This window comes from Adiantum capillus-veneris, chromosome 6 (assembly GCF_014529385.1).
Source record: "Adiantum capillus-veneris isolate H3 chromosome 6, ASM1452938v2, whole genome shotgun sequence".
Lineage (NCBI taxonomy): Eukaryota > Viridiplantae > Streptophyta > Polypodiopsida > Polypodiales > Pteridaceae > Adiantum > Adiantum capillus-veneris.
The window spans coordinates 56,041,424-56,113,512 of record NC_140936.1 but is presented as its reverse complement, the minus strand read 5'-3'; the positions used below and the strand labels follow the sequence as shown (position 1 = coordinate 56,113,512).

Below are 72,089 nucleotides of genomic sequence, written 5' to 3'. Positions count from 1 at the left end.
ATAAAAAAGCATGTAAATATGGAGGCAATGATACATAAAACAACCCAAGATGTAAAGTGCCACTCAAGTAGCGAAAGATCTGCTTGATAGCCTACCAATGCTTAGACCCTGAGCTATGCATAAATCTGTTGACCCATGAGACTGCAAGCTGAATATTCGGTCTTGTGTTACATGCATGAATGAGGCATCCAACAACAGCTTGGTAAAGAGCGACATTGACAGGATCACCAACATCATGAAGACTCAATTTCAAACTTGTTTCCATGAGAGTGGCAATAGGTTTGCAATCCTCAAGCACAAACGTACATAGCAATGCCTCTATGTAGCTTATCTGACACAAGGCAATACCACCATCACACTCTTTAAACTGTATGCCCAAGTAATGATGCAACAACCCCAAATATTTCATCTTGAAAGTAGCATTCAAATCAGCCTTAAATTCAACAATATTTCTTTCATTTGGTCCATTGATCGACAAATCATCCACATAGAGGACGACAATGAGAAGTACATCACCCTCACGCTTTACATACAATGTGCTTTTTGTTGGACTGTTATGAAAGCCTTGTTTGACCAAATGAGTATCAGATTTCTCATACCAAGCACGAGGAGACTGCGTCAACCCATACAAAGCTTTCTTACATTTGCACACTTTATCCTCTTGTCCTTTCTTTACAAAACCGCGAGGTTGCGTTACATAAACTTCCTCAAATATGTCACCATTCAAGAAAGCAGTAACAATGTCTGACTGATGTACATCCCAACCAAAATGAGCTGCCAATGCACATAGAAAATGCAGAGTAGTCATACGACAAGTGGGAGCAAAAGTTTCTTCATAATCTATGCCTTTATGTTGTGCATAGCCTTTTGCAACAAGTCGAGCCTTATAGCGATCAATCTCACCATTCGGCTTGCCTTTCTTAACTTGTAAACCCACTTTGTACCAATGGCCTTTTTGCCATGAGGCAAATCACATAAAGTCCATGTGTCATTTTCTATAAATGCATCATATTTAGATTGCATGGTAGCCATCCAATTTTTTGAATTATGTGCTAACCAAGATACATTTTGTTTGAGGAAGGTACAACATGCCTTTGCTTTCAACACTACAGCCAACAAAATTACATTTGATAGCCTTATCATCCAAATTTTTGCTGCATTTGTGGAACCAAAGCATATGCCAAATAGCCAAAAACACGCATGTGCTCAATAGAAGGCTTTCTACAATGCCATGCTTCATACGAAGTCATAGATTGCAAAGCTTTCGTAGGACACTTGTTAAGTACATAAGTGGCACACATGATGGCCTCAAGCCAAAACGAATGCGGAAAAGCTTGACTTTTGACCATACATTGTGCAATTTTCGTAAGTGACCCAACTTTCCTCTCAGCGACACCTTTTTGTTGAGGTGTATATGGCACTAGACATTGGTGTTTTATCCCACGACTAGCCAGGAATGCATTAAACTCATGAGACATATAACCCCCCCCCCCCCCCCCCGAACCAGAACGGAAGGTGCCCATAGTACATTTCAAGACATTTTCATCCATAGCCAAAAATTGTTTGAAGCACATAAACACTTTGGACTTAGCTTTAGGCGGATATACCCATGCGTGCCTAGAGTAATCATCAATGAAAGTCATGAAGTATAGGTAATCGCCCAAGGACGGAGTTTGCATGGGCCCACAAACATCACTATGCACAAGCTGCAACCTGCATGTAACCCTAACTGAACCATCCTTTAAAAACTATGAACGCTGCATCTTACCCAAAATACAGCCTTCACAAACATGTTTGACAGGTGCTTCAAGAGGCGGCAAAGAAGCAACCGTATCAGATTTCTACAAATGCAGCAAACTAGAAAAATTCAGATGCCCAAAATGTGCATACCAAAGTTTTGCATCTGAAATAGCCTTAGAATCCACAACTGCATTTGCAGAATTTTTCCCACACTTCTCATACTAATTGAGCTTACACAGCCACGACATAAAATGCCAGATGCAATAATCTCATCATAGAAATTGAGATCATGTACTGACATCTATCATCTGCAAATTTGACTACAAGTCCAAGTCTAGCAGCAAATACAGACAAAAGATTCTTCTGGATCCCACGTACATACAATGCACCAACAAGTGTGAAAGAACTGCCATTTGCAGCAATAAGCACAATCTTTCCAACTCCTTGAACCAGATAAGAGGCATTGTTGGCACGTGACAGTATTCCCATGAGGGACAGACTAAAGAGAGCTAAACAAATCAAGATGTGAGGTAATGTGATTTGTAGCACCACTGTCAAAATACCACATATGTGAATCTGCAACAACTGAAATGCATGCATCATGGACAACACGATCATAAGTACACTCTGCACTAAAATCCCACTCTGCATCTACATCAGCATCACAAAAACTTGCAACATCCTCAACATCGCATGTATCCACAGAACCAGGACGTACATCAATGCCTTGCACAATGTTCCAAACATCCTTTCACACAAGGACATGTTGCATCATGTAAGCCCACATAGGGTTATTGTCCCCATCCAATCTCAGTAGCAAACATCTTGAACACATCAATGTTGTTGTCAGCCAAGGTGAATGCCTGCACCTGATCTCAAAACTGCCCGAAAAGAGGAGAAACAAAAGGGGAACAACACGTGCCATATAGCACAAACCATAGAAGACTATAAGGGACCTTTTTAAAAACGGCCTTAACAAAAATCCTACACAAAATGACAAAATAATATCATGCGCAATACTGCCTATAGTAGAAACGGAGGCCGAAATGAGCCCAAATGAAAATTCTGAGTAGAGTTGATGGTTGCCTAAGATCATAGAGATTGGAGAAAGTGAGCAAGCATGTGTTGGAGCTGCTGGCGAGGACGAAGCCCATGAGGAATAACCTGCTTTGATACCATTTGTTGGAATTAGGGTTGCAAATAAACACACACAGCTTGGAGAAGATGAAGGAAGCTCAAGGCAATGAAAGTGGGCAATGAAAAGATAAGATAGCCCTAGAGTGATGGGAGTATATACAACACACAGGGGAAAAAACCTCCTAGTGAGGGAAAAATGCCTCGATGGTCCTACTACGTGTCATGCCAAGGGCAGGACTATAGGAGGGCACGGCCCTGGCCAAGGGCCGATGAATACACATGCGGTATAGGGGCTATATATAGCTAAGAGACAGAGGACCAAGGGGCTATATATAGGTATGGTTGGGTGGTTATTGGCATGCCTATCTCCCTATGCCCTTTCATTGGTATCAGAGCTCAGGGGGGAGGAAGGAGAAGAAGGGTGGAGGGCATGGAAGCAAGGTCTTATGCATGGTGTTGCAGGGTCTTGCTCTCTCTCTCTCTCTCTCTCTCTCTCTCTCTCTCTCTCTCTCTCTCTCTCTCTCTCTCTCTCTCTCTCTCTCTCTCTCTCTCTCTCTCTCTCTCTCTCTCTCTCTCTCTCTCTCTCTCTCTCTCTCTCTCTCTCTAAGTTCCACGGACACAGGTCGCAGGAGCGGTCCCTTGGGGGAAGGAGGAGTCGGGGTCGATGACGACCATGTGCAGAGCCGCTTAGGGCTGGACGGGAGGCAGCCTCAACCTACATGAAAACGGGCTGCGTTTGGCTTGTTGAGTTGGCCACAGCCTGTAGCGGCATTTTTGTCACAGGACCATGGCTCGACGAGGTCCACAACGGGTGTTTCTCTCTGGTTTTCCCCCTGCGCAGACGGCAGCGTGCCGCCATAGCCACTATGTGGTTAATTCCTTTTCATACCTATTTTGGGGCACCCTACCCCATAGGGGTCGTTCCCCTAGCCAAAGCTGATCACCATTGTTCGACAAGATGATGCCCACCTCTGGTACACAAGCTTTGTGATATGCTTGAGGTAGGCATACAACATTGATGGGGCACAAACTGCAGGAAATTGTAAACGCTCAGAGATATAGTATGCAGTTTTGGCACGGAATAACGGGAAAGTTCCCAACACGTACAACTCAAGCCGGGAAAGCTCCGACGAAGCAAGGCTCATGGAAAGGCTCCTCACCAGCCAGCAGGCTCAGAAAGGGGTTGCATGCATGGATTTCCTGTCTATCGTTGAAGGGAAATTATCTATATCCATGTATAGATGTTGAAGCTCTTCTATATGCAATGGGAATTGTAATAAATCAATCAAGGTCCAACAATTTTATGGCTAGTCTTGGGCAATATGAGTTACTTATGATCGAGGTGATCCACAAGAGATGCTTAATTGCATTCGTAATTCTCCTTCTTTCGCCATCAGGGCAAGACATTTTTCAGCAAGGATGCGGCATGCAACAAATTGCAGCAACACGTTTGCAATTGCAGATCTCTCATGCATATGATGCATATCACGGTTACCAGTTCAACGACTGTTTCATATCTGATGGAGATGGCAATATAGCCGTTTGTGATGGACGGTAAGTATAGTAACTTGAAATTGATGTTTCTCATTCATTTTAATTTTTCAAATTTTTTGCATTAGTCAACACAAGCTTCGAGACCATTGCTTATGGTGGAAGGGGAGCTTGTTCCAAGGGATGTTTGTCAAGGACAAACATCTGCAAGGTGTAAGTATGATCGACACTAAGTGCAAACAAGGTTGTTTAGTAGTACATGCACGTACAGGCAAGGCCTGTGGCTTGAACCATACACCTGTCACTGTATGGTCAAAGTACTCAGCACGGCCGATCACTACTTATTCTTTCACGATGTTGGCAAGCAATGCTAGGAGAGACCTCCTAGGCACGATCTCTGCCATCGATGCAGTCAATCAAGATTATGATCCTCCAACAGAGCAGCATGGCTCCGTACCTTCAATGGCATAGATTTTCTTTGTGACAACATGGCTACAATAAAGCATGTTACGCCATTGTAAATTGGCACCAATATGTGTTAGATAGTAGCACCAGAATTTCATGAATCCTTATGTGAAGCACGACTTCCCTTTTGCCATTTGGCATAACAATTTCCAAAGTTGGGAATATGCTAATAGCATACGACCTTAGAGAAACTTTCCCAAATGTCAGTAGGTTTTAAAATCACACGAGGGCGTAGCTCCCTCACTCAAGCAGCAAATATGGCTATGAGCCATGTTTAAGTGAGTTTTTCTTTTGAAAACTCAAGACAACTCGCCACCACAACAGGGCAACCAGTTTTGGATATTCATTAACATGCGGATATAAGTTCACAATTTACGTTAGAAAACGGCCAATTGTGATGTATCCCTGCTCAATTGTGCAAGGCACTTCTGGTCTCGGCTCCATCTGTCGGACCGTCAATGTCGCCAAGGGTTTACACCTCTGCGTGCAGCGCATGCCTGTGAGATTGACATACTTCTCTCTCATTACTACGTACGCTTCCGCAATAACACCGAATACTCTGTCAAGAATAAGGTACGTCACTGATATCCTAACACATTTTTTATGTTATTCACATGCAAGGTGCCATATTTTATGTTACCATGATACAGTCATGATCACATACACGGTTAATGAGACAAGATTTGACTTACGGTACCTCCCTCTACGAGGGTGTGTCGTTGTACGCTTATAGGATAAGTTATGACACAGATATGATCGGCATTGGAGAATTTAAAAAGGGCATACAACACATTAGAATAAGGGGATTTCCTCAGCCGAGCATTCTCTCTCTCTCTACCCAACTTTTATGCGGAAAAGGTGTAACTAGGAATAATTTTATTTCAATCTTTCTATGTCAATATGGTAACAGGAAGTGCTACGAGACAACAAGAAAGGCTACGAGCCAGCAGGAAGGGCTAAGAGCCATCTATTACCACCTATTTTGGCATGGCTAAAAACCATCTGTTTGTAGTCCATTAGTGATGGAACAACTCTATTTTGTTGAGTACCCATCGATTCTAATGGACAAGCAAGAGTCTTCTCATTAGCGAATTGTGGGGCATTCTTTTCAAGCTACACACTTTACGTGGGAACGTCAACTTGAGTTGTGAAACTCGTAATGGATTATCTATACCAAGGTGTATAGATGACGCCAGTATTTTTCGACAACACGACTGCACGAAAACCAAGATCATGGATTTTTTGGTGTGAAGAAGATTTAGTTGCGATTACAACTCCAAATTCAATGGAGTTCACAGTAGCACTAAGAGTGCCTATATGAGTCACCTTTGGGGTACGACCCAACCCGTGATTACTAAATCACTTAGTATGGGTTGATGGTCAATTTTTGGAACCTTAACACTTGAATTTTCAAGGAAAGAAGTCCTCAAACTGCCAAGGGGTAGTGGAAATATTTCAACTTCAAAAGTAATGAAATGCCACGGGCAAACCCAAGGGGGGCACCGCCCTGGCCAAGGGTTGTGGCTGCTCGTTGAGCAGTTTTCATGCAACATTTAACCACGAGGTTTGACAATGTTGCTTTAAACCAAGGGGTCTCAATTGCAAAGGCAACAACCAAGGTTACATGTGCAATACTTCTTGCATTTCACTAATTTTCAATTAGTGTTCCTAGGCCTTTGCAGGCGGGAAATTCGGGCAGGTGCTTTTCACTCTGCTACAGATACGTATCTATTTTGGTTTGGTTTCTTTTGGTTTGATTTTTGTACGTGGGATGCATAAACAATGTTTGCTCTTCAGCGAAATGACAAGGTCATGTAAGAGCCACGCAATTTGGGATGTGGTGCCTGAAATAAGTTTCTGCATAATGCAGCTATAGACCCACTTGTAGGGTTTATTTGGCACATGTTGTCACATGGGATACAACATGGTCTAGGGACTCAAGGATTTTGGTTTAGCCAGTGTGGAGCAAGGCTAATGAGGGTCCCTCTCACTCCCGTCGTAGAGTGTTTGTAGTTACCTCCACACACAAATACATCTTGTACTTGTAGGATGTTCTTTTTCAGACATCCTTAGTTGAGACATATTCCACATGTGGCGAATATGAGTCTCTGGGACTGACACTGGCGCCCACTATTTCAAATATGTGTCACGACAAAGTCCCTAAGTGCTGGTCACATCTGTTTTCTATACCATTTTCAGCACGACGTATCAGGAGCAATTTCGGTGGCCAAAAATTGTCGGATACTTAGAATGACTTGTTCAGGTACAAGTACTACTAAATAACATTACAGATGGTTGTTTATACATATAGCAAGGCTCTGAGTTGTTAATGAAAAAGTTTCATTGTTTTTCCCTAGAAGTGATTAATGTTTCATCTTCTATTATGGTTCAAACATTTCAGCAAGGCTTGAAAAGGATTGCCACTAAAAGTATTTAGTTTCTTTTCAGAACTATTTACATTCCTCTTTACTGTGTGCTACGCACATCACATTCGCCATAAATATTGGCAAGGATGATCATGGATATACAGGTTCGGATCTGTTTTTTGCACTAAGTGCTATGGGCCCTAGTGTTTTAGCAAAGGCTGATTTGGAGCGACATGTATATTCCTAACATTAATTGCTTATGAAGCATTTTGCACTCCATGTGCAGTATCTCGCCGAGTTTAATTTTCGGTCTACCAATCACCAATAGAGGTCATGGCTCGGTTTGGGTGCTTGTGGATCTTTCAAGTTAACCATGATGGTTATTCAGCCAATTGTTAATTCCTCAACAATGTTGTACGATATTGTGATCCCCGTTTACCAGCCATCTGGAAAGACTGTCTGTAAACCATGGGGGAAACACACCTCAGTACTATCAGTTATCCAAGGGGATATGTAGATTACAAAGTGTAATCTTGTGCTAAAGGATATCAAAGTGCGTATATTAGCACCAAGCATTTAATTAATAAGCATGTATTGCTCTACTTGGAGATTACTTACCATCAGCTAAAGCATGTTTGCGGCTAGGTTTAGTTATGGTGGGGTTGTTTACTGATGAAATTTGAGAACAAGTCAAGGACTTACACTTGGTTGATGAGTTAGGTCAGCAAGTTACTTTCAGGGAAAGTGAAAAGCGGTACTCTTTCAGGTACATCTTGTTGTGATAACTCGTTTAAGCATGCTCATGTGTATTTTAAATGGAGTCTACACACTAGATGGTTCCAAAAGGACAACAATGTACAAAATCACGATTTTATTCTTGATTTCATTGAACCTCCTATTGTACCGTGTTTTGGTCAAACAAACAGCTGGATCCATGAAGGATACCACTTTGGAAAACATTAGTGTTCTTATGAAGATCCTACCACTTTTGTTTTCGCAGACGAAAATGCTTCTCCAAGGGGGGAGTAATGTCATGCCAAGGGTAGGACTATAGGAGGGCACGGCCCTGGCCAAGGGCCGATGGATACACATGCAGTACAACGGCTATATATAGCTAAGAGCCAGAGCACCAAGAGCCTATATATAGGTATGGTTGGGTGGTTATTGGCATGTCTATCTCCCTATGCCCTTTCACTACATGTGTTCACACACATCACTACCACATGGTGGTATGGTAACAAACAACACTCTCACAACTTCACAAGAGCGATGGTACGGCCTCTTAGTGTATGACATAAAGTTGTTGCTTTCACTTCACCTCGATACCTCCTCGCCTTAACCCTCCACTCTCTCCCATACTGACCCCTTATTTACCCTTTCCCCTTCGGGGAAAGGATGTCACTACATGATGCTCTATGTGATAGGATTGTAGCCCCAACTTCCTCCACAGCACCCTAGGGTGGAGGTCATGCCTTAGGTAGTAATCCCATCAAAAATATTATGGTGAACTCACAGGATCAGATCATTGTCTTTCTCAAGGGAAAGCAAATCAATGGTTCAGTTGGACGAACACATATGTAGAAGCATTCACCAAAGCTCATTCTCTAGCATTGGACCTCAAGGAGTTCCCATACAAGCTTCTCCCCCTACCTTTGCAATGGTGGTTGCTGCATTGCTTGGTGGGCACCTTAATACCTCAATAACAGAGTCTTATGCTAAGGAGTATCCCTCCCCTGGAGCTATTGTGGATATTTCCCCCTTGGCAAAGGGAGCTATCGACCTTCAACCCCGATTCTTCCCAGATATGCATAACCTCTCTATACACAATATCTGGTAGAATGTTGAAATTCCTGAACAGCAAGGAGATGGACATAAGGATGCATGTGATTCTCACTTTGAAGGGAGTGTTAGGAAATAAGACGTAGCTAAATAGATAATTGAGTAGATTACTTAATGGAGAGAGACAGATTTACATACACAAGATTATAGAGTAGAGAGAGAGAGAGAGAGTACACACGATATACGTGGTTCACCCAATGTGGGCTACGTCCATGGGAAAGCAGCCACTCAATGGCTTTAGTACTTCAAAACAAGAAGTAGTTTACAAAGGGATTATACCCTCCTTGCTTCACTCTCACCACCTCACACTCACCTTGTCGCATCAACTTCACACTATAAAATGTGTGTAGAAATGGCCTTCTTTTATAGGCCAAAAGGGTTGCCCTCTCTCATGAGAGGCAGCCACGTGTAGCCGCCCTTGTGTAGATAAGTTCAAATGGGACCCTCCAATCCGCCCATGTGTGGCCGCCCTTGAGAAGACAAGTCCACTTTTGAATTCGGCCACCGGCCACCGGCCATTGACTTCCGACCATCGGCCACAAGCCATTGACTACCGGCCACCGGCCAACCGACCGGTTGTTTTCCGACCACTTTCCAGCCTGCTGTCCGGCCATAATATTCCGATGAAAATGAATATTCCGGCGAGTGATTTTTTGCCGTGAAAATTTTGGTTTCCGGCGAGTGATTTTTCTTCACGTACAAATGGCTTCTCCTCATAATGGGGGCCTTACAAATGAGCACTTTTACCACAGAAAATTACAAGGGTAAATCAGGCTCCATACTTAACAACCTCCCACTTGGAGACTGATCTCCAAACCAAACATGTGACTGCTTTTCATTCTTGCTTCTTATCTTTGAATGCCGATTGAAGATGAGCAAAAGCTCAACTTCTCCTTGTTGACCACCTTTGTAAACATGTCAGCAGGATTTTCACTTGTATGCACCTTTCCTAGCTTTAGTTGTCCCTCTTCCAAAAGAGTGCGTATGAAGTGATATCTCACCTCAATGTGCTTTGTCCTTGAATGAAAGGCTGAGTTCTTCGCAAGATGGATAGCGCTTTGGCTATCACTATACAAGACACAATTGTCTTGTTTGAATCCAAGCTCTTCTAAGAATCTGTGAAGCCACAGAATTTCTTTGATTGCCTCCGTCATTGCTACGTACTCTGCTTCCGTGGAAGAAAGTGAAACCACTTTCTGCAGCTTTGAAGCCCAGCTTATTGCTGTGCCTCCAACCGTGAACACATAGCCAGTAGTGCTCCTTCGAGTATCTTTGTCACCTGCCATATCTGCATCAGCATACCCTTCTAGAAAAATATCAGTTCCTCCAAAATACAAAGCATTTGTTGTTGTCCCTTTTAGATACCTAAGTATCCACTTCACAGCTTGCCAATGCTCTTTACCTGGGTTGTCCATGAATCTACTCACAACTCCCACTGCATGTGCAATATCTGGCCTTGTCCAGACCATAGCATACATTAGAGAACCTACCGCTGCAGCATATGGAACTTTAAACATATAGGCTATCTCCTCTTGTGTCTTTGGACACATATCCTTCGTTAGTTTAAAATGACCATCCAAAGGTGTAGAAACTGGTTTTGCATTTTGCATTGCAAACCTTTCTAGTACCTTCTTGATGTAATCTTCTTGAGATAGCTTTATTGTCTTCTTCGTCCTGTCCCTTGATATTTTCATACCAAGTATCCTCTTTGCAGCACCTAAATCTTTCATTGAAAAAGATTTAGACAGCTCCTCTTTTAGGTCTTTGATGTCCTGCATGTTAGCACTTGCAATCAACATGTCATCAACATACAACATTAGGATGATGAATTTCCCATCTCCCAAATTCTTCGTGTAGACGCAATGATCCGAGTTGCATCTTGTGAATCCATGCTCCAACATCCATCGATCAAACTTCAAGTACCATTGTCTTGATGCTTGCTTTAAACCATACAAGCTCTTCTTTAATCTGCAAACCATTTTCTCCTTACCTTTTACTTCATACCCCTTTGGTTGAAGCATGTAGATTTCCTCCTCTAAGTCACCGTGAGGGAATGCCGTATTTACATCCATTTTCTCGAGATTTAGATCATGAGCATCCACAAGGCTTAAGACAAGCCTAATTGAGTTCATTTTTACAACAGGAGAAAATATTTCATTGAAGTCAATACCTTTCTTTTGAGAAAAACCTTTTACCACAAGCCTAGACTTGTACCTTTCGTCCCACCTTCTTCTTCCTTCACCTTGTACACCCATTTGTTTTGAAGTGCCCGCTTACCTTCTTCTTCCTTCACCTTGTACACCCATTTGTTTTGAAGTGCCCGCTTACCTTTAGGCAACTCAACCAACTCCCATGTTTGGTTGCGATGTAGTGAGTCCATCTCCACTTGCATGCTCTTCGTCCATTCTTCTTTGGATTCATGTTGCATAGCTTCTTCGTATGATTCTGGCTCTCTAGAATCTGAGATCAAGAGATGGTTGAAGGAAGGAACAAACCTTTCTGGAGGTCTACTTGCTCTTGTAGATCTTCGGGGAATAGGTTGAGGCTCCTCATTTGGTTGACGTTGTTGCACATTGTCACCATTTGCAGTCCTTGAGTCTTCACCGTCCTCAAGATCCATGTACTCATCACTGGTTTCTTTTGTTTGTTTTCTTTCCAAGTAATCTTTGTACATATTTTGTTCGTTAAAAATTACATCCCTACTCCTTAAGATTTTACCATCTTCAGGATTCCATAGGCGATACCCAAAGTCACCTTCTCCATAGCCAATGAAGAAACACTTTTTGGACTTTGCATCTAGCTTTGATCTTAGGCTTCTATCTATGTGCATGAAAGCCTCACACCCACACTTTGAGAAATGCATAATTCACCGGTTTACCTGTCCATGCCTCTTCTGGAACTCCCCCATCCAATGTCGTTGAGGGTGACCGATTGATTAAGTACACAGACGTACTTACAGCTTCCGCCCGAAGCTCAAGCGGTAGGCCTGCATGTAGCCGCATGCTTTGTGCTCGCTCCATGATTGTCTTGTTCATCCTTTCCAAAATCCCATTTTGTTGAGGTGTCCTTGGGGTTGTTCTTTGCCTCCGAATGCCATTGCAAGCACAAAAGCTTTCAAAATCTTGGCTGCAATATTCGCCTCCATTGTCGGATCCGAGGCATTTAACCTTGGTACCTGTTTCATTCTCCACAAAGGCTTTCCACCTTTGAAATATGGAAAATACATCGGATTTATTCTTCATGACATAAACCCATGTTTTTCTAGTCGCATCGTCTATGAATGTTACATAGTACAATGAGTAACCAAGTGATGGTGTACTTGCAGGACCCCAAACATCAGAATGAACCAACTCAAGTTTTTTATTTTTTCTTTCATTTCCTGATTTTTGAAATTTTACCCTCTTTTGTTTACCATAAACACAATCTTCACAGAACTCTAAGTCCACTTCTTTCAAACCTGGTAGAAGCTTCTTTGTTTGAAGGATTTGCATTCCTTTGGCACTCATATGCCCAAGTCGGTAGTGCCACACCGCACTGTCAACTTCTGTAGTTGCTGCACAAGCTGAAGGTTGCGTGCTAACAGTACACAAGTAAAGTGTACCGACTTTTTCTCCTTTGGCAACCACCAAAGATCCCTTAGAGATCTTCTCCGTTTGTTTCCGAATGCAATGTTGTGACCTTCATCGTCCAATTGTCCTGTAGAGATCAAATTTTTGCGAAGAGAAAGAACATGCCTAACATCTTTAAGCTTCCATTCATTTCCGTTAGCAGTTTTGACAGAAACTGTACCTTTGCCGACAATCTCACAAGCTTCATCATCTCCCAAGTATACATACCCAAAATTACCTTTGGTGTAGTCTTGGAAATGTTGTTTGTGTGGTGTCGCATGGAATGAAGCCCCGGAATCTACTATCCAGGAATTAGACACATTGTCTAATGAGAGAATTAGAGCATCTTGCTCTACTTTACCTGCCACATTGGCCTCCGATGTTGGCTTGTTGTCTTGAGACTCTGTCTCCTTCTTCTTCTTGGACCAGCAATCCTTCTTGACGTGGCCCTTCTTGCCACAGTTCCAACATTCAAGAACTGCCTTTGTGCATGACTTGCTCCGCCTTGAGCGATCACGACCCTTTTGGTTTTTGAACCTTTTCTTAGGCCTTCCTCTTGTTTCTACTGACAATGCAGCACTTGATGATTCTCCTGTGCTTCTCCTTCGTATTTCATCAAACTTAAGAGTATTTGTACCAGAGATAGAATTACTTACAACCATCACAAGGCTGTCCCAACTATCCGGTAGAGATGATAGTATAAGGAGAGTTCGCACTTCGTCATCGAAATTTATTTTCACCGATCGAAGCTGACTTGTTTGTGTTAAAGTCATTTAGGTGTTCTGCAACTGAACCATTCTCTGCCATCTTTAGATTGAACAAGCGCTTCATAAGAAATACCTTATTGGATGCCGATGGTTTCTCGTAGAAGTCGTCAAGTGACTTCATCAAGTCCTCCGTGGTCTTCATCTCTGAAACATTGAAGGCCACCGTTGACGCCAAGCTTAACTGGATTGTTCCCAGTGCCTTTCGATCAAGGACAATCCATGCTTCATCTGCCATTGTTGTGGGCTTCTTTGCAAGACCGCCTAGTGGCAAATAGAGGTCCTTCTGGTAGAGATAGTCTTCAATCTGCATCTTCCAATGTTGGTAGTTTTTTTCCGTTGAACTTCTCAATCTTGAGCTTCCCTTCCTCCCCCATAACTCCCACTCAATTCAAAGAATCCTTTCCTTGAGATAACTTAGCTACGAGCAAACCTTGCTCTAATACCAGTTGTTAGAAAATAAGACGTAGCTAAATAGATAATTGAGTAGATTACTTAATGGAGAGAGACAGATTTACATACACAAGATTATAGAGTAGAGAGAGAGAGAGAGAGAGAGAGAGAGTACACACGATATACGTGGTTCACCCAATGTGGGCTACGTCCATGGGAAAGCAGTCACTCAATGGCTTTAGTACTTCAAAACAAGAAGTAGTTTACAAAGGGATTATACCCGCCTTGCTTCACTCTCACCACCTCACACTCACCTTGTCGCATCAACTTCACACTATTAAATGTGTGTAGAAATGGCTTTCTTTTATAGGCCAAAAGGGCTGCCCTCTCTCATGAGAGGCAGCCATGTGTAGCCGCCCTTGTGTAGATAAATCCAAATCGGACCCACCAATCCGCCCATGTAGCCGCCCTTGAGAAGACAAGTCCACTTTTGAATTCGGCCACCGGCCATTGACTTCCGACCACCGGCCACCACACGCCACCGGCCAACCGACCGGTTGTTTTCCAACCACTTTCTGGCCGCCGTCCGGCCATAATATTCCGGCGAAAAGGAATATCCCGGCGAGTGATTTTTGGCCGTGAAAATTTTGGTTTCCGGCGAGTGATTTTCTTCACGCACGATGGCTGGGCCTTACAAATGTGCGCTTTTACCACAGAAAATTACAAGGGTAAATCAGGCTCCATACTTAACAGGGAGCAAAAAAAATATTTCACCAAGAACACATAACAATCATGCGGCCCGGGAGACTCCTAGATCCCCTACAAGTAACTTTGAGGAAACTAGTATTGTAGATGAGGTTGTAACCATAATGAACAACAAACCTGGTATACCCAACTGTAGGAAAGGGTGGTTATTGGCTTGTGCCATTGGATCCGTCCGTCTGTTGATGTAATGGAAATTGCCTATGAACTTTGAGAGTAGCGGAATTAGGAAATTAGGTGAAGCACTTTTGAGAGATTCTTTGTGAGCATAGCGGGTGAACTTATTTGATGGTAGCAACATAAACATGGTGCTTATTTAACTTGGCATGAACAATACTTTTGCAAGAGAGAGAGTTTAGAAAACATGACAATAGTTGAGGACCGGATTCATATGGAGCCGGTCCCCCCTCCAATAGGCATTTGTATTATAGTTTCTCCCATTAAGAGAGACTTGGTACAATACAATCTTTGTGTTCCTTGTGACCTACGTGATGCAATGAAGATGGAAAGCTTCATGCATCACAAGCATAGCATAAACTTAAAGAAAGCATTAACTATCCCAAGCCTCAGTCCCAAGGCCTCAAACACCTTCGAAGGTGGAGAGAGCTAGCGGGGAACGAGGGTAGGGAAGAGGAAGAAGAAACATTCCATTCCATAGGAGAAAAGAGTAGTTCCTCACTTAACATTACTCTTCTTGCTAGCATACATAATAGCATAGTAATGGAGATGGAGAAGATGGCAAGCTTAAGCATTGAAGCAGGACTCTTGGTTGGATTTGCATTCCATAGCCAAGAGTGTTGGTGTAGCCTTTCACCCTCACAAGCTTGGAGAAGGAGGTGGTGTTCCTCAACTTTCACCAAATGAGAATGGTGTCTCAAATGGGTGTGTGTGATGATGTATATCCCCCTAGCACCCCCCATCCTTGCTTTGGGCGAGTGGAGACTTTTCCACATGCTGCAGGCTCATTGGACCCCTCTCCCCTTGGCCAATCACATGTAGCATGCAGTCAAGTACATGGGTAGTCTTTTGACAAGTGTCCTCCTTACCCCTTAGAGAGAGAGCTTGAAAATATCTAGATATCTGTTAGATGGAAGTAGAAGCTCATTGGACCCCTCTTTAGCCCAACCGATAGCATTCAAGCACACCATGTGGTTAAGCTTAGTGAGAATCTGACATGTGTCCCATGTGCTCTTTTAGAATTCCGCTAACTTTGAGATTTTTATGCATAGGAAGTTTCTCAAGCAGCTTCCTCATTAAGTGAATAGGTTCTCTTTTTGACTCAAGCATCTTACCCCCCATGCATAGGAAGCTTCTTAAGAAACTTTCTCATTAAATGTGACAAGTACCTCAAGTACCTTAGTCATCAAGCATGACAAGCACCTTAGGTGGAGTTCCCACCTCAAGCATAGCCCTAGCTTGCCTAAGTTTAGGTCGGGTTCCCACCTCAAGCATAGCCCTAGCTTGCCTAAGTTTAGGTCGGGTTCCCACCTCAAGCACAACCCTAGCTTGCTTAAGGTCAAAAGGACTTTTAACACTAATCATTGGAGGTCTTTAATGAAGCTAACCCTAAGGTCTTTTAAGCTTCATTAGTTAACCTTGCTCTTTGACAGACCATCTCTTATTTGGGCCCCTTTACCATTGGCCCTTTGTTGAGATAGATCCGTAAGCACATGTCTATATTCTAACCCTTGTTCCCGTTTATTATCCCATATTAAATGATGAGTTTAATATGAGAAAATCATTTGGGTTGGTTAGATATTAGATATTTAATGACAGTTGAGGCTCTAAATCCCTGGATCAATCAACATTGGCGCTTTAGAAATATCACGACATAATCTTGAAAGACTCAAATCAAAAGCAGGAAACTGATATTTTTGGCAGCACATGCAAGCCTCTGACAAAGGTAAAGAGAAGATGATTGACCCCCCCCCCCCCCCCCCCCCCCCCCCCCCAAAAAAAAAAAAAAAAAGAAGAAGAAAACACCGCAAGCCTCAAAGAGGTCCCTTTTCCCTCTCCCCCAAACAACCAAATTGATAGGGCAAGAGACCTCTCTTCATATTCAAAACACACTGATGCTGAGAAGGAAATCATTAAAAGCACTCAACAAGGGGCCAATCCTCATAGCCAAGGAGATAAAATCTTGAAAAGGAATTAGAAGAGCAAGATTAAATCCACAAGTAGCAATTGGCAACCTCTCTTTAAGCCTCTATAGATATAATAATGACCCACACTGAAGATGAGTCCCTCCTCAAGCAAGGTACCTCAAAGAGTAAAAGGAAAAAGGAAAAAAATTCAGATCCCAACAGAGCTTCTGTGTCCCTTACTAAACCCTTCAAAGCCAATAAAAAATGAATTGTCCCAATACACAAGGATGCTCACTTAACTGTAAGAGTTTAACACCAGAGCACTATGCATCAAAAATTGGCTCGAGGACCTAAGTTTTCAGGAATTGAAAGCTGATGGTGAGTCTCTTACCTTCAATCTTGAAATAATTAGTTCCGACTACAAGTAGTTCTATACAGACCATAATGAAGGTAAAGGTGGAGCCACCATTGGGATCACATAGAAGTACAAAAAATTTGTTACCTCAATCAAGAAAGGACAATCACACTCATTTGCCCCATCAGCTATACCTTAGTTAGTCTGTCTGATCCTAACTCTAGCTGTAACTTTTAATGGCCTAAAATCTTATGTGTAGCGGAAATTAGCATGAACATAGTGAGCATTTCATTAGAGTTGATTCCTAATGAGAATTACAAGAGTGCTTGGGTGGAGAGAGCAACAAAAAGCATAACACCTAGTTAGATAGCATCGACAATACTTTCAAAAGAGAGAGCAATTAAGCTATTGACAACAGTTGAGGACCGGATTTGCATGGAGCCGGTCCCCCCTCCAAAAGGCTTTGTATTATGGTTTCTCCCATCAAGAGAGACATTGTACAATACAATTCTTTGTGTTCCTTCAAGACGAGCTAGTGCAATGAAGATGGAAGCTTCATACACCAAGCAAAACACTTAATCAAACACAACTTGAATTATCCCCGTTCTCAGACCCAAGACCTCACACACCTTCGAAGATGGTGAGAGCTAGCAGGGTATGAGAGTAGATTGAGAGGAAAAAGAAGTATCTTACGAGAAAGAAGTACATCTCCTCACATAATCACTCATATTAGCATAGCTTAGCTTAGTAATTAGCTTGGTAGAGAAGATGAGCATGCATTGAAGCTTGGCTCTTGGTTGGATTTGCATCCACATGCCAAGAGAGTGTTGATGTAGGCTTCTATCTCACAAGCTTGGAGTAGGTGATGAGCTCTCCATTAAAGCTTGGGAGGAGATAGAGTATTTTCCCTTCACACATGGTCAAGTGTGAGAGTGTGTGTGTCAATGCCAAGCAAAAATCAGCCCCCTCTCTCTCTTGGGCGAGCCCTAGCTGCTAAGTTAGTCTGGCTTTTGCCTCATTGGACCTCCCCAGGTCAAGCCAAGCAGCATAAGTGATAGCCTTCTGACATGTGTCCCCCTTTCCCCTTTTGTGAGAGCTTTAGATAATTAAATAATTAAACTAAACTCTCATTGGACCCCTTTGCCTCCTGGCCAATAGGAATCAGGCAAGCCATGGGGCTCCTGAATGCTCATTGGACCCCTTGGGAGACTGCCCAATAGTCTTCTAGGACACTTAATTCTTATTGGTTTCTTTTATTAAATGTTTTTAAATTAATTAAACTAGATTTACTCTAGCCTAATTCTCATTGGTCCACTTCAAGGGTCTTCCAATAGGAATTGGGCATACCTTGTGGGCATCTGGCCTAGGGAGCTGACATGTGTCCCTCATTCCCTTTGTGTAAAGGGAGCCTGTGTGTGTGTGTGTGGCTTTCTCTCTCATCCCCTAGCTTTGGGGCTCGCCCCCTCCCATGTAGGGATGTAGAAAGACTTTTTGGGCACACACTAAGCATCCAATTTTCCCTAAGGTTGACCTTTGGACACAACCTTTGAATTTTGGAACCTTAGCATTTTGGAAGTCTTAATGGGCTGAACCTTAGGGTCTTTTTAGCCCGTTGTTTCACATGGCTCTTTTGCAGATGGCCCCCCCTTTGGATCCCTATTTTCCCTCCTTTGGATCCCTACTGTGGCCGGTCTGCTAACTTAACCAATATTCTAGCTTTTTCTCCCTTGGCACTTCCCCACATTAAATGATCAGTTTAATATGAGAAAATCATTTAGGAGAATTAGATATTGATTATTATGACATTACCTCTCTCTTGAAATCATAGTCGTCCTCGACTATGGTGTAGAGAAGATAAAGCATATGCATGAGTCCTTTTCTTAGCGGGTAGAGGATCCCTATGTTACCCTACGACATCATTCCATAATGGATGACTAGTCCATTTGGCGCTTGAGAGCCTGAGGCTGCCGCAAGCATGTCTGCACATTAGTCCTATCAATCTTCCATAGTAGAGTGACAAGCTCTACTTGGTGTTCGGGAGACGTCGTCTCCGCAAACTTGATCTAAGCATGCATACTACTTCATTTTTGTGCACAAATAAAGAAAAAGAGAGTCTTATAAGACAAAAATTTTTGTTCATTTTTAACATTTTGTACATTTGCTTACTCTTGGGAAGCATTGTAAGCATTGACAAGGTTTAGGTTATCCTTTAATTGTATGCCTTGCATCCATCTAGCATCTTCAAAAGGATAATTCTTAAACTTAATAAGATATCGTCGGATAGTCTTACCGCCTCTTAATACCTTGTCTTCATGTCGGAGAATGGACTCGGGCTGCAGCACCTCCTCGTGGTCCTCGATCTCCGGTGGGTCTTCAATAGTTGGTTCTTGAGGTGGCTCTCCTTTGTAAGGCTTTAAGAGGCTCACATGAAAAGCATTGTGTATGAGCCAATGATTGGGCAACTTAAGTTGATAGGCCATCTCATTGATTGGCCTAAGAATCTGGAAGGGACCATAGTACCTTTTTGCTAGTTTAGCATAGTACTTTTGGTGGCCCGTAGGATTCTTGCCCGTCGTGTGCCTTAATCGAGCCTTGGGAAACTTTAACAAGACCCAATCGTTTTCTTTAAAGGCTTGGGCTCTTCTGTGCTTGTCAGCAGCAGCCTTTTGCCTTTGCTGTGAGATAGAGATAGCATCCTTAATCTTTTGGAAAGATTCTTGTAGGTCTCGGCTATACTCATCTGCAGCGAAGATCTTCCCATGTACCTTAAGTAGCAAGGGACTTTTTGATCTTCCCTCAATTACCTCGAAAGGTGCTTTTCCTGTAGAAGTATGTACAGTGTTATTGTAAGCATACTCTACTAAGGGTAAGTACTTCTCCCATTGGGATCTTTGATCTACTTCCGTTACATAGGCTTTTAGTAGATCGAGAATAGTTAGGTTAGCTATTTCACTTTGGCCATCAGTTTGTGGATGATAGGCCGAAGAGAAGTTTAGCCTTGTTCCTAAATTCTCAAAGAGACCCTTCCAGAAATTACTGGTCATTCTAGGATCTCTATCCGACACTATGGACATTGGCAAGCCATGGTACTTGAAAATTTGTGAAATGAAGAGGGTTGCCATTTGATGGGCTTTGATAGTCTTTTTGACAGGTATAAAATGAGCTTGTTTACTGAACCTGTCTACTATCGTCCATATTCCCGTATTCCCATGGATAGACTTAGGCAATCCAAAGATAAAATCCATGGATATGCTCTCCCATGGTGAATTAGGGATTGGCAAGGGTTGAAGCAATCCAAGTTGCTTCCCTCTATCAAATTTTGTCTTTTGACATACCACACGTTTGGAAACATACTCATGTATGTTCACTTTCATGGTAGGTCAATAGAAATATGTTTCAATTCCCTTTAGGGTAGACTGAATCCCTCTATGCCCCGCATATGGGGGAGCATGAGATTCATACATTACTTTCTCACATAGTGAGTTAGTAACGCATAGTCTATTGCCATAGAGAAGATAACCATCTTGTAAAGTAAATGGTTCTTCTTTCTTCCCTAAGGCAAGGGCTGAAATCACATCTCTAAAATCGGGATCAATAGCATACTCATCTATCATTAAAGATAGATCATTGTGAGTTGCTATGGAAACCGCATTCACTCTCGGTCGTCTTGAGAGTGCATCGGCTACTTGATTATGCTTGCCAGCAATGTGAGCAATATGAAAATGAAATTGCGAAAGGAAATTTGCCCACCTCATTTGTTTGTCGGAGAGCTTGGTCTGCGTCATGAAGTACTTAAGACTTTGGTGATCCGTTCGCAGAATGAAAGGAGTCCCCAATAAATAGTGCTTCCATGAGTCTAAGGCATGTAGAACTGCAAGGAGTTCTTTTTCGTATATGCCTAGAGCTTGCTCAACAGGGTCGAGCCTTCGACTCTCATAGCCTATGGCGTGCCCTTCTTGGAGCAAAACAGCCCCAAGGCAATCACCACAAGCATCACATTGGACCTCAAATGGTTTTGAGAGATCCGGTAGTGTAAGCACAGGTTGAGAGATAAGCTTTTCTTTAAGCTTTTCGAAAGCATTGTTCTCCTTAGCAGACCACGTATACCTAACATTTTTCTTTGTTAGGTCATGTAATGGTCCCGCAATTTGTGAGAACTTTTCTATGAAGCGTCTATAGTATGCACACATACCTATAAAGCTTCTTAGTTCATGAAGATTCCTGGGTTTAGGCCATCCTTTTATTACCTCTAACTTGGATGGATCCATTTGGATTCCATCTTGAGAGATAATGTGACCTAAATATTGAATCTCTTGCAAGAAAAATTCACTTTTCTTTCGATTAACATAAAGTTTATTCTCTCTTAAAACTTGAAATATTACCTGGAGGTGTTGCTTATGTTCCTCTAATGAATTAGAGTAGATGATAATATCATCAAAGAACACTCCAGTGAAGGTTCGATGAGGTCTGAACAGCTTCTCCATCAAGCGGTTAAATGTGGCTGGTGCATTAGTCAAGCCAAAAGGCATGACAATGTATTCGTAAAGACCAAATGTAGTACGAAATGCGGTCTTTACAATGTCTTGATCAACTATCCTTATTTGATGATAGCCACTTTTTAGGTCAATCCTACTGAAGTAGGTCGATCCTTGTAGCTTATCAAATAGGTCTTCTACCCGTGGAACGGGAAACCTATTCTTGATAGTGATCCTATTTAGTGCTCTATAGTCGACACACATACGATATGTGCCGTCTTTCTTTTGCACTAATAGCACAGGTGAGCAAAATGGAGATGAGCTAGGCCTAACCATGCCCTTCTCAATTAACTCATGCACTTGCCGCATAATCTCCTCTTGTTGAGCTTGAGAAACTCTATAAGGAGGTTTGTTAGGCGGTGAACTTCCTGGAAGAAGTTCAATTGCATGGTCGTCATTACCTCGTTTAGGAGGTAGCTCAGAAGGGATGTCGTCAATAAAGACATCTTGAAACCCCTTGAGAAAATTGGATAACTCTAATTCCTTTTGGTTGCTTTTATTTTCTTTTGCTAAAGCATTAGGTTCATTTTGAGAATCTTTAACAAAAATCATGTACACGGAAATAGAGCTCTTTATTGACTTGTTGAAAGCTGGTGTATGTACAATGGGGATGGTGTTACCCATCTCCCTAGCATCTATATACATGTCCTTTTCCCTGAACTTAAAGGAGATTCTCCTTTCAGGAAATTTAACATGGGCAGCCAGACGGTCAAACCATGGTGCCCCTAGGATTACATCCTCATGCTTGAGAGGAGAGATAAAGAAATCCTCTTTGTCCACATAGCCTTGGACATGAAGCCTCAATTTCCCGATTAAGGGAGTGACTGAAGCTTCTTGCCCCTTGAAGGCACTGTCTGCGGGTAGGATATCTCCCATCTCGTAGGATTGTATGCCTAGCTTGGTGGCTAACTCCATAGATATGAAATTGTGAGTAGAACCAGGGTCAAAGAGAATAAAAGCATCATGTTCTCTTACCTTTCCCCAAGCATGGCATAGAGGAGATCCTTTGTGGTGAGTTTGGTGAATCTCCTCCTCTTGGATTTCAACCAAAGAAGCTCTAGGAGGATCTTGGCGGTTGTTCTTTTGGGGACAAGCGCGGTACGCATGCCCTTGTTCGCCGCACTTGAAACACCGGTTATCTTTACGATAACGCTCAAGCTCTTCAGGAGAGAGTTTATTCTTTCCTTTGTAAACTCCCTTCTCTTTAGCTTTGTTGGAATTGCCCTTAGGAGACTTTTGGACATTGTCCTTCCCCTTAGGCTCATTGGAACCTTTGTTTTCCGGGGGCTTATTATTTCTTTTACCCCCCGTTTGGAAATTGATTCGCGAGGCCACCATAGTATGGTGTATTACCGCCGATATGGTACGTGGCCTTTGGGAGTTGACATACTCCGCCATTTCTTCGGTTAAGCCCGCACAAAATTGTTGCTTTTGCTCTCCAAAATCCAACTTTTTGAAGACAGTGGCTTTGAGTTGTAGGTCCCAAAACTTGTCTACATATTTGTGGATGGATTCATTGGGAGAGAGCTTTAAGCTTCGCCATTCGGTGAGTACTTTGTCTTTGGCATCGGTGGCCAAAAACTGCTTCATAATGGAAGCTCTTAAAGCCTTCCATGTTCGTGGAGCTTCACCGTTGGCTCGTAGGCTAGACCACCATTGTCTGGCGGACTTTTGAAAGTGCATAGCTACATGGCGTAGCTTAGAGGACTCCGTGAAGCCCTCATCTCCAAACGCCGCATCGAATTGCTGGATAAAGGCCAAAACTTTGTCTGTAGCACCGAAGGTGCCATCATAGGTAAGGAAAGAGATGCTCTTCCCTCCCTCTTTGAATTTCTTCAGCTTGGACGACCTCTTCCATGCGGCATAGGATTTCCTATGGCCTCTTCTTTTTGATGGTTCAAAAGTTGCACCATCACTTTCTTCAGAAGATGAAGAATTTGAAGAAGGTGGAGAAGAGGGTGACCTCTTTCTCGCCTTTTTCTTGTCTTGATCTTTGTCGTCTTCACCATAGCTTTCATAAGAGGAAGAGGATAAAGAAGATGGAGAAGAGGGTGTCCTCTTTCTCGCCTTTTTCTTCTCTTGCTTTTTATCATCCCTCTTTGAATTATGGCGTGGAGAAGAGTGTGATGGTCTTCTCCGCTTTGGTGGTGATGGAGAGCGTTTAGCCCGCCGTCTTCGTGGAGCCATCTCCGCCGAGGTGGCGGGAGACTCGCTTCTTTCTCGTTCCTTCGGTGGAGGCTCTTGAGTTCTCCTTTGGGAAGGAGATGCATCATCAAGAAGTAAGTTCTTGAGCCCTTCATATGGATTCTCTTCTTCTTCCCGAATCGGAGAGAGACCTCTTTTGGTAGTCTCACAAGGAGGCTTCCTAGGTGTTCTCTCGTCATGGTGATGAGCTTGGAGAATCCCGTGAGCACGGAGCTGCCGTTGCACTTCACTTTGGAGAGATGGATTGCCCATGGCTTGTTGAAGCCTAGAAACAAGATAATTAACAAGCATTGAAGCATCATTAGTAGCTTGCTCATGAGCAAAATCAAAGTTATCAACATTAATTTCACTCTCTTTAATATTGTCAGCCATTCTAACAACTTTTAGGTGTAAACTTTTTAGGTGTACTTTGGCACTTCAAGCCCTAGTTGCTACTCCTCTTTACCCCTTTAGAAAAAGCACTCAAGCTACTGTACCCGCGGCTCGAATACCATTAATTGCAAGGAATAGAAGAGAGGGTCTTTCGACACCAAAACAGCACCGGCTCCTGTCAAGCTTCTAATAGCTCAATAGTGGTTAAGCCGTAGGCAAGCCCCGTAGGACTCCACTATTAAGACCATAGCTCTCGACGGTGATGCCCCGTTAACTGCACAAAGGCAGGCGCACTGCAAGGCTGAAAAATCCCTATTCTACTTACTCACAGGCAATTAATAATACCAACCATTTGTAGCTAGCTTGAGGACCTCCCTTCTTGAGCAAGAAAAGAGAAACCTTGAGCTCTGATACCAATGTAACTTTTAATGGCCTAAAATCTTATGTGTAGCGGAAATTAGCATGAACATAGTGAGCATTTCATTAGAGTTGATTCCTAATGAGAATTACAAGAGTGCTTGGGTGGAGAGAGCAACAAAAAGCATAACACCTAGTTAGATAGCATCGACAATACTTTCAAAAGAGAGAGCAATTAAGCTATTGACAACAGTTGAGGACCGGATTTGCATGGAGCCGGTCCCCCCTCCAAAAGGCTTTGTATTATGGTTTCTCCCATCAAGAGAGACATTGTACAATACAATTCTTTGTGTTCCTTCAAGACGAGCTAGTGCAATGAAGATGGAAGCTTCATACACCAAGCAAAACACTTAATCAAACACAACTTGAATTATCCCCGTTCTCAGACCCAAGACCTCACACACCTTCGAAGATGGTGAGAGCTAGCAGGGTATGAGAGTAGATTGAGAGGAAAAAGAAGTATCTTACGAGAAAGAAGTACATCTCCTCACATAATCACTCATATTAGCATAGCTTAGCTTAGTAATTAGCTTGGTAGAGAAGATGAGCATGCATTGAAGCTTGGCTCTTGGTTGGATTTGCATCCACATGCCAAGAGAGTGTTGATGTAGGCTTCTATCTCACAAGCTTGGAGTAGGTGATGAGCTCTCCATTAAAGCTTGGGAGGAGATAGAGTATTTTCCCTTCACACATGGTCAAGTGTGAGAGTGTGTGTGTCAATGCCAAGCAAAAATCAGCCCCCTCTCTCTCTTGGGCGAGCCCTAGCTACTAAGTTAGTCTGGCTTTTGCCTCATTGGACCTCCCCAGGTCAAGCCAAGCAGCATAAGTGATAGCCTTCTGACATGTGTCCCCCTTTCCCCTTTTGTGAGAGCTTTAGATAATTAAATAATTAAACTAAACTCTCATTGGACCCCTTTGCCTCCTGGCCAATAGGAATCAGGCAAGCCATGGGGCTCCTGAATGCTCATTGGACCCCTTGGGAGACTGCCCAATAGTCTTCTAGGACACTTAATTCTTATTGGTTTCTTTTATTAAATGTTTTTAAATTAATTAAACTAGATTTACTCTAGCCTAATTCTCATTGGTCCACTTCAAGGGTCTTCCAATAGGAATTGGGCATACCTTGTGGGCATCTGGCCTAGGGAGCTGACATGTGTCCCTCATTCCCTTTGTGTAAAGGGAGCCTGTGTGTGTGTGTGTGGCTTTCTCTCTCATCCCCTAGCTTTGGGGCTCGCCCCCTCCCATGTAGGGATGTAGAAAGACTTTTTGGGCACACACTAAGCATCCAATTTTCCCTAAGGTTGACCTTTGGACACAACCTTTGAATTTTGGAACCTTAGCATTTTGGAAGTCTTAATGGGCTGAACCTTAGGGTCTTTTTAGCCCGTTGTTTCACATGGCTCTTTTGCAGATGGCCCCCCCTTTGGATCCCTATTTTCCCTCCTTTGGATCCCTACTGTGGCCGGTCTGCTTAACTTAACCAATATTCTAGCTTTTTCTCCCTTGGCACTTCTCCACATTAAATGATCAGTTTAATATGAGAAAATCATTTAGGAGAATTAGATATTGATTATTATGACACTAGCACAGAAAGAGCTTTTGGCTGGCAAGAGCTTGCTAGCTTGGCCAACCCTATCATGATCATAGGTGTTCTTAACATGGTTGAAAAACTTGCATATAGTTGGTCTAATAAAGTCCAAGTGATTTTAGGGGTGGAAAAAGCAATGTGGAAAACTCTGGTTGAAAATTTGAACCTAATGGATATTTTTGAGAATATTGGTATGACATGGAGTAATAAACAATATGGATAGTGCTTTAGGGTTGCCAGATTGGATAGACTCTACATGTCAGTAGACCTACTACATGATCATTGGCAAGTGGGCTATAAGTCAGACTCCGCCCTCCTTCTCTTTGATCATAAACCTCTCACTTTTAATCTATGTAAAGGATCAAGCAATTTTAAAGTAAACCACGTGCATCTAGATCAGTCTTTGTATAAACTTAAGGTAATTAGGAAAAGGGTTGAAGTCAGTTTGAAAGATGCTTTCACTTCTTTTCTCCTTTCAAGGCTTGGGAAGCTGCTATTCAGGACATCCAAAAAACAATGATAAAGTACAGAAGCTAGCTAAGGACATAAGAGCTAAAAGAAGAATGATGATCACACGTAAAATTCTTCAATTAGAAGAAGAGTTGTCCAACCTAGATCCTCCTTCTAAGCAATTGTTTGAGCTTAAAGAGAAACTTAGGCAAGAAGAGCTCCTTGAAGCAAGTAGTGCCCTTGTATATACTAGGGAGTTATAAACAAACCCACCAGAAATATGCTTGACATAGAGAAAGAAAGCCAAAGACCCCATTCCTCTCCTCAAAAAGAAAAATGGCTCTACAGCATTTGATCACAAAGAAAACCTAGCAATTTCCCATCATTACTTTGCAAAAATTTTCTCTTGTCCCCCCAAAAGGAATAAGGACATTCAAGAGGCAAGAGAAAAATTTTCTTTGCACAAAAAAGAAAATTGTGAGCTCTAACTTGGTTAGATTAGATTACTGGATGCTCCTTTTTTTGAGGGGGAACTTAGGAAAACTATTTGCAAACTAAAGAGCCCAAGAGTATGCTTGTAGAAATCATCTATGTAGGTGCCTATAAGTATGCCCACTCACCATCACTAAGCGAGATGGTAGGCTAATCTAAATATGTGCCTAGAAGGCCCAAGTCACCACCACTAAGTGAGATGGTAGGCTTTAGGATTGACAATTTTAACATCACCATGAGAGATTGTAGGTAGAGTGAATACATCTTGTCTTGACAATCTCATGCTTTCCAAGCTTCTCGAGCCATGCAAACCCTTGTATGCCATAGCCCAACCACCTCTTGCGTAATCTCAGGTCGAGGAATTTGCCATTGGAGGCCAATTTCACATGCTCATTCGAAATGCAATGGTAATATGGATGGACTGCCTCTACAAAAGAAAGAAACTCCCATCCAATTTGGTTCAAACGTGGTGGATGAGCAGCAAGAAACATCCCTCCACACTTGCTATCCGACTTGTCACTAGAAATGAACATATCTAAAAGATAGTCGTTATAGAGGTAAATCAGGCGATTCTACTTAAAAGGTATTCCTAATAGCTTCAAAAAAATTAAAAGGTTAAAAAAGATCAAATATTCCTTCAGACTAATTGGTATACATGATACTTTGCTTCTAATAAAGCATGAAATCTCCTTGTAAAACACATACAAAGTAAGATACAATTTTTAGCATAATTCATTCGAGAGAGAGAAAGCATGACATCTCCTTGTAAAACACATACAAAGTAAGATACAATTTTTAGCATATTCAGGAGAGAGAGAGAGAGAGAGAGAGAGAGAGAGAGAGAGAGAGAGAGAGAGAGAGAGAGAGAGAGAGAGAGAGAGAGCTACACCAACCTTTTGGGGCCTCTTGTGAAGACACCTAGTGCACCACTCTTTCTGTCTCTGAGGTTAACCAATGGATCTACCCACCACTCTATCAAATTTTCTCTTGTCGAGCACTCAAAGTTCCAACTGACATGGGCTTTAGATGTCTCATTTGCGATGGCCTTGCGAACTCAGTAGAGGGTGTGCGACACTATGCATGCCAAAATTATCATCCATTTTCAAAGGAGTCCATAAACACCATTGCTCTTGCCCTGATTGTACATGTACATCATGATTGTGGTCCCTTGAAGCACCCATGGAACAAGATCACGAGCACATAGATAGGGAGAGGCCACCTCTGTGTGAGTAGCTCTAAGAGAAATACACCAAACCTACAATATCTCTCGTCAGGGTTCGATTCAATTTGGCAATACTCTCAAGGGATGTACCTCAATGTAGAGACCACCTCTATTGTCATCTGTGCATCCACTAAATGGGTATGACACACTGCATAGCCAAACGAGCCATGGCAGGCATCAAGCCATCACTGCAATCGTGTGCATCAAGCCATGGTAGCATAGTGAAGCTGATCGAGGTGCAACATTGCGAAGAGGGTTCAAGGGGGGTTCAAGGCCGCAGAGGCTACATAGAGGGAGAATGAGTAGGCACACAGGGATGCACCATGGGCTCACGATCGCGAAAGGCATGCAAAGGGAGACGAAGCAAGGACGCGAGCATGCACGAATGCACAGGTTTAGAGAGAGAAACACCTTGACGAGAAGGTTTTAGAGAGAAGGAATTATTTCCATTGCTCATTCGTCCCTGTTCAACCAAGGTTATTGTGAGGGTAATCAGAGCCTCACAACTTTGATGTTATCAAATTAGCAAGAAACGCAAGCAATTCTTTGGCACTGGCCTTAGGGAGATACTCAACCTTCTAAATTCTACATAACTTTCCACCTTCCAATTTCTTCACAGTAAGACAACCGTTTACATTTGATTTGGAATCTTCAATGAAATTGCACGAACATTTTTCTTTTTTCGAGATTGGGGAGACCTACTCAGGCGATTCAACAAAGTTGAAGGTGCTACTTTCATTTTGCACGATGCATAGTGGAAATTCTGAGCTTACGGGGCTACAACTTACTGCTCCGATTTTGGAGAATGGTAGGAGAAAGAAAGCGATTGTCAACTGTCGCTGCAACACGATGACGGACGATTGCCTCTGCATTAGTTGAAGCCTTTAAAGTGCCACGTCAGTGGCATTTAAAAAATATATCAAACTTTATATATTTCTAATGTCATGGTCTGCACCTGCAAGTAATAAAAAAGACGTAATCTGCCATTAGCCAATACAGACCATGAGAAGTATTCACACCAGGTGGTAGCCATATGTGCTCCCTTTGCTTGCATGGCAATACACCAATAGACTTGTCAGGGTGGAAGTGCTCACAGGCGCCGCGGGGGGGGGGGTTGGAAGAGAAACAGGGCAGGGTGGAAGAGAAAAATCTTCTCTTCCTTGATGTGGCTACCCCATCAACAACTTCCATCGCCCTTTGTAAGCAAGGCAAGGATAGAGATTTTTTCTGATTGGCTCGTACCAAAAGCACCCCTCTTCCGTCGCGCAATGTGAACCCATCCTTACAAGGCGGCGGAAGAGAGAGGGGCAAGTGCGAGGATCCACGTTGTTGTGCGATGATTAGGCAGCAAAATGAAACTTCATTTCCAGACCCATGTAAAATTGGATGAGCCACCCCCCTCGTAAAAGAGAAAAAACTCGGCACGAGTTGCGAATTGCAAGGCTTGAAATTGGCGAAGGTTTGCGTCTACAATATATGATTATGTGCCTCTGTCTTGTGTGAACCTCCAAGGCGGAGGAACAAAAACACAAGTTTCTGCCGACAGGCTCGTGTGAACCCGCCCTAAGACTGCTTTAGCAGGCCAAAACAAAACTATTCCTAGTGCCCTACCACTCAATGACTCATAGAGAATGTGCTCCGATCAGGGCCCTACGAGTCGTAAACGTCATTAGGAGCGGGCTGACTTGAAATTGGTAGTCCACCTCCGCACACAGAAAGCTTGCTTCCCGGCCTCTCTTCTTTCCAATGTCCGTTACAGCTTTCGTCTTGCACACCTCCTTCGTGTCTCCGATCTTTCTCGCTCTATACACACACCTACATTCATTTCTGTGGCGCTGTTTTCCCTGTTTTCGGACTCTCACGATGTCCACTTTACGCTGACCTCTATCGCTGCATCCTCTGACTTCCGTCTTCCTCCATGGCCACTTTACGTGCAATGGTGGTCTGCAAAATTTAGAGCCTATCTTTACTGATCGTATCGGTTTCTCCATGGAGGCTCTGGTAAAGGCTCAAGTGAGAAGATCAATCTCAGCAACTTTCAAATCTGCTAATGCGAGCGAGAGTTCAAATGCATCCCTGCCACGGCCTTTTCTTCGTGGTGCAGTTTTGAGGGCACCATTGCGAAAAGTCCCTGCCGTTCTCTTGAGGCTTCAGATTGGAGCTGGTGGTGCTCGTTGCTTGAGGTCCAGCGATACCAACAGCAATGGTAGCAGCCCATTTCGCTGGGATGCAGGGGATTCTGAGTACTTGGAGGCCCAAGTGCTTGAAGCAGGTACATACGAAATTTTGCACCTTAATTCTGGTTCCCTAAATATTTTTTCTGCCAATGAGAAGGTTTTGGGTAATTTCCATCTTAGCACTTACTGCCGTCTGCACATTTGATTCAGATTTTGGTGCGTTCAACATAACTGTTCTCTCTAATTAACATCTTTAAACTGAACTTGTCTCATGGTGCTGAGGAGAGGGTTGGGGGATCATACATACAAATTTTCTGGTGCTGCACATTAAGATCCTCTTGAGGTTGGGATGCAAGTAAGGCAGAAGTGGGATTAAGATTCCATTTCAGAGAAGATGCACCACCTGGAAGGACATGAAACGGTTATGTCATGTCATGTACAGCTAAACGTGATCCATATGTAGAGGCATGTGGGCCACAGGGTTTGGAAGAACACAGCCACGACAACCATCCTGCGGTTAGCACAACGTGATTTACCGGCCCAGTGGCAATCCTCCTTTGTACAGCAAAATATGTTCTGCAGATGACGATCTTATCGCACCTTTAGAATGATTCTTCACCAATCCTGGGTGAAGAGTCCTCCTTGGTTTGTTTCTCTACCCATTATACATGGTTGAAATATTCTAGTCTTTAGAGAGCGTCTTCCATGGGGGTCCCGGAAAAGTGCTTTGTTTGTTGGGGGGGGGGGGGGGGGGGGGGGATGACATTTGGCAGCAGTGTACCTTTCCACAAAGTATTAAAGGTACACTGTAGACAACAGAAAATGGAGCAGCAGGTTAGGTTAGAGGAGTCATGGATGCAGTGCAGCTCCGTCCTCTAATATTTCCATTGCTCCATTAGAGAGCATGTTGTCTTGTAATTCTGCCAGGGATGAGTTATGGCTATTTGAGGTGATGGCTAGATATGAGCAGCATTTTTCCCTTTGTAGAGGATTCTTGTAAGAATGTTGTATTGAGAAGATTTACTAGACTGGAAAACCAAGATTTGTTTTTGGTTACTATCATATTGTCTTGAATTAGATCTTCGTTGTGGTTGTGTATTGTATATTCTCATTTTATTTTATGAGGATACCTTTGTCAAAGTGCAGCGGAAGGCGTGGTGACAACGGAACACGAGAGAGAGAGAGAGAGAGAGAGAGAGAGAGAGAGAGAGAGAGAGAGAGAGAGAGAGAGAGAGAGAGAGAGAGTGGACTAGCTCTGCGGGGCAATTTGCTAACAAGGGAATACAAGGCTTTGCACAACACAATGCCAAAATGCGCCCCCCCCCCCCCCCCCCCCCCATATAGGGAAGTAATACCCACATCTCAATAACCCATGTCAAGTAAATGGGAATATGAAGGGTCACAAACATAAAGGCCACAAGTGGCACACCGGACAAAATCTGGGAAAAATCTCCCATGACGCCTAGACTCTAGAAAAGCCTCACAAGGCTCTGCATAGCCTCAAAGAAGCCCTCACAAGATCTAGAAGTGAAAACCAAGGAGATGACCTCCAAATTGCTAACACGTCCTTGTTGGAATTAGGGTTGCAGGAAAACACACACAGCTTGGAGAAGACGAAGGAAGCTCAAGGTACACAATAGAGAGTGTTTTACTGAGTGTGCAATGGAAAAATAGATAGCCCTAGAGTGATGGGCGTATATACAATGCACGGGGAAAACACCTCCTAAAGAGGGAAAAATGCCATGGCGGTCCTAGTGTGTTCACACACATCACTACCACATGTATATCGTAACTAATCCTCCGTGGAGTGATGCGGTGAACGAGAGCTGGTGCACGAGTAAAGGGAAGTGCCATGCCCTGAGGACATGATCAATCCACAAAGGGGAGTAAGCCCAAAGCTTTGCGGAAAGCTTCGAGCTTCTCACGAGACAATGCCTTTGTGAAAAGATCTGCAAGGTTGTCTTGTGTTGGCACATGAAAAACTGGGTTCCTCGCAACTGCCAATGCGCTCTGACTGTCAGTGTAGATAGTGTTGGTAGTGTCCTGTTCAACACTCAAATCAGCCATAAGGCGTCTGAGCCATACACACTCAATCGTAGCTGTGAAGACTGCTCTGTACTCAGTCTCACAACTAGAAGTGGCCACAGTAGGTTGCTTCTTGCTCAACCATGATATACATTAACTGCCAAGCATGAAACAAAAACCACTTGTGGACACTCGCGTGTCAAAACAACCAGCCCAAGGTTGCATCCGTACATATGTATGGATCTGTACAGTACGGTACAGTCGTACGGTACGGTTCCATACGTACGGGTAGGTAGTGTACGTTTTTTTTTTTTCCCGCCATAATTTTTTTTGTTTTTGTTTTTTTGTTTTTTGTTTTTTTAGGGACATCTTTCCATTAGTATCGAGATTTTAGACGTATTCAATCGAATACAGAATGGGGAGGTAGTAGCGGGATATTCCATTCGGGATGGCTACTTGATGAAGAAAACGTTGTTGTGCGTTACACAGCCGTTGAGATTGTTTTTAGGAACCAGATTGAAGCAGTATCTAATGGATGTTTGAAGTAGTATATATGTCTAGACTCTATGTAGAGTATGTATAGGCTGAAAAAGGCTAAAGTCACTATTCTTTTTGTTGTTACAAATGTTATGTACTGGTCACGTACCTTAAAGGCCGATGCGTACAGAAGTACGTACCTTACGTACTGATTACGTACCGTACACTCCGTACCTTTCCACCTTGAACCAGCCCAATCTGAGTCTGAAAAAGCATGTTAGTCTGGCGGCAATGATCCCCCCTTGGGATAAAATAAGCCAAGATGTAAAGTTCCACTAAGGTAGCGAAGAATCCTCTTGACAGCCTGCTAATGCTTAGACCCTGGGCTATGCATAAATCTGTTGACCTGTGAGACTGCAAACTGAATATCCGGCCTCGTGTTGCATACACAAATGAGACAGCCAACAACAGTTTGGTAAAGAGTGACATCAACAGGATCACCAGCATCATGTAGACTTAATTGGCAATAGGTTTGCAATCCTCAAGTCCAAACTTACATAGCAATGTCTCTATGTAACTTTTCTGACACAAGGCAATACCGCCATCACACTGCTTAAACTGTATGCCCAAGTAATGATGCAACAGCCCCAAATCTTTCATCTTCATTACTGTCTCTAGTACATGACAGCAAGGGTTGAACAGAATCTTCCACAAACACTACATCCCGTGAAACCAAAATACGCTTTGTTTGCGGATGATACAACCTGTAACCTTTGCTTTCAGCACTACAACCAACAACAATACATTTGACAGCCTTATCATCCAATTTTCTACGCATATGTGTTTGTGGCACCAAAGCATATGCCAAACAACCAAAAACACGCATGTGCTCAATAGAAGACTTTCTATCATGCCATGCTTCATATGGAGTAATAGATTGCAAAGCTTTCGTAGGACACCTGTGAAGTACATAAGTGGCACACATGATGGCCTCAAGCCAAAAAGAATGGGGCAAAGCTTGACTTTTGACCATACATCGTGCCATTTTCGTAAGTGACCTGTTTTTTCTCTCAACAACACCATTTTGCTGAGGCGTATAAGGCACTAAACATTGGTGTTTTCACACTTTTCATACAAAGTGAGCTTATATAGTCCACGACACAAAAGGCCAGATGCATTAATTTCATCACCAAAACTGAGATCAAGAACTTTACATCTGTGATCCACAAATTTGACTACAAGTCCAAGTCTAGCAAGTGTAGATACAGACAAAAGATTCTTCTTGATCCTAGGTTCATAAAGTGCATCAACAAGTGTGAAAGAACTGCCATTTGCAACAGTAAGTACAATCTTTCCAACCCCCTGATGTAACAGACTTGGATACTCCAAGTAAGTTCCGTGCCTAGAGTTATTGGCCCCAAAGATTGGCGCCCCTTTCGGTATTTCTTTTTGTATTAATCTGTGTTCAAAGTACAAGAGTGCGGGTAGGCGCTCACACTCAGACGCTGCATCCAGATGCTCTGAGTTATGAGGCCTTGCTTGCTTATTTAAAGAGTACAAGGGGTGCTAAAACAGAGCCCAAAAACTGTCCCAAAAGCTGAAAATCAAAAGCCCCTAAAGCTTCCCATAAAAAGCTGCCCCAATAATAGGCTTGCAATTTAAAGCATCTTTTAAAATTGAAGCTCTCTCTCTCTCTCTCTCTCTCTCTCTCTCTCTCTCTCTCCCCCATGCTGTTTTGCGTAGAAAAAGCAAACGCAAGAGCTCTCTCTCTCATCTATGAGACTGCGTAGCCAAAAGCAAAAAAACTGCCGTACAGCGCTGCCACGTCAGCAGTACGGACCTTCGAAATCTACGTCGCAATTTGCGGGCCTGACCGTACTGTGCAGCCACATCTTCACTGCAGCCAGCCAGCCACGTCGTCTTTTCTTGCCAGAGAGTGTGTGTATGGGCAGCCACGTCACCGGGTTGTGACATACCCTGTAACAGACATGGACACTCCAAGTCAAGAATCAACCGCGACAGCACCAAATAACCACTTCAAAACAATTCACAGATCACAATAGATTTGCACTGGCCCGGCGGAGTTCCGTGCCTAGAGATATTGGCCCCAAAGACTGGCGCCCCTTTCGGTATTTCTTTTTGTATTAATCAATCATCAAAGTACAAGAGAGCGGTTAGGGTTTCACTCTCAGACTCTGCGTCCAGATGCCCTGAGAAGTGAGGCCCTCACCACTAATTTAAAGGTTACAAGGGATGCCCAAAAGCAGAGCCCCAAAAGCTTTTAAAATCAAAAGCATCAGTTCTCCCTCTCTCTTAGAGAGTCTTTTCTCTTTTTTTTATAAAAAAAAAGCAAAAGCAAAATTCGCGTCGCTCATCATTTTCCATTTTTTTTAATAATAATAATCCGTCTCCGCGATTTTCGGAATTTAGGGTTTTTGGCAAAAATTAGGGTTTGCAGGAATTTTAGGGTTTTTGACAGAAATTAGGGTTTCTGCTGTCCGCCACGTCATCACCTTGTGACATACCCCCCTCTTGAAAGCATTGTAATCGACCGCGATTACGCCTGCAGAACCGACAAAAGCCATAAACCGTCTTAGCAGACACTGACTGTTAGTACCTACGTACTAGGAACACACATCTAGCACATGTACAAAATCGACAGTCACATCACACGACATCATAGGACATCACCAGACATCACAGGACATCACATGACATTCAACATTCATTCGGATCTTAGACCATGATTTATCGGCAATGTAGCTAGCAATCACATCTAGGTCCAATCGGGACCTCATCGATGTCCGATTGACTAACCCCTATTGCAACCATGTCTATTCGAGATCAAGTAGACCAAAATGCTGTAGTCATTTCGTCTATCAGTTCCTGCACTCACAAGAAGTCAAGAACAAATCAGTATCATAATCAGGAATTCCATTTCATAAAGTCATCCAGCAGAATACTGTCAGCTCTCAGTATCCCTGAAGCTCAAAGAGACATCAGTGACTTTAGTATCAAAATCGAGGCATCTGTTGACAAAGGAGTGGAGTAACTCCCCTCTTGTGCATCCCACTGCACCAGATCTTCGGCCAAGCTGAATTCTGGGTTCTATTTGGAGTAGACTATGCTAAACCAAAAGCATCGAGGTAAAGTTTCACAATCTGAGGAGTATCTGCTAGGTCCTCCTCCTCCATCCACTTCGCATCAAATGCAGGAAAGTTCTTGAACTTAACCAAGAACCGCCTTCGGACTTTACCTTTCTTCGTATCAATATGTGCCAAAATCTGTTCAGGAACAAGGATCTCCTCGTTTTCTTCCACTTTGGGTTGCTCATCAGGCTCCCCATCATCAGGCACATCACTCTTAACAGCTTTCAAGAGACTCACATGCAATGCATTATGAATCCTCCAAGTGAGTCTTCTGATGCGAGATACAAGACTTCAATAAATCTAAAATCACTGAATTGGCAATCTCAGATTGCCCGTCAGTCTGCAAGTGGAACGATGACGAGAACTGCAACCGCGTGCCAATGTTCTCCCAAATTGCCTTCCAAAACAAACTCATAAATCTGGGGTCTCTGTCGGAGACAATCGTCTCAGGCGTGCCATGTAATCGGAAAATCATCGTGATCATTCTGTATTCTCGGGAGATCAAAAAAATGAAATCCATTTCAATACTTTCCCAGGGGCGGGTGGGTATGGGTAAAGGCTGTAACAATCCCTGTGCCTTATGCCTGTCAAACTTGACCTTCTGGCATACCAAGCAACTGCGCACAAACTCTTCCATACCCTTCTTCAGTCTTCGCCAAAAGAAATCTCTCTCTACCCCTTTCATGGTGGTAGCAATGCCGCGGTGACCCGTAAAAGGTGGACAGTGGCAATCAGTCATAACCTTTTCCCTCAACGGCTGTGTAACGCACAACATAGTCTTTTTCATCAAGTAGCCTTCCCGAAGGGAGTATCCAGCTACTGTCTCCCCATCCCGTATCCGTGTGAAAATATCTGCAAAATCTGTATCTGTGGCACATTGATCGACCATATCCTCGAAGCTCCTATGATGTATCGCGGAAATAGCCAGAACCAACGGTTTCCGAGACAAAGCATCTGCCACCACATTCTTTTGTCCCTGCACATGGACAATCTTGAAGTGGAACTGTGACAAGATGTTTGCCCACCGCATCTGCTTTTCCGAAAGCTGCTTCTGTGACAAGAAGTAGCGCAAACTCTGATGGTCTGTAAAGACAGTAAAATCCGCTTCGAGTAGGTAATGCCGCCACTGAGTAAGAGCATGGATAACCGCCAAAAGCTCTTTCTCATAAATCTGTGCTGTCATCTCCAGCCTAGAGAACAAATGACTCTCGTAAGCTATGACATGGCCTTCTTGCGTCAAGACCGCACCCAGACTACGACCACAAGCATCACAAAATACTTCAAATGACTTCTGCAAGTCCGGCAAAGTCAAATTTGGTCCTGTAGTGAATTTCTCTTTCAATGTCTGAAAGGCAGTCACCTCTGTGGGTCCCCACGAAAAAGGTACTCCTTTCTGTGTCAAGGTATGCAAAGGGGAAGCAACCTCTGCAAACTTTCGTACGAACCGCCTGTAGTACGAACACAGTCCCAAGAAGCTTCTAACTTCATGGACATTCCTCAAATCGGGCCAATCACGGATAGTCTCTATCTTGGCCGGGTTCATTTGCACTCCTGCTGTTTACACAATGTGTCCCAAAAAGTGTATCTCTGGTAGGAAAAAATCACTTTTCTTAGCATTAATCACTAATGTGTGATCTCGTAATGCCTGAAAGACTTGAAGGAGATGATCTCTGTGTTCTGCCTCATTCTTGGAGAAAACAATGATGTCGTCAAAGAAAGTGCCAACAAATAGCCTGTACTCTCGAAAAATCCTATCCATCATCCGGTTAAATGTCGCAGGAGCATTGGTTAAGCCAAAAGGCATCACCAAAAACTCAAATAACCCAAATGTCGTTCGAAAAGCTGTCTTGTAGACATCTCCTGGCGCTATCCTGATCTGATGATATCCACTCTTCAAGTCAATCCTGCTAAAGCACGAGGATCCCTGTAACCTGTCGAGTATATCATCGATCCTAGGAATCGGAAATCTGTTCTTGATGGTGATTTCATTGAGAGTGCTATAATCGATGCACATTCTCCAAGATCTGTCTTTCTTCAAAACCAACGACACTGGAGAGCAATACGGTGAAGTACTAGGCTGGACAAGACCCTTTTCCAAGAGGTCTTTCACTGAGTTCATAATCTTTTCATTCTGTACTCGGCTCACACGATAAGGTGGCCGATTCGGTGGCGTGCTTCCAGATATCAGATCAATGGTATGATCTTCAGGCCCTCTCAAAAGCAATCGGCATGAGCGTAGAGAAAAAAAAATCTTGGCGTTCTTTTCTTCAGGTCAAAACATATTCAACTTTTATCCATCGTTCAGTTCTCCCAAAAGAATGAGTAAGAAAACTGAAGTTCATCAAGTACAATCTCTAAGCCCTTCATTTATCAAAGTCGCTTTCTCGACTCGGTAGTCAACCACGGCGTAGTTCTTGTGGTACCAAGGGATCCCGAGTAGAACGTCACTCGCGTGCCCTGAACACCCGTCATTGCAAACGAAGTTTGCCAATGCTCGGTGTAATGGCAACATCCCATCCGGGTTCCAGTCGAACTACCTCCGCCTGTGGCGTCAGTCTGTCGGGCGTAGTTCCAAATCGAGCCGCCAATTCCAAGTGAAAAGAAGTTGGCCTTGGCTCCTTCAATAGAGCTTCCTGATCCTTCACTTTGCCCCAAAAAAAAAGCGGCAAAGTTTGTACTTTCATTCATTTGATTCGGTGCAAGTCCCACGCCATGTGGTACCGGTTCTACTTTTCTATCTGCCTTTTTTGCCACATTCCTCAGCTGCTCTCAAACTCTTAGGCCTGTCGTCGTCTTTATCATTCTGTTCTTTTTGTGCCTTATCACGGCACTCTGCGGAGATATGTTCATGTTCCCCGCATCCAAAGCACTTCCCCTCTCTGATGAAGCGAGCTCTCTCCTCAGGAGTAAGCTTGGGTCGTGCATCCTTTTTTTTCTCTGGGTTGCTCTTTTTCATTCTACTTTCATTCCCAGAAGTCTGTTCGGCTCGTTGTGTCATGGCCTCATCTGTGCGGTAGGTCAGACTGCCAGAGTGAATGACAAAGCCCCGCTTCGCATGACTCATCAACTCCTGAATAGAAGCTGACTTCTATTCCAAGCAGTGATTTCGGATCTCTGTAGGTAGACCCAAGGTAAATCGCTCAATCTGTTCTCTGAACGAGATCTTCTTGAATGAAGAGGCGGGTAGAAAAGAGTTCCAGAATCTTTCACAATAAGAATTCACTGTATCGCTCTTGGTCATCCGGAGATGGTTCCAAGCAGCTCGTATATCTCGCTCAAACTCTTGAGTCAACCAAGAAGAAATAAAAAGCCTCTTGAATTTCAGCCATGTAACTGGCACAGTCTTGCTTAATAGAAGCGTGGACCACCAAGTACGAGCATTTCCCTTAAAGTAAGAGGCAGCTCTCCGAATCTTGGAGTGCTCTGAATAGCATCCTCCCGCGAAAGCGATGTCAACCTGCTGTATAAAAGACAAAGCCTTGGAAGCATCTGAGTATCCTAAAAAGTATCAAACTTGATCGAGTGGCCACCTTCCTTAAACTCTCGGACTTTCTTGTTTTTATCTTCGAGAAAGTCATACTGGTTGGCTTTGTAAAAATTCTTCTTGTTCGCATAAAACTTTCCGTCATCGGAATCTGAGTTGTCTGTAGACGAGTCCTCAGTAGAACTGTCAGTCTCTGGGCGAGATGTAGCCTTCTTTGCCTTTTTCTTGCCCTTTCCGAAGCTTTGTGTCTTGCTTTGCTTTTTGCTTTTTCTGTCTTCTTCGCTCTAATCCGAGGAGCTAGAAGAACTGTCAGAAGAAGAAGAAGAAGAAGTGGGTACTCCTTCAAATCGAACACGCTTCTTCCGTTTCTTTGCCTTGTCAAATGTCAACCGACGACCCAAATATCCCGGGAAGTCAGTGCCTTTCTTCTGCTTTTTGCCGTGCTTTTTGGCTTTCTTTTGCGTGTGAAAAAGCTGAGCAATCCGTGCATCAACCACGTTCTCCAGTTCCTTCTCCGTATATTTCTTGGAGGCAGAAGGTTTCTTGAGAGCGGGTTTCGGGAGTGGTGTTGTGGTTCTCTGCCACTCCATCTGTACCTCTTTCAAAGAGGTCTGGTTCATATATTTTGCCATCTTCGGGTCCTTGGCAAAATTGAGCATCATCTTTGTTGCATCACCGATCAACTGGCGACGCTCTATCTCTCGCCGCTCCGCCTAAGTAGGCCAAGGCGGGCCATACTCTCTGTCTGAATCTTCGTTGTGTCATGGCCTTATCTGTGGGGTAGGTCAAACTGCCATAGTGAATGGCAAAGCCCCGCTTCGCATGACTCATCAACTCCTGAATAGAAGCTGACTTCTGTTCCAAGCAGTGATCTCGGATCTCTGTAGGTAGACCCAAGGTAAACCGCTCAATCTGTTCTCTGAACGAGATCTTCTTGAATGAAGAGGCGGGTAGAAAAGAGTTCCAGAATCTTTCACAATAAGCATTGATTGTATCTTTCTTGGTCATCCGAAGATGGTTCCAAGCAGCTCGTACATCTCGTTCATATTCTTGCGTCAACCAAGAAGAAATAAAAAGCTTCTTAAATTTCATCCATTTAACTGGCGCACTCTTGTTAAAAGAAGCGTGGACCACCAAGTACGAGCATTCCCCTTAAGGTAAGAGGTAGCTCTCTGAATCTTGGAGTGCTCTGAATAGCGTCCTCCCGCGAAAGCGATGTCAAACTGCTGAATAAAAGACAAAGCCTTAGAAGCATCTGAGTATCCTGAAAAGTATCAAACTTGATCGAGTGGCCACCTTCCTTAAACTCTCGGACTTTCTTGCTTTTATCTTCGAGAAAGTCATATTGGTTGGCTTTGTAAAAATTCTTCTTGTTCGCATAAAACTTTCCGTCATCGGAATCTGAGCTGTCTGTAGACGAGACCTCAGTAGAACTGTGAGTCTCTGGGCGAGATTTAGCCTTCTTTGCCTTTCTCTTGCCCTTTCCAAAGCGTTGGTTCCTTGCTTCGCTTTTTGCTTTTTCTGTCTTCTTCGCTCGAGTCTGAAGAGCTAGAAGAACTGTCAGAAGAAGAAGAAGAACTGGGTAGGCCTTCAAACTTGACGCGCTTCTTCAGTTTCTTTGCTTTGTCGAATGTCGACTGACGACCCAAATATCCCGGGAAGTCAGTACCTTTGTTCTGCTTTTTGGCGTGCTTTTTGCCTTTCTTTTGCACGTCGAAAAGCTGAGCAATCCGTGCATCAACCACGTTCTCCAGTTCCTTCTCCGTATATTTCTTGGAGGCAGAAGGTTTCTTGAGAGCGGGTTTCGGGAGTGGTGTTGTGGTTCTCTGCCACTCCATCTGTACCTCTTCCAAAGAGGTCTGGTTCATATATTTTGCCATCTTCGGGTCCTTGGCAAAATTGAGCATCATCTTTGTTGCATCGCCGATCAACTGGCGACGCTCTATCTCTCGCCGCTCCGCCTAGGTAGGCCAAGGCGGGCCATACTCTCTGCCTGAATCTTCGTTGTGATCCCAGCCCGCATCTCCAGATGCAGAGGGAGTCGACTGATCATTGCCTGAAGCCATAGGTGCCGCGGAAAAAAATTCGGGAATCGGATTTCCCGTAGAAGAGAAATCGGCCGTGCTCTGATACCACTGTAACAAACTTGGACACTCCAATTCAAGAATCAACCGCGACAGCACCAAATAACCACTTCAAAACAATTCACAGATCACAATAGATTTGCACTGGCCCGGCGGAGTTCCGTGCCTAGAGATATTGGCCCCAAAGACTGGCGCCCCTTTCGGTATTTCTTTTTTATATTAATCAATCATCAAAGTACAAGAGAGCGGTTAGGGTTTCACTCTCAGACTATGCGTCCAGATGCTCTGAGAAGTGAGGTCCTCACCACTAATTTAAAGGTTACAAGGGATGCCCAAAAGCAGAGCCCCAAAAGCTTTTAAAATCAAAAGCATCAGTTCTCTCTCTCTTAGAGAGTCTTTTCTCTTTTTTTTTTTAAAAAAAAGCAAAAGCAAAATTCGCGCCGCTCATCATTTTCCAAAAAAAAAATAAAAAAATAATTTTTTTTTATAAATAATCCGCCTCCGCGATTTCCGGAAATTAGGGTTTTTGGCAGAAATTAGGGTTTGCAGGAATTTTAGGGTTTCTGGCAGAAATTAGGGTTTCTGCTGTCCGCCACGTCATCACTTTGTGACATCCGTCTTTATGGAGAGTGCTATGATCACGAACAAAGTGAGTGGATATTGTGCGTGCAAGTGTATGAGACTGAGAGAAGGAGAGAGAAGAGATACGACACCTGAGAGGTTGTAAAACCCTCCTCCGAAGGCCCCACTCTCGTCGGCGAGTGGTCTACTATTGATTGCACAAAGTGGTACAATGCGTATGCAATGGACTGATGCAACTTGGATTATGCCGATGACGACGACGGTGATGATGACGACGACTTAGGGCTGAAATCTGGGGTCTTCTATTTGCTGAATTTCGGGGCTGTTTCGGTGGCTGAAAATGACCGTTTTACTGCTGTCTTTATGGCTGAATGTGACGGGTTTGTCGAGGGTCATGTTGATGGCAAAAACGCTGAGTATCTGTCTCTGTCAGGCTGCGTTTTTGGGACTGTTGTCGTAGGCTGAAACGCTGAATATTTGCAGGGATCAAAGCTGCGTTTAGGGCTGATTTGACCTGCTAATAAAACCTGTTCATGCTGCGTTTTTCCATGCTGAAAGGCTGAGATAAAACGCTGAATCTGGCAGTGAATTCCATGTTGAAAAACGCAGATAAAAACGCTGAGGTTTGCTCTAGGGCTGGCGATCAAAAATGCTAGTGGCTGTGGTTTGTTGGTTGCGGGAAAAACGCCAAGGGAGGTCACTTTGCTAGCGAGGCTTGCTGTGGGAGAAAACGCCAAAGGGAGGGAGTGGATGGCGATGCTAAATGCGGGGATGGCTCATTCATTAAGGGATGACTTGGGGAGGTCTTGTTGAGAGAGGGAGGGAACACCTGCTGCTTTGGGAAGCCTGTTGTGCTCTTTGCTCATCTGCCCAATTGTGCTAACTTGAGTTTGCTTATATATTAACTTACCCAATTTGCCCTATCGAGTACCCAACAAAAGTCACTTGATAAATAAGTGAAAAATGTTAAATATAGGAAAAAATAGGATAAAGTCACTTGAAAAATCCCCAAACTGACTCTGATGGAATCTGATGGAAATGCTTATGCTTATGCGGTGTGCAACCAGAGGATATGCATCTACATTGAGTGACTGGGCATGCACGGTTTACGAATAGACTCACAAAAGTGTCAGATCACTTCTAATCTAAACTGATTGGACTGACGGGAACCCTGCTATGGTGTAGCTTGTCCACGGACACATAGGGTTGGACGTGACATCCCCTCCTTTTTAAAGTGAGGTACTGGTACCGAGCTGCATGGCTTCCTTGTAGTCTGCCAATAACTCTGGATAATCCTTAAAGAACTCTTCGTCTACCCACACCGCTTCGTGGGTTCCTCGATCTTTGAACTTCAAAACATATTGTCGTACTTGTTTCTTCGAACCATGGCGAAACCGATGCAACAAGACTTGCTCCGGCTCCATGACTTCAGCTTCATCGATGATCTCCGGTTCTTCTTCTTCCGAAACGTCCTTTGGAGGTGTTCCCTGAAACACTTTCAACCAAGAAACATGAAAAACGTTGTCCATTGACCATGAGTTAGGTAACTGTAATTTCATTGAAACCTCATTAATCTTTTTGATGACTGGAAATGGACCATACATACGAAAAGATAACTTAGGACATTTCTTTCCAACTTGCTTAAGACGCTGTTTCATGATTCGTAGATACACCCAATCTCCTTCCTTGATCGAGACCTCTTGACGATGCTTGTTAGCCTGTCGAGAATAAGATTCCTGAGCCTTGCTTAGCCGAAGCTTCACTCTCTCAGAAATCTCATCCAATGACTGACTCTCAGCATTGGCATCAGGCATTTGACTGACCGATTTAGTCAAAAGTGACTGGAACAGACGGCCAAAAGCTGCCTCATACGGAGTTCGACCAATAGCAGAAGAAAAGGAATCATTTAAAATAGCCTGAACCAATGGGAGATAGAGCTCCCATTGAGACTGTTGATCATGAACATAAGATTTTAACACATCAAAAGCCAACTGATTATAAATTTCGGTTTGACCATCTGACTGTGGATGAAAAGCGGATGAAAAATTCAACTTTGTGCCATAATTTTTAAAGAGTGCACGCCAAAAGTTGGACGTAAACTTAACATCCCTATCTTAAACAATGGACTTTGGCAAACCACAGAGGGGGTAATCGTGCAACATCTTGTGTAGTAACTGTGGCCTTACAAGGAATTAACATGCAAAATTTGCTGAAACGATCAACAATAGTTAAACATTGAGTGTTCCTTGAATGCAGACTTGGCGGTAAGTTAGTCACAAAATCCATAGAGATATCCTGAAAAGGTCCCTCGGGAATAGGCAGCGGAAGCAAGAGGCCTTGTTGCTTACCCCGAGGAGCTTTTACTTTTTGACAGATAGTGCACTGTGTGACATAACTAAACACATCTTTTCGCATTTTAGGCCAATAGAAAAATCGTTTAATCTTTTCCAATGTGGTGTTCATACCCCTGTGCCCACCCGTGAGAGAATCATGTGCATCATGCAATATGGTTGGCCTGAGAGAGGGCAACACACATAAACGTTGACGAAAAAATAACAATCCATCACGAATGAGATAGTTGCTGGGCCTTTGGGAAGCAAGAGCGTGCAACCAATACTTACGAAACTCCGAATCTACATACTGATTCTTCATGCTGTCAAAAGACTCACCCTGTATAGAAAATGTGGTTCTTGACTCAAGAGCCAAAATCTGTCCTTTGCGACTCAATGCATCTGCAACAGGGTTAGCTTTTCCAGGCACATACTCAATCAAACCTCCAAATTGCTCAAAAAATTGTGACCAACGCGCTTGGCGATCACTTCAATTTGCACTAGGCATAGACTGGAGCCACTTGAGGGCTTGATGATCTGTGCGCACTGTAAACTCTCTACCATACAAAAAATGCTTCCAATGCTTAAGAGAGTGAATGACAGACAACAGTTCTTTATCATAAACTGAATAATTCTTTTCCGCACTATTGAGCTTCCGGCTAAGGAAAGCTACTGGGCGACCATGCTGCTGGAGCACAGCGCCTATGGCGACATTGCTTGTATCCGTCCATACTTCAAAGGGGTCATCCCAAGAGACAAGGATATTACACGGTGCTTCTGTCACCGCAACCTTGAGAGCTGCGAAAGCCTCAATGGCTGCTTCGGGCAAGTCTACGCGCTGACGGCGAGTCTTAACCCCTTTCAAAACATTAGTCATAGGTGTAGCAATGCGTGCAAAATTCTCTATGTGCGAACTATATGCTTGACATAAACCAAGAAAAGAACGCACATCATATGCAGTTTTGGGCAAATCCCAATTACGAACCTGTTCCATCTTCGCGGGGTCGAGCTTGACGCCTTCTGCAGAAATGATATAACCCATATAAGTGACTTCAATAAGAAAAAATTCAGACTTCTCAGCTGTAATGTACAACTGACACTCATTCAAATGAGTTAGTACCTTTTCAACATCTAATTCATGTTGATGAACACACATACACCTACCATATCGTCGAAACGACCTACCATGAGACGATTGAACGTACCCACGGCTCGTGTCAATCCAAAAGGCATAACAATATACTCCCATTGCCCTCGCTCGGTGCGAAAGGCGGTCTTGAAAATGTCGCCTTTGAATACCTGTACTTGATGGTATCCACTTTTGAGATCGACCTTGCTGAAAACCTTTGCCCCATTGAGCCTATTGAGGATATACTCAATGCGAGGCTTTGGAAACTTTTTCTTGACGGTCATTTTGTTTAATGCCCTGTAATCAACACACAAACGAGACGAACCATCCTTCTTGCGAACAAACAAAATAGGGGCAAAGAAGGACTTACACTAGGACATATGAATCCTCTAGCCACCAACTCCGTGAGTTGTCGCTCTAACTCTTCCTCCTATGACTTGTTCAAACGGTAGGGAGCCTTACTGACAGGCTGCGCTCTCTCCATAAGCTTGATGCGATGGTCCTCCGGCCGCTCGGATGGGAGACGAGGTGGAAGATCATCCTGCAAAAAGAGATGTTTAAACTTCGTAAACAACTCCGAATACTTACCTGAAGCCTGAATGCTCTGGGAAACTGGAGCAGCATAAATGAATGCCGCTTGTGCTCCTCTTCGTAATTCACGCTTTACTTGTACATGCGAGATGAGAGGCAAAGAATGCAAGCCCTCCTCAGCACGAATGCTGAGGGGGGAATCGGTATCGGAATGTAAAGTGATCGTGTTAGCACCAAATTTAATGTGAGCATCAAGTTCGCGAAACCATTTAATGCCCAAAATCATATCACATCTTGAGAGAGGAGATACAAGAAATTTCCTACGAAAAGAAGCTTGTTGAACGGTAAAAAGCACATCAAGGCACTCCTTCGTGATGAGAGGGTCCATACCAAGAGCGAAGAAACCTCTAGAGGAGCTTTCTGACTAACCTCTAGGCGGGCTCTCTCAACGAGAAGGGGACTAATCACATCATGCATACTGCCTGTGATCAAACAATATGATAAAACGCTGCCCTTTTACATGACCATAACACTTCAAGAGAGATTCATCAATGTGTGTGTCAGAGTCAGGAGAAGATGCAGGTTGTGTTGTGACAGTGCTTGTGGTAGCTGTGGGTGTCTTTGGTTCTTTAGGTGGGACTGTCTTAGGACAGGCCTTCTTAATGTGACCCTTGACGTGACATTGAAAACATCTACCTTCTTTAGCATAAATCACTTGTTCTTCAGCCGTGATGTATCCTCCTATAATTCCTTGTGAAGCTTTCTCTTCAGGGGTTAGCTTAGGTTTTGCAAGTGCTTTAGCTTTACCCTTAGATTCATTGTTAGAGTTCTTTTCCGAGGAATTAGAGGAAGAAGGGCTAGAAGAATTACCATTCTTACCATTCTTTGCGTTCTTATCATTCTGTGTGTTCTGAGAATTTTGCGGGGTTCCTTGAGAAGTCTCGTTTTCCTTAGGCTTTCCTTTGTTGTGCTTCATCTCGTGGGCGAGAGCAATTGCTACCGCTTTGTTGAGATCGATTGGATCAAGTACCTCGACATCATACTTGATATACTCGTCCAATCCGTAAAGAAATGCCTCCTTGCGCTCCGCATCCGATTTGCGTAATTGAGTGCCGAGTTGCAAAACACGATTAGAGAAAGATATAACCGGCATACCGTGTTGCTTGAGAGCGCGTCAATCGTCCTTCAATCTTGCAAGGTACTGAGGTGGCATAAACCGCACTTTAAGCTTGTCTTGGAAATCAACCCAACTAAAAGAGAGGGGCGTGAAATCGTTGGCTGCCTCTAGGTGCGCGGCTAGCTGTGCCTCTTGCCATGCGTGGTACCAATTGATGGCATCATCGGCAAGGTACATAGCTGCCGTCAAAACTTTGCTATTGCGTGTTTTCTTAGTTGTCGCAAAATAAGCATTAAATTGATGCAACCAAGAATGAATAACCGTAGCATCCATCTTACCGTCATACTTACTGAAAGTCAACTTTTCAGTGACTGGGTTGTTGGAATCCGCATCGTGGCTTGCACCACTTGAGGAACTCCCACGATCTTTGGGTGGTTCGGTTTTCGAGGCTAGTGCTTGTCGAAGCAATTCTTGAGTGTGTAGCTCTCGTTGAGCTTCACGCTCGGTCTCAAGGCCAATCTTTGAGCGGTACGATCGGCCTCCAAGGCCGCATTTCTTACCGCCTCTTCCGCCTTTCTTAGTTGTTTCCGTTCTTTGCGTTCGTTGCGCTCGCGTTCTAAAGCAAGTCGATTGTCTTCTTGTTTTGCGGCAAGTTTTGCGTTTCTTTTGTCGCGCTCTCAGTTCTGAGCAAGGCGATTTGCTTCTTGTCTATCCATCATGGCCATCATCTGCTTGACCATTGCCTCCATAGGGTTTGGTGCACTTGGTCGTGTAGATGGCGAAGAGGGAGGGTTGAAGAAATCATCTCCGGGTGGAGAAGAGTCTTTGTCGCCTCTCTCATGCTCATCACTTGTATGCGAAGTATCCATTCCGCTTCGGGTGACGACCATGCACTATAATCTTGGGTTCTTAAGTTCGCAAGGAACTTGGGTTCTTGAGGGTCTTCAGGTTCTTGAGGTCCTTGATTCGTGAGAATCTTGGGTTCTTGAGGTTTTCTTTCGCTTGCAAATCGCGTTGGAGAAAGATCTTCTCTTCACACGAGTTCTACTCCTTTCTGTGGGCGCACCCCTTGGCGGCCTTGCGCTCACACCAAGGTTGCTTTTTCCCACCTCATGTTGATTGGCCGGCCGCTAAGTACACGGTCCGCTCTCAATGAGTGAAAAGAGAGACAAGGGGAGGCTGGACAAGCCCTTCTTTCTTGGGATTCCTGTCACTCTTCAACAAAACACGATTAGGAATCGACACGCCCAAGCGAACTTGGGTTCGTGCGACCGCAACAAGCAAAAAAAAATCTTGTGGTTCTTCCCTTGAATAGTACAGAGCTCTGATACCAATGTAAGGTGCAGCGGAATGAATGTTGTATTTTCTCAAGGTTAGTGATCTATATTTTCTCAAGATTCCTTTTAGTTCTTAGGGAAGGAGAGAGCCTTCCGTCTTTATGGAGAGTGCTATGATCACGAACAAAGTGAGTGGATATTGTGCGTGCAAGTGTATGAGATTGAGAGAAGGAGAGAGAAGAGATACGACACCCGAGAGGTTGTAAAACCCTCCTCCGAAGGCCCCACTCTCGTCGGCGAGAGTGGTCTACTATTGATTGCACAAAGTGGTACAATGCGTATGCAATGGACTGATGCAACTTGGATTATGCCGATGACGACGATGGTGATGATGACGACGACTTAGGGCTGAAATCTGGGGTCTTCTATCTGCTGAATTTCGGGGCTGTTTCGGTGGTTGAAAATGACTGTTTTACTGTTGTCTTTATGGCTGAATGTGACAAGTTTGTCGGGGGTCATGCTGATGGCAAAAACACTGAGGATATCTCTGTCAGGCTGCGTTTTTGGGACTGTTGTCGTAGGCTGAAACACTGAATATTTGCAGGGATCAAAGCTGTGTTTAGGGCTGATTTGACCTGCTAATAAAACCTGTTCATGCTGTGTTTTTCCATGCTGAAAGGCTGAGATAAAATGCTGAGTCTGGCAGTAATTCCATGCTGAAAAACGCTGAGGTTTGCTCTAGGGCTGGCGATCAAAAATGCTAGTGGCTGTGGTTTGTTGGTCGCGGGAAAAACGCCAAGGGAGGTCACTTTGCTAGCGAGGCTTGCTGTGGGAGAAAACGCCAAAGGGAGGGAGTGGATGGCGATGCTAAATGCGGGGATGGCTCACCAAGGGATGACTTGGGGAGGTCTTGTTGAGAGAGGGAGGGAACACCTGCTGCTTGGGGAAGCCTGTTGTGCTCTTTGCTCATTTGCCCAATTGTGCTAACTTGGGTTTGCTTATATATTAACTTACCCAATTTGCCCTATTGAGTATCCAACAAAAGTCACTTAATAAATAAGTGAAAAATGTTAAATATAGGGAAAAATAGGATAAAGTCACTTGAAAAATCCCCAAACTGACTTTGATGGAAATGCTTATGCTTATGCGGTGTGTAACCAGAGGATATGCATCTACAGTGAGTGACTGAGCATGCACGGTCTTCGAATAGACTCACAAAAGTGTCAGATCACTTCTAATCTAAACTGACTGGACTGACGGGAACCTTGCTATGGTGTAGCTTGTCCACGGACACATAGGGTTGGATGTGTCACGTGACAGCGTTGCAGAGCACTTGTTGTTGTTCGTAGGTACTTTGTCGCAGTTACAGGATTCAGGCTTGCCTCCCTTTGATGATAAGCTGAAAGCTATCTTCTTGCTTATAGCCTTACCTGAGTCATGGGAAACATTGGTGGTTTCATTGTCAAATAACCCCAATTTGACTTTTGATGGTGTTAGGGGTTCTATCTTGAATGAGGAAATCAGGAGGAAAGCAAGTGGAGAGGGAGGCAGCTCTGCCAACATGGTTAGAGGCACGACAGAAAAGAAGAATGCCCATGCACAAAGGAGTAAGAGTAAAAGTAAGGAAAGGGGAAATGCCAGCAAAGGCCAGGGTGATGTGACTTGCTATCAGTGTGGCAAGAAAGGTCACAAGAAATCCGATTGCAGGTACTACAAAGCCGAGTTAGAACGGAAAAAGAATGGCGGAGACAAAAAGAAAGAGAAGAAGGAAGTCAAGGCAAATGCACAGGATAGCTCAAAGGACAAAGAGAAGGCCAATGTGACTTCTAGTGTTGTGATTGAGGAGCTGTCAGATGTAGAGGACATCTTGTGTGCCACTTTGTCAGATGATGATGCTTATGACATTGATACCTCTCTTATTGATGCGTTGTTAACTGTCAATGATGCATTATCCCAGACTTGGATTGTTGATTCCGGTGCTTCATTTCATGTGACTCCTATCAAGGAGTGTTTCTCTACTTTTGATGCAGGCAAGCGTGGCCATGTATACCTTGGAAACAATGATGCATGTTCCATTGAGGGTATTGGCACAGTGCATCTCTCCATAGATGGCACAAATGAGCTTGTCTTGCATGATGTTAGGTATGTGCCGGGAATCAAGAAGAGTCTGCTTTTTGTTGGTCAGATGGATATGCATGGTTACAGCATCTTGTTTGAGAGAGGATCATGGAAAATGACTAAAGGCTCAAGGCTGATTGTAAAGGGCACAAAGAAGGGGACACTTTATTGCATGCATGGAAAGGCCGTGTTGGCAAGTTTATTGCATTGGCTGAAATTAACTCTCACATGGAGTTGTGGCACAAGAGGCTTGGCCATATGAGCCAAAAGGGCCTTTCTAAACTTTGTACTTTAAACAAGCTTGATGCTAAAGGCACAAAGCTTGACTTTTGTAATGAATGTCAATATGGCAAGCAAGTAAAGCGTTCTTATTACTTTGGTGTCTCTCGTAAATCTTGTGTGCTTGATCTTGTACATTCTGATGTATGTAGCATGCCTACTAAGTCTATGGAAGGTGCATGCTATTTTGTCTCCTTTGTTGATGATCATTCTAGAAAAATTTGGGTTTATTTGCTTAAATCTAAGGATGAAGCCTTTGCTGTGTTTAAGAAATTTCATGCATTTGTGACCACCCAAACAGGTAGAAATCTAAAATGCTTGCGTACGGACAATGGGGGGGAGTTCACAAGTGCTGAATTTAACAAATTTTGTGAAAATTTGGGCATTAAGAGGGAGCTTACTGTGCCATACAGCCCCTCTTCTAATGGTGTGGCTGAAAGATTCAATAGGACACTTTGTGAGAGGGTGAGATGCATGCTGTCCACAGCTAATCTCTCTCATGGATTTTGGGGAGAAGCTTTGAAAACTGCAGTCCATATATGCAATCGATCCCCTCACATGTCTTTGAAAGGTGACATCCCTGAAGAGGTTTGGTCTGGCAAGCTTGCTTCATATGATCACTTACGCATTTTTGGTTGCGAGGCTTTTGTGCATGTTAGACCTGAGTTGAGGAGTAAACTAGATGCCAAATCCATTAAAGGCCTTTTCATGGGATATGGTGAAGAAGGCGAAATGGGTTACAGGATTTGGTTATCTCAGCTCAAAAGGGTTGTACGCAGCCGGGATGTTGTTTTTAATGAGGCAAGGCTGCTTCAAAACAATTGTGCCTCAAAGCATGACCATAAAAGGGTCAAATTTCAACATGACCAGCCACTTGTTAGGCCTATTTTTGATCCTCAGGAATGATGTACAACAGCCCATTGTTGATGATTTTATTATGCCACCTGATGTAGACCCATTACCGGATAATGTGGATCATTGGGTGAGGCGGTCTACTCGTCCAAGACGGAGTGTGAGTAGATATGATCCCTCTTCACATTACATTATGTTGACAGATGAGGGAGAGCCTCTTACGTTTAAAGAGGCAAAGACATGTGAGTCAAGCAGTAAGTGGGAGCTTGCAATGCAAGAGGAAATGAAATCCTTGTATGCAAATGATACTTGGGATCTTGTGCCATTGCCTAAAGGGAGAAAGGCTCTTCCTAACAAATGGGTATACAAGATTAAGATTGTGGATGAAAAACCCAAGTACAAAGCAAGATTGGTTGCAAAAGGATATGCACAAAAAGAAGGAATTGATTTTCAAGAAATCTTTTCTCCCGTTGTAAAGCTTACAACTTTACGTGTCCTTTTTGCTGTCGTTGCGGTGCTTGATTTGGAATTGAATCAAATGGATGTAAAGACAATGTTTTTGCAGGGTGACATTGAAGAGGACACATACATGAAACAACCTGAAGGTTTTGTAGTTCCTACACGTGAGGAACTTGTATGCAAACTGAAAAGGGCTTTATATGGTTTGAGACAATCATCACGGCAGTGGTATAAGAAGTTTGACACTTTTATGCTGTCTCAAGGCTTTAAACGCAGCCATGCAGATCATTGTTTGTATACGAAAAGGGATGAAGATGGTAGTCCCATCGTACTTGTTCTCTATGTTGATGACATGCTGCTTGCCGGGAAACATAAGACTAGTCTTGATGCTCTGAAATGTAAGCTAAATTCAACATTTGCTATGAAGGATTTGGGTGATGCAGAGCATATTTTGGACATGCGTATTAAAAGAGATAGAAAGCTGAAATTGCTGTTTTTATCTCAAGAAAGGTACATTGCAAAAGTACTTGACAGGTTTAATATGGCTGATGCTAAGCCTCTTGGAGTACCTTTACCTCCATACACTAAGCTTAGCAAAGCAGATTGCCCAAAGGATGAGGTGGCATTGAAAGCAATGAAGGGAGTTCCTTATGCATCAGCTTGTGGTTCTCTTATGTATGGTATGATAGCCACTCGTCCCGACATTGCTTATGCAGTGGGAGTTGTTAGTCGATACATGTCGAATCCTGGCAAAGCGCATTGGGAAGCTGTCAAATGCATTCTGAGATATTTGAAAGGTACACAATCAAAGTGTATCTGTTATGACAAAAGTGACTTAAAGTTGCAGGGATATTGTGATGCAGACGTGGCAGGTTACATGGATACTAGGAAATCTACCAGTGGATATGTATTTGCCATTGTTGGTGGTGCAGTCTCTTGGTGTCCTAGGTTACAGAAAATTGTGGCATTGGAGGATGGTCTAGTCAGCTTGACTAAGATCCATACACAGGATAACCATGCAGATGTTCTCACCAAGAGTCTTGCTAAGGCTCAACATGAGCATTGCATACAGCTGGTGGGAGTTGGTTAACTTAAAGGCGTCATTTATGCCTTTAAGTGGGAGGTTGTTGGGTTAAAGGCCTAAATAACCCCTTTTTGTACATTTTTATACTTTGTCCAGGTTCATATTGAACCTGGACACATTTTTTAAAGGTCACTTATAATAAAAGTGGGAAAACCCAAAACTCACTTATTGAGTTTTCCCCAAAAACGTGAGCTCTCTCTCTCTCTCTCTCTCTCTCTCTCTCTCTCTCTCTCTCTCTCTCCCCCTTCGTTCTGCAAGCGCTCTCTCTCCTGTTCGCTTTCGCCACCTCTCTCTGCACACACCTTGCACTTCCTCGCGTGCTCTATTACTTGCACACACCGCCGCGCGCTCATCACAAGGATCTCCTCGTTTTCTTCCACGTCGGCTGCTCATCAGGCTCCCCATCTTCGGGCACATCACCTTTAAAAGGTTTCAAGAGACTCACATGAAATGCATTGTGAATCCTCCAAGTGTCAAGCAGTTTCAGTTGGAAGGAGACATCATTGATCTTTTCGGATATCTCGAAAGGTCCGGAGTATCGCATACTAAGCTTTGGAAAAAGCCTCTCCTTTCCCTTCTTCTTTCTCCGTGCCTTCTCAAAGCGTAAGAGCACCCAATCATCCTCCTTCAATTTCAAATCGCGACGATGGCGATCTGCTGCCTTTTTCTGTCTTTCCTGAGATTTCTGCAAAGCCTCGCGGACCTTGGCAAAAGGCGTGTCCAAGTCGCGCGTGTACTCATCGCCTTTAAAAATCTTATCTTTCATGCTTAGGAAGGGTGGAACCTTCACAGCACCTTCAATAATCTCAAATGGCGCCTTCACCGTCGAAGAGTGATCGTGTTGTTGTAGGCAAATTCCACCAAAGGTAGATACTTTTCCCATTGAGTCTTCTAATCCGAGATATAAGACTTTCAATAAATCTAAAACCACTGAATTGGCAATCTCAGATTGCCCGTCAGTTTGCGGGTGGAAAGATGACGAACTGCAACCGCGTGTCGATGTTCTCCCAAATTGTCTTCCAAAACAAACTCGTAAATCTGGGGTTCCTGTTGGAGACAATCGTCTAAGGCATGCCATGTAATCTGAAAATCTGGGCCACAAACAGTCTCGCTAAGTGATTCGGCTTGACTGTTTTCTTCACTGAAATGAAACGAGCGTGCTTACTAAATCTGTCAATAACAGTCCAGATACCATCGTGACTACTCTGTGTTCTCAGGAGATTAAAAATGAAATCCATTGCAATACTTTTCGAGGGGCGAGTGGGTATGGGCAAAGGCTGTAACAATTCCTGTGCTTTATGCCTGTCAAACTTGACCTTCTGGCATACAAAGCAACTGCGCACAAACTCGTCCACATCCTTCTTGAGTCTCGGCCAAAAGAAGTCTCTCTCTACCCCTTTCATGGTGGTAGCAATGCTGTGGCATTCGGTCATAACCTTTTCCCTCAACGGCTGTATACTGCACAACATGGTTTTCCTCATCAAGAGTAGCCATCCCGAATGGAATATCCCGCTACTCTCTCCCCATCCCGTATCTGTGTGAAAACGTCTGCAAAATTCGGATCTGTGGCATATTGGTCGACCATATCCTCGAAGCTCCTATGATGTATCGCGGAAATAGCTAGAACCAACGGCTTTCGAGGTCCCTGAACATGGACAATCTGGAAGTGGAACTGTGACAAGATGTTTGCCCACCGCATCTGCATTTTCGATAGCTGCTTCTGTGACAAGTAGCATAAACTCTGATGGTATGTAAAGATAGTAAAATCCGCTCCGAGTAGGTAGTGCCGCCACTGAGTAAGAGCATGGATAACCGCCAAAAGCTCTTTCTCATAAATCTGTGCTGTCAATTCTGGCCTTGAGAACAATCGGCTCTCGTAAGCAATGACATGGCCTTCTTGCATTAAGACCGCACCCAGACTACGACCACAAGCATCACAATATACTTCAAATGACTTCTGCAAGTCCGGCAAAGTCAAAACTGGTCCCGTAGTCAATTTCTCTTTCAAAGTCTGAAAGGTAGTCACCTCTGTGGGTCCCCACGAGAAAGGGACTCCTTTTTGTGTCAAGATATGCAAAGGGGAAGCAACCTCTGCAAACTTTCGAATGAACCGCCTGTAGTACGAACACAATCCCAAGAAGCTTCTAACTTCATGGACATTCTTCAAATCGATCTCGGCCAGATCCATTTGCACTTCTGCTGCTGACACAATGTGTCCCAAAATGTGTATCTCTGGTAGGAAAAATTCACTTTTCTTCGCATTAATCACTAGCTTGTGATCTCGTAATGCCTTAAAGATATGATCTATGTTCTGCCTCATTCTTGGAGAAAACAATGATATCGTCAAAGAAAGTGCCAACAAATAGCCTGTACTCTCAAAAAATCCTGTCCATCATCCGGTTAAATGTCGCAGGAGCATTAGTTAGGCCAAAAGGCATCACCAAAAACTCAAATAACCCAAAAGTCGTCCGAAAGGCTGTCTTTGTAGACGTTTGTTGGCGCGATTCGGATCTGATGATATCCACTCTTCAAATCAATCTTGCTAAAACACGAGGATCCTTGTAATCTGTCGAGTATATCATCGATCCTAGGAATCGGAAATCTGTTGAAAGCTCGATAATCGATGCACATTCTCCAAGATCCGTCTTTCTTCAAAACCAACAACACTGGAGAGCAATACGGCGAAGTACTAGGCTGGACAAGACCCTTTTCCAAGAGGTCTTTGACTTGGTTCATAATCTCTTCATTCTGGGCTCGGCTCACACGGTAGGTGGCTGGTTCGGTGGCGTGCTTCCAGGAATCAAATCAATGGTATGATCTTTAGAACGAGCGGGTGGTAACTCGCCTGGCAGGCCCTTTGAGAAGCAATTGGCATGAGAGTGGAGAAAATCTTGGTGTTCTTTATCAAGTTCTGACGTATTTGTCCATCCTCATCACTCAACTCTTTCAGAAAGATCGAGTAAACAAACAGACTGGACTTCATTAATTTAGAAATGACAGAAGGCGATACAATAGGGACAGAATCGTCCTTCAGTTTTATGTCAAGTAGAATGGTTCTACCCTTCTCTGTGGTCAATGTCGCTTTCCTCGCCCGATAGTTGACCACGGCGTTGTTCTTGTGGTACCAGGGAATTCCCAAGAGGACATCACAACCTTCCAAAGGCATTATATAAAAGTCCTCATGCCCCAAATACCCCTGACAATGCAACCGAAGCTTGCCAATGACAGGTGTAATGGCTACGTCCCTGCCGGTGCTGCTAGAACTGCCTCTGCAAGTGGTCCCATCCGATCTGGAGTGATTTAGCCGCGCCGCCAATTCCGGTGAAATGAAGTTGGCCTTGGCTCCTCCATCGAAAAAGATAAGGGCTTCTTGGTCTTTCACTTTTCCCCAAGCTCGGCAAAGTTGTGTACTCTCGTCCAACGTGCTGGGATTGGTACCCATGCAATCTGGAACAAGTCTTGTTTTCATCTTGCCTTTTCTTCCACGTTCCTCAGCTGCTCTCGAACTCTCAGGCCTTTCATCGTCCTTGTCGTTTTGTTCTTTCTGTGCCTTTTTAGGGCACTTCGCGGAAATATGTCCAGTTTCTCTGCATCCAAAGCACTTCCCTTCCCTGATGTAGCGAGCCCGCTCCTGAGCAGTAAGCTTGGGTCGTGCATCTTTCTTTTCTGGGTTGCTCTTCCTCTTTCTACTTTCATTTGTCGAAGTTTGTTCGGCTCTTTGTGTCATGATCTCATCGGTGGGGTAGGTCAAACTGCCAAGTGAATGGCAAAACCACGTTTCGCATGACTCATCAACTCCTGAATGGAAGCTGACTTTTGTTCCAAGCAATGGTCTCGGATCTCTGTAGGTAGACCCAAGGTAAACCGCTCAATCTGTTCCTTGAACGAGATCTTCTTAAATGAAGAGGCGGGTAGAAAAGAGCTCCAGAATCTCTCGCAATAAGCGTCCACTGTATCCTTCTTGGTCATCCGAAGATGGTTCGAAGTAGTTCGTATATCACGTTCATACTCTCGAGTCAGCCAAGAAGAAATAAAAAGCCTCTTGAATTTCAGCCATTTAATTGACGTAGTCTTGTTTAATAGAAGCGTGGACGACCAAGTTCGAGCATTCCCCTTAAAGTAAGAGGCAGCTCTCCGAATCTTAGAGTGCTCTGAGTAACGCCCTCCCGCAAAAGCGATGTCAAATTGCTGTACAAAAGACAAAGCCTTCGAAGCATCTCTATAACCAAAAAACGTGTCAAATTTAATTGACTGTTCACCTTCCTTAAACTCTCGGACTTTCTTGCTTTTGTGTTTCAGAAAGTCATCTTGGTTGGCTTTGTAAAAATTCTTCTTCTTTGCACAAAAGTTGCTCTCATCAGAGTCCAAAGTGTTTGTAGACGAGTCTTCTGTAGAACTGTCAATCACGGGGCGAGATTTAGACTTCTTTGCCTTTTTCTTGCCCTTTCCGAAGCGTTGCTTTTTGCTTCGCTTTTTGCCTTTTCTGTCTTCTTCGCTTGAGTCAGATGAGCTAGAAGAACCGTCAGAAGAGGAAGAAGAAGAAGAATTGGGTACTCCTTCAAATCGAGCACGCTTCTTCTGTTTCTTTGCCTTTTCAAATGTCGACTGACGACCCAAATAACCCGGGAAGTCAGTGCCTTTCTTCTGCTTTTTACCGTGCTTTTTAGCTTTGTTCTGCGCGTCAAAAAGCTGAGCACTTCGTGCATCAACCACCTCTTCTAATTCTTTCTCTGTATACGTCTTGGGAGTAGGAGGTTTCTTGAGAGCAGGTTTTCGGGGTGGTTTTGTGGTTTTCTGCCACTGCGTGTACACCTCTTCGAAAGAAGTTTTTTAGCCAATTTCGGGTCTTTGGCAAAATTAAGCATCATCTTTGTTGCATCGCCAATCAATTGTCGGGGCTCTATCTCTTGACGCTCTGCCTGAGTAGGCCGAGGCGGGCCATACTCCTTGGGTGAATCTTCGTTGTGATCCCTTCCCGCATCTCCGGATGCAGAGGGAGTCGATTGATCTTTGCCTGAAGCCATAGGTGCCGCGGAAAAAATTTAGGGATCGTATTTTCCGTAGAAGAGAAATCAGCCGTGCTCTGATACCACTGTAACAGACTTGGGACACTCCAAGTCGAGAATCTACCACGACAGCACAAATAACCACTTCAAAACAATTCACAGTTTACAATTGATTCGACACTCGCCCGGCGGAGTTCTGTGCCTAGAGTTATTGGCCCCAAAGACTGGCGCCCCTTCCGGTATTTCTTTTTGTATTAATCTGTGTTCAAAGTACAAGAGTGCGGGCGCCGGGCAGGCGCTCACACTCAGACTCTGCGTCCAGATGCTCTGAGTTATGAGGCCTTGCCTGCTTATTTAAAGAGTACAAGGGGTGCTAAAAGCAGAGCCCAAAAACTGTCCCAAAAGCTGAAAATCAAAAGCCCCAAAAGCTTCCCATAAAAAGCTGCCCCAATAATAGGCTTGCAATTTAAAGCATCTTTTAAACTTGAAGCTCTTTCTCTCTCTCCCATGCTGTTTTGCGTAGAAAAAGCAAAAGCAAGAGCTCTCTCTCTTCTCTCTGAGACTGCATAGCCAAAAGCAAAAAAACTGCCGTACAGCGCTGCCACATCAGCAGTACGGACCTCCGCAATCTGCGCCGCGATTTGCGGGCCTGACCGTATTGTGCAGCCACGTCATCACTGCAGCCAACCAGCCACGTCGCCTTTTCTTGCCAGGGGGCGTGTGTTTATGGGCAGCCACGTCACCGGGTTGTGACTTGAACCGTATAAGAGGCATTGTTGGCACAAGTGACTGAATTCCCACGAGGGACCGACTTGAGAGATGTGAACAATTCACGATTTGAGGTAATGTGCTTTGTAGCACCATTGTCGAAATACCACACATGTGAATCTGCAGCAATTGACATGCATGCATCATGGACAGCAGGATTGTAAGTGCACTCTGCACTAAAAGCCCATTCTGCATCAACATCAGCATCACAGTCTCCTTTCACAGAAGACTAAACAATGGCTACATCTGCAGTGGAACCAACATTTGCAGTGGAACCACCTTCTTTCTTCTTAGCCTCTTTGGCCTTCAACTTAGGACACTGCTTGATCAAGTAATCATTAGCTTTACAATAATGGCAATGCATCTTCTTTTTGCCCTTATCACCAGAATTTCCAGACGGATTGCTACCAGCAGAAGCATTAGAAACAGAATTTTTGCCACTCGCAGCAGAACCATAAGAAGTGGCTGCATTGCTGTTACCACCCTTTCTTTGAGAAGCAATAAAAGCCTGTTCAATTGCACGCTGTCTAGTCGTGTTTTTTCTGGAAAATGACTCTTGTAACATCAATGTGCACAATGCATCAAACTTGACAACTTCAGGATTTCCTTGGGTCATAGGTCTCCAAGTACTAGCAAAAGTCTGGTAAGAATCTGGTAAGGCATCAAGAACAGTCTGCACAAGGGAACTGTCTGAAATGACTTCACATGCAGAAATAAGTTGCTCATTGATATCCTTGACACCAGCAAGGAAAGTGTCCATATCATCTTTCTCATGCATAATCTTCGACTCCGGCTCTTTACGCAGCAATGCAATTTTTGCCTCATTGCGGCTTGCATAAAGACCAGCCAGAATATCCCAAGCCTGTTTTGCAGATTTCATTGAACGAATGTGGGGAGTAATGGTGCGCTTCACAGACAACGGAATCAATGCATGAGCCTGCGCATCCTTTACATCCCAACGAGCTTGTTGTGCCGTAGGCAAAACAACTCTAACAGCAACAATCCTTGCAGCAAGACCTGCAACATCCTCAACATCGCCTACATCCTCAGAACCAGGACGTACATCAATGCCCTGCGCAATATTCCAAAGGCCCTTTGTCACAAGAACATGTTGCATCATGTGGGCCGATTTCTATTATGCGCCTCACTTTCAGGGATGATTTGTGGAATACCCTGCCACAAACTATTGACGTGTCAAGCCACTGAAGACCCAGAGGGTTAAGACTCCCTGAGCCCTGACCCTAGCCAATCAGCAGATTTCGCGTAAACCCTAGGAGAAGAAGAAGCACAAAAGGTTTTGTTACAGGCTAGGACACTCCAAGCGAGAAATTAATAGCAACACACGAACAACAAACAAAATCTGCAAATAATTGAACTCGAAGAGAGAGAAAAGGAGAGTCGACACGACGGAGTTCCGTCTCCAAATGTGTTGGTCCCAAAGATTGGGACCCTTTTCGGTATTTCTTTATTGCGGCTTTGCAAAGGTATAACTCCCGAAGGCCCAACTCTCTCCGAGACTCCGCGTCCAGATGCTCTTTCAAGAGTGGCCCTCTAGGCACTTTTAAACATACAAGGGATGCCCAAAAGCTGAGCCGCAAAAGCACTTGATCCAAAAGTACTAATCTCCAAAAGCAATGGCTCCAAAAGCTAGTGCTCAAATCTGCCAAAAACAGCAGCACAAAGCGTAAAAATCGGTACATAGTGCCGCGTTGCAGCAGCTAGTGCAATTTGCGGATTTCACCTGCAGCCCTTACGCTTTTTATCAGTAGGCTTTAGGCCCCTCGACCGGTGCTCCATAAGTTGGGTAGGGTTAGGTTTTCATTAAAAACCCTTACCCCTTCTGTTTAGGTCCTTCGGCCACACTTGGTGGGTTCTGTTTCTCTTGTCCTCCCGGCCAGTTCTCTCTAGTTGGGCGTGCCACGTCATCACCCCTCTTGAAAGAATCGTAATCGCCCTCGATTACGCCTGCAAAATAGCCAAAGGACAGAAGCTTTTTTCAGTAGACAGTGACTCTATGTACCCATGCACTAGACTCCACAAATGGAGCACTTTTACAAAGACATCAGTCACTGATCAATCACATTTCAGTTGAGGGTCTGAGATACAAATTATGATCGTTGTAACCTATTTAGCAATCTGCCTTACTAAATCTTGTTACTATTAGATTCATGTTGTGGTAAATGCCGAGCTGTCACCTTTGGACCATTTCCACCGTGTAGCTTGATCGAGAGCTTCATAGACATTTTCGATATTATTTTGGCCCACCATTTTGGGCATGTACAGCTTGGACTATTTTTAAAGGTTACATATTGTTCAAGTGGCCAAACGTCCCATTTTAACAAAAAGGGTCTCAAAATCTCATCACTTGAGGTTTTTAGGACGTCATAAAATCATAGCCTCTTCCTGCAACAAGACCTCAATGCTACCTCTCTTTGTTTCTCTGCACGCCACGTGCACGTACACACACTGTTGCCCAAACTCACCCAACCTGGGTTCGCAAACCTCCTCTTTCAACTGGTATCAGAGCCTCGTGCAAATTCCTTGCAAGGAGTTCGTCGCGAACAATTGAGTATTTCAGCCCTACACCCTCGAGAAGCTTTCTCTCCCATTTTATGAAGTTTGCATCGCTGGAAGTCTCTCCCATTTTATGAAGTTTGCATCGCTGCAAGCAAGTTTCCTCTCCGTCTCTCTTACTACAATTCTTTTCTTTTGTAGCAAGTCACTTGTTTTTACAAAAATTTTGCAAAATTCAATGAAATTTCAGCAAATTATTAATTTTTGATTTTTTAAATTACAAAAATTCAATTTTCTGTTTTCTGTGCACAAAACTGATAATATGGCCTCCTCCTCTATGGAGATGAAGAATTGCTTCGAAATCAAGAGATTCGAAGGCACTGGATTCAATTTATGGAAAGAGAGAATGCATGGCATTCTTTTCTTAAAAGATTGCGATTGTGCAGTGCAAGATGCAAGACCTGTAGCTATGACAAATGAGGCATGGCTTAATTTAAACAAAAGGCTATTGCGTATGTAAAGATGGCTGTTTCGGATGAAATTTTGGTAGACCTTAAGGGTCTTGACACTGTGTGGGGTAAGCTCAAGGCCACTTATGAAAACAGGACGCCGGTGAACAAGGTGCACTTGATGCATAAATTTTACTCCTTCAGAGCTGCTCCAAAACACCTTCAAGGCTCTTGCAGGCCGTTTTCCCAAAGCAGGCCGAAAATTAGTTGCCCTCGCGAACTACTTACTCTCCTCTCAAAGCCAAGCAACAAGAAACCAAGGGGTCTCCAATGCCCTCTCTGAACTTCACCTTGAAGCAACTAAATGTGCCTCTTTAAGGTCGAATCAACAAACAGGGGAAATAGGGGGTGGGGGGCTGTCGGCAATGATGGGGAAAACGCAGCAGCGTTTTAAAATGCTGCCTGCGCACATGAAGGGAGGGGGCGATGCTAACGGAAAATCGCTACTGAATGCATTTCAGAACGCAGGCAAAATCCCATTGCTTTGCTACTTGGACTGCCCGACGTTTCAAAACGCTGTTGAAGGCAGTGAGGGGGGTATCGATGGCGCTGCCAAGGCCTTCTACCGATGACGTTTCAAAACGCTGGACGGCAACACAATGGATTTGGCGCCGCTGTCAAGAGTGCCCGTCACGGGTGCTAGCAATGCTAGCGTTTTTAAAACACCGAGGAATACATGCACTTCAGCGGTAGCAAAGTTTTATCATCGGCGGCCTTCGGCTGGGGTGACCAATGTCGCCAAGGGAGCTTGTGGACGTTGAGGGTTAAAAACGCTGCAAAGGCCTAATGCCTTCCTCTTCTCCACGCACAAGTGCTTGTCCTCGCCCAATGTCACGGAGCACAAAGCTCTGATACCATGTCAAAGTCGACGATGCAGAAGCATAGAGCAATGGGGAGAATACACGAGAGAGAGAAAGAGAGAGATATACTACTAAACCAACCAACCTTGGCAATGAATTGATGATTATACAATGGGGGCAAGGTGTACTTATATAGTCACCTTAGCAAATTGCCCCACCCAAACTTTGACAAATAAGTAAAATAAATACCTAAAGCCAAAATAAATATTGGGATCACATTGGGCAGTTCACTTGAGATGCCATAACTTTAATAGAAGGGTGACCCCATCCTTGAACTCCTTGGTCTTCTTGTCCTTTTTTTCATTGTCCGAACTGCTAGATGGCTCCGTATGCCTTCCAAACTTTTTCAGAAACCTGCTTTTCTTGCTGTTTCTCCGCTTCTTCGGCTTTTTCTCATCCTCTCTGGAACTAGAGGACGACGAGTTGTCGGAACTCTCTGAAGACGAAGAACCGAGGGGCTAGTGCATGTGGGAGTGGAACTCAGCCACTCCATGTCTTGTCTCAAGTGTGAAAATCTGAAGTATTTAAAATGTTGCGAATTTTCTTACAGTTGTTATTATTCCTCGGCATGGAGTACCTTTCTAGTCACATTTCAGTAAACCATGTGTATATTATGGGTGGGATATTAATCTTTCTGTCCTTTTTTTAAGAAAATTCTATAGGTGCTGCAAGTGATATACAAGTGCTGGTGAGTGAGGTTGTTTGCTTACCTACTTAGCTGCTGTTCTGGCTTTCTTTACATTCGAATATCTTGTTAAGATAATTATTAGCCAGTGTCTTATGTTGACTTTCGATACTGCCCGCTGTAATGTACGTACCTTTTTTCACTGTTTTGTCAAGGCCTGAATTTTGCGCCTTTCTTCCTGAAGCGAATTGTATTTTTTAATCTAATCATACCATTACCTTAGTGTCCAGCCTGAGTACTCTGTATGACAATTTATTGCTAGAAAAATTTGAGTCTTTGTTTTCTGTTTGTCCTTGATGTGTTAGATGTCTTTTCTGCTCAATACACGAGCTTTTGTCAGTGTTTATCAATCTTCTAAGGAATATTGTTTGTCCTTTGTAGTGAGCCTCTTGCCCTCACAGGGCCATCTTTTCATGACCCTAGCAAATGGTGGGGAAGTAGAGATTGACCATGTGAACCCTCCCAAAGGAAGACTCCTGTACAGATCAAGGAACCCGACTATTTTCTTGAAGATTCTTTCGGAGACTGAAGTATTGCTGCCTATTATTGTAGGTAAGTTTCTTATGATGTGCTATTAGGGTGAAAGGTCCTTATGATGTGCTAGGCATCTTTATCTTTTCCTGTGTACTAGAATCTCTTCTTGTGTAATTGAATAGGTGACATGGCAGTCAGAATGCTGATGAAGGCCTTACGTGGTGATGAGTCATCGGTATGTCTCTGAAAATGAGAGAACATTTTTTCTTGTTCTTTTTCATCTTGGGATGTAATCATTTCATGAGCGAAGTAGGTGCGGCCCAACCAATATCAACTGATGCGGGATCTTATAGATGCTCTTAACTATGAGGTGTGTTTTATGTCATTGGTGTGTTTGTATAAAAGTTCAAAGCAAGGGACTCACCGTTTTATGGTTTACTCTTATTTTCTCAGATTCGTATGGTGAAGGTGACACAGAGAGTTGCTGATACTTATCTTGCGCGAATCTTCATTGGAAGGGTAATTAAGTGATGTAATGTTCCTTCGTTGCAGATTATGTTAGAGCTATGGTTTTGTCAATTAGCAACACAGATGATGCCTTTCTTTTTTGGAGAAAATTTCTGTAGGGCCTAAGCAAGCTTCTGGCTAGGTTACTGAGTGTGCCTAGTTAAATTTTATTTATGTTTTCCTGCTTTTAGCAAATGCCCAGCATTGTATTGTGTTCAATTATGCATCGGCCAATGCCTAACAAAGTCAAATATTTTGCAATTCACAGCCAGGAGAGGAAGAAATGCGAAGTGTAGATGCCCGGCCTTCCGATGCTGTAAACCTAGCTGTAAGATGTAAGGTAGGGCTCTGCTATTGTAGTAAATGTGAACCAGAAAGGTTTGTGCTATTTATTTTAGTGTTGACTACATTATTGAATAAAAAGCTTTGAGGTTGTTAGGTGCCCATTTACGTAAATAAAGATATTGTTTTTAAAGACGGTGTGAAGCCTGTGCACACTTCTACACAAACAGCAGCAGCGAAGGCAAGAAAATATAGCAATCACGTATCTGCCCTAGATCGGTGAGCTTCTTAGAATCTCTCAAATCTGAAAGCTTGGATTTGAGTGTGGCAGTCCGTGCCAGAAATGAATAGTGGAATGGCCCTGTAGTCCACAGAATGGTCATGATCTCGTAGCTGAGGAAATGAACCTTGTGAAGAATATGCTTTTAGCAGCTGTCGAAGAACGATACAGTGATGCAGGTGAAGCTTTCATTATGCGTCAGGGTCTTTTCATTAAAAACTGCTCATTCAGAACCTCGAGTAATCTTGCTGTAATATGTCCAGCACATTGGAGGGATAAGCTCAAGATTTTGCGAGCTAAGCGACGAAGGATTCGATTGGTAAGTCAATCTCGTCTCATGCAATCAGCTCTTTTGGCCCTTAGCTCATGGTACATAACAATTGACATTGGTGTCAGTTATGTATAATTGTTAATGAACTCATGCTTCGTTTACATTTGTCTCTATTTTGAGTATGTGTGCATTTCATTATTCACCGAGGAGCATATTGTTGGAATTTTTGTGCCTCCACATATCAGTGCTCCACAACATGGTGAGGTTGGAAATTTTTGGCCAAGGCAGAGAATTCAGTTATGGAACGGACAGTTATCCATGGTCCAGAATTTTCAGACGTTTTTTTAGTAGTGTTGTTTGTGTCAAAGAATTGGTAAATTTTAGCACGAATTGGAACATGTTGCCTTTGTCAACCACATATCTTAACACTATTGTCGCAAGGGGGGCCGGCGTTGTTATATATATTGCCTTTCTTCCCCAGATAAAATTAGTGAATTTGCCTTTGCCTTTAAATTTTAAGATGGGCATTTATTATAAGCAGTCTTTCTTGACAACGAATTTTTTTCCAAGGCTAGCATTTTATCTTTCCCTGTGAGCATCCATATAAGATATCAATGTACATTAGAATGATCTGTGATAAATTTTCCGTGTGTGTTTTGCAGCTATGAAGATGGCTGCTGTAATACTATAAGCACGGATGCTTCTTGACACCCGGCTTCATTACTATACTTCCTCCCATTTTGTACATATATGCTAAGGTTCAAAGTGAAGAACCAGAACAATGGTGCTCTCACTGGGCCTTGCTACAGGCCATGAGATTGGAACTGCGAAAGTATGTAAATAGGTGTCTCAGTTATTAAGGGGAGAACTTCATATACAATTGCCCTTGGTGTATCGAAAACAAATGAACAGAGAAAAATCATCTGTTTGTCTTGTGCTTTCAAGCATTGTACCTTAGCTCTAGCTTGTGGAAGATGCTGAGTTATGGGAGATGATTGAGGACGTGTGCATGTGTGTTTCTGTGTGCGCCCGGGCGCACACACACACACACACACACACACACACACACACACACACACATATACACACACACAACGGCAGGGTGGGGGATGTTGGAGATATGTCATCACCAGATGGTGGCATTCTAGGTTGCATAGTATGGTTGTATGGCACACTCAGTGCCACTCGTCACTTTGTTTGATGATGTGGCAGCTTATTAGAGATAGAGTCAACGGAGCCCCTGATTTTGAAGGTCCTAGGTCACATATACTTCTATATAAGTGATCCTCTTCCCTTCTTTCTCATTATCCAGCTGGATGAGCATTCTCTAAAGGGATTGAGTTATTGCTTTTGGGTCATTCTCTCTCCGCTTCTCCCTTAGAGTATTTATCTCCTCTATCTTCTGTCCCTAAAGGGTAAGGAGGTTTGCTGTCATCTATGGTTTCGGAAGCAAATTGGAGCGTCTCTTGGGTGAATTGGGGATTTGGTTGGCTTGCAAACAAGTAAGGGACTTAACAATTTTTGTATGGTTGAAGCAATAAGTATTGACAAAGACTCTCTTTGCTGTTATGCATGACTGAGGCAATGGATATCTTCTACTAGTCAAAGGATGTGGATGGAAAGAGTATTGTCTAATACAAATTCACTCATGTACTCAATTTGCTCTACTTGCAAAATAGTGTCGTTAAACTTCTTTTGAAAGTGAAATAAAAAAGCTCTTGCCAAAAGTTTCCCTCACCACACTTAAAAACACTTTCCAGTTTTGGCAGTGATATTGGGTTTACTGAGGATGTGCTACAACACCAAAGTGACATAAGAATTTACATTTTTGGTGGCGCTAAGCGTACACACTTGTATATTAGGGTAAAACCTCGTATGATTTTACATATGGGTAAGGATGTTGAGTGACACAGTAGTGTGTGATATTTCTTTGTGTGGAATTTTGTAGATTTTGAGTCTCTCTCTCTCTCTCTCTCTCTCTCTCTCTCTCTCTCTCTCTCTCTCTCTCTCTCTCTCTCTCTACCTTTGTAATTACCGTACTTAGACATGGTATCAGATTCACCAATTGTAACTGTTTTGGTCTCATAGGCCATTTTGGCCTTTTGAAGATGTTAATATAACATTTCATTTCATTTCTCTCTCTCTCTCTCTCTCTCTCTCTCTCTCTCTCTCTCTCTGGCAGTAGAAATGTTATTCTAGTTTCCTACAACGTTAAATCTCTCTCTCTCTCTCTCTCTCTCTCTCTCTCTCTCTCTCTCGGCAGTAGAAATGTTATTCTAGTTTCCTCTTAGTCTCACACACACACACACTCACCCACCCAAGTGTGGTAGATTGATCATCCCAATTCCCTTTGGAGTATCAGGTTTCGGGTTCAAGACTCGTCAGATAGGTCTTTAAGGTCTCTTGGGATTGTTCCGTCGATGTTCAAATTTCTCCTCTCTCTCTCTCTCTCTCTCTCTCTCTCTCTCTCTCTCTCTCTCATATCCTCGTTTGTACAATTAACTTGCACTCTCTATGTTCACGATAAATATTGAATTGTTGTGAAATCACTTTTGATCCTTAACACCCTCGTAAGTTTACCTTTATAGTTGTTTTCAGTGCTTCGATTGGAATTGAGCCTTGCAAGAGAAGACTAGTTCTTTAAATATTATCTCAATTCTCTCTATGACGAGCATACATAATATAGAATTTTCTTATGATGATTAGTCGAGATTTGTCGCTATGATATACATGTTAGATTGTCTTGCAAATTGCATTCAGAGCATTTTTGATACACACACACAAGTTATTATCATAGATTGCTTGAAGCAAATTTTGATTCTTGGAATTAAGGTAGATGATTGATTATATCATTGCTTCAAACTCTGTTGAATCAATATTGAATCTTTGCTTGGGTCATACTTTTGTCGTGATTTCTAACAATGATAAAAAGAAAAAGGGGTCATTGACACACTTGTATTCCCAAGTAAATACAACCAAGAGTATTGAGATTCTTGTGGTGTTTCTTTCATTATGGGAGGTAACAAGTTCCTTGGAGCTATTGTAGGAATTTCATATGTAATTGTCAACACCTAAACCTACCCCTATCTTCATATTTGTTTTCTACATAATGTGTACGTGACTCATAGCTAAATATGTTTTTTTAATAAATAACAAAGCTTTAATTTGAGATAATGGTTTGCATACACTATAGCGATAATCGCTTGTTATTTGTTATTCAATTGTATGATTTTTTTAATGATAATGATGGGATTTATAACTCTAAGACACCCCCTTATTTTTCAGTTGGTGGGCTAGCATCAGCCATTGGCTTTGTGATGTAGAACTTCAACGTCTTACATATATATACCTGAAGAAGATTTATTTGAAGGGTAACATTGCCACTCCTCCCAATCTAATTTAAATTGCATGCCTATTCAAGTTTTTTTTTAAACAACACGTGTGAGCCATAAGCATGAGTTCTTATTTGAAATGAATTAGATTTTGATTATGTAAGCATTTAAAAATTAACATTGTGTATGTTAATATTACTTCTTTTTATCTTATATTTGACACTTATCATGACCATCTTTCCTAGTTGAATTTTTTGATATGGCTATGAGACCAACTTTCTCTTGTAGATGCAACTCTACAGTATACAATATCAGTCAGGTGAAACCCTTAAAAATCATCTTGAGACTTTAAGTGTATTGTCTAAATATTTAGCCACACTTAAAGCATCACTCAATGATGATGATAAGAAGGATGTACTTTTGAACCATCTTATCAAAGAAGATAAGTTTATTGAAATTGTCACAGGTTGGCAGAGAGATGACCTATGAAGAAATGACTTCCATTCTATTAAACAAAGGCAAAAGAAAGAAAGACGTATTTTGACTCTTGTGCAAAGGCCATTATCATCACCAAAGGCAAGTTGAAGGAGGGCAACTATTGCAAAAGGCTAGGTTATGTAGTTAAAAAATTCCTCAAGAAGCTCAAGAACAAGGCCTACATCATGCAAAGTTGGTTTGACAGCTTGAAGATGAAGAAAAAGATCTTGAAGCAGTGAAGGCCGTGTAACTACCAGTTCTTAAAGAGTCGCTTGACACTGAGGATTCTTGGGCTTTCTAAAAATCTCTATAATTTTTTTTTCATTTTTCCATTTTTTCATTTATTGTATTGCATTTGCATTAATAATCTTAAAGGTTTTTCCTATAAGTTTTACTTCGACTCTATAAGTATCATGTAAATGGATCCATGCTAGTATTGCATTTACATTAATAATCTTAAAGGTTTTTCCTATAAGTTTTACTTGGACTCTATAAGTATCATGTAAACGGGTCCATGATAGTAGAAGCATTATAAACCGCAAGCATTTGTATTGGACTTAATCAATGAGATTTTTACTTTCCCTCTACCTCTCTTCCCTAAAGGACTTGTATGTTGGTAGGTTGTTACCAGCCTCTGAGTGTGTCTAAACCATGTGTGGCCCAACCGTTTAACACCAAAATACATGCCTCTGATCCATATTGGGTTTGGTTCAGTCTTTGAGCCATGCACTGTTATTTGTTGTAGTGTCAAGTTGGTGTTTGATCACCTCTAAGTCTTAAGACTCCATGCTAGCTTGCTTACCTTCTTTTTCCCAATATAATTACTTTTTTAGAGCTTTGTATCATTTCATAGGTTAGTTCAACTCTGAGATGCAGGGAGGTATCTTAGCACTATGGGAACCCTTCATAGTCTAGCTTTCCTAGTTTGACCTAACCCATGAGTTTATTGAGGTCATGCATATCACTTGGCTTATAAATCCCTCTAATGTACATTTACTGGGTTCAATTGCTCAATTAACGATATTTTTCATCTCTTGAATATTGTGTATTGTGTCCTCTCTCTCTCTCTCTCTCTCTCTCTCTCTCTCTCTCTCCCAATTCCCAATAGTGCAATCAATGCATGAGCCTGCATATTCTTAGCATCCCACTGTGCCTGCTCAATAGAAGGCAAAACAACTTTAGTAGTAAAAATACTAGAACATGCACCATCATCGAAAAATTCGGATCTTATATCATCATAACCTTGCACAATGTTCCAAAAATTCTTTTCATGTTTCATCATGTATGCCATAAGTAAGTAGTTGTCCCTATCCAATTGTTTCTCAATATACAACATGCAAAAAACATTATTGTTGTCAGCCATGGCCGATGTTTGCACTTGATGCAAAAGTTTCATGTGTAGGGGAAAAATTGCACAAGATTAACATTTGCTATATAGGACCACCCACAGTAGACTACATAGTGCCTATTTTGCAAAAAAAAAACTGCAAATTAGACTACAAAATTGCCTACACAATGCTGCTCGTAGTGGAAATAGCGATCAAAATGAACCCGAATCAAAATTGTGACAAATCTTGCTCAAAGGTTAGTGTCTACTGGCATGCTTCTAAAATCACCCCAATTGGAGAACGTGAGCCTTGTTAGGAAATAGGACGTAGCTAAATAGATATTTGAGTAGCTTACTTAATGGAGAGAGACAAATTTTCACACACACGAGAGAGAGAGAGAGAGAGAGAGAGAGAGAGAGCACATGATATACGTGGTTCACCCAATGTGGGCTACATAAACAGGAAAGCAGCCACTCAATGGATTTAGTACTTCAAACAAGAAGTAGGTTACAAAGGGATTATACTCTTAATAGAGCTCCCGCCTTGCTTCACTCTCACCACCTCACACCCACTTTGTTGCATCAACTTCACACTCCCCAAATGTGTGTAGAAATGGCCTCCTTTTATAGGCCAAAAGGTTGCCCTCTCTCATGAGAGGCAGTCGTGTGTAGCCGTCCTTGTGTAGACAAGTCCAAATTGGACTCTCCAATCCGCCCATTTGTGGCCATCCACTAAAAGACAAGTCCGCTTTTGAAATCGGCCATTGAATTCGGTCACCAGCCATTTCTTGTCGGAATATTATGGCCAGACGGTGGCTGAAAAGTGGTTGAAAAACGGTCGATCAATTGGCTGGTGGCCAGTAGTCAATATCCCGGTCATAACGGGGGCCTTACAAATGTGCATTTTTAATACAAAAAATTACAAGGGGTAAATCAGGCTCCATCCTTAACAATATCCCACTTGGAGAGTGATCTCCAAACCAAACCTATGACTGCTTTCTATTCTGGCTTCTTATCCTTGAATGCCGGTTGAAGATGAGCAAAAGCTCAACTTTTCCTTGTTGACCACTTTTGTAAACATTTCTGCATGATTTTCACTTGTATGCATCTTTCCTAGCTTTAGCTGTCCCTCTTCTAAAAGAGTGCATATGAAGTGATATCTCACCTCAATGTGCTTTGTCCTTGAATGAAAGGTTGAGTTCTTTTCAAGATGGATAGCGCTTTGGCTATCACTGTATAAGACACAATTGTCTTGTTTGAATCCAAGCTCTTCTAAGAATCTATGAAGCCACAGAATCTCTTTTCTTGCCTCCGTTCATTGCTACATATTCTGCTTCCGTGGTAGAAAGTGAGACTAC

General features: G+C 43.2%; 1 protein-coding gene across 1 annotated transcript; it reads left to right on the top strand.

Moving 5' to 3' along the window:
• The first annotated feature begins 29,955 nt into the window (after positions 1–29,955).
• LOC147455543 (bifunctional nuclease 1-like) lies at positions 29,956–66,552 on the top strand. The gene is made up of 10 exons (XM_086514301.1): positions 29,956–30,557; positions 64,163–64,333; positions 64,438–64,490; positions 64,569–64,625; positions 64,709–64,774; positions 65,031–65,102; positions 65,202–65,323; positions 65,412–65,503; positions 65,588–65,643; positions 66,258–66,552. Exons 1-10 carry the CDS (start codon positions 30,275–30,277, stop codon positions 66,261–66,263), a joined length of 978 nt encoding a protein of 325 aa, XP_086370427.1. The 5' UTR covers positions 29,956–30,274; the 3' UTR covers positions 66,264–66,552.
• Positions 66,553–72,089: the final 5,537 nt, after the last annotated feature.

Bases quoted from the DNA above. Each gene is read 5' to 3' on its own strand.
- LOC147455543 (XM_086514301.1), top strand. From the start codon at position 30,275: ATGGAGGCTCTGGTAAAGGCTCAAGTGAGAAGATCAATCTCAGCAACT. The intron at 64,775-65,030 runs GTAATTAAGTGA...TGCAATTCACAG, and splicing joins CGCGAATCTTCATTGGAAGG to CCAGGAGAGGAAGAAATGCG. The intron at 65,324-65,411 runs GTGAGCTTCTTA...ATGGCCCTGTAG, and splicing joins CACGTATCTGCCCTAGATCG to TCCACAGAATGGTCATGATC.